Source organism: Watersipora subatra, chromosome 5 (assembly GCF_963576615.1).
Source record: "Watersipora subatra chromosome 5, tzWatSuba1.1, whole genome shotgun sequence".
In the NCBI taxonomy this organism is placed as follows: Eukaryota; Metazoa; Bryozoa; class Gymnolaemata; order Cheilostomatida; family Watersiporidae; genus Watersipora; species Watersipora subatra.
This window is the reverse complement of record NC_088712.1, coordinates 25,892,819-25,964,907: the sequence shown is the minus strand read 5'-3', so window position 1 is coordinate 25,964,907 and position 72,089 is coordinate 25,892,819.

The window sequence follows — 72,089 nt, the reverse complement described above, 5'->3', positions numbered from 1 at the left end:
AAAATCCAAAACTAATAAATAGTATTGGAGAAATTTGAATTATATCATCTAGTTTTCTATAAAGACTCTTCATGTCTTCTCAAAAGAAATTTTTCCTAAAGAATAATTCTTTCGACTTTCCCCTTTTTTATTACTCATCTTTAAAGAGTTTTATAACGAAGGGAGACTTAACCGATTCCACGAATAGACACGCCCGAACTCGTCCAACATCAGCGTTCATTCAACCGAAACGACATAACACCGTTCACCCCACCGGTCGCCAACCCGACCCCAACCATTCGACGATCGATCGCTCAACTCGTCGACACCCGAACCCCAAACCCATCGCATCGAAACCCGAAACCATCGCCCTCTTCACCTCATCATTCCCACAATTCCTCTCGACCAGCACCGCATCCTTCCCACAATTCCTCTCAAACTTCATAACCTTAGCTCCCAACACTCACACACCTACCCCCCCAAACTTTCCATCAGACAACACCATTCTCCGAGGTTTTCGGGCTAAAATGTACCCAAAATCCAACTTTAAGTGCATAGGTGTGTAGATCTGCTCTCACTATACTACTCACGCTGAACAATAAAAGCTGGTTTGTAATGTAATATCTAGTGCAGCACTGTATCTCAACTACAATAATGTTGATAAGACAATCATGATATTTTTTATTATGCATCTGATTCAGTTATGGGCTTATTTCTTTTCATGTATACATAAATGTATAGCCGATATAGGGACTAGTAATTTGGAGCTAAAATACTCTAAATTTGGCACTTTCCCAGTATTACGGTTATGAATTGTTTTTATTCGACTGTTTATTATGATATACTACTATGCTGGCAATCTCAAGCGGTGTTATGGTTGCTATGTGTAATAATTATGTGCACAACAATTCCATAACAATTCAAGGTGGCTGACTGTTGCAGTGGTTAGCTTGCCATTCTGCAAAACTTAATATTTGAGTGCAAATCTTGCACAATGCATCTTTTTTTAACACAGTAGGTTTTATTGTGGAGAAACAACAAGACCTTGTAATTTTTTAGCAATTTTAGGGAGTGTACCTTTTGAACAATAGTTATCTAAATTACAAAAAACTAGTATCATTTGACTGAAACCCTCAGTATATGAATGTTTGAAGTGTATGAAACCCTCAAAGTATACAAAAGTGATATTTTAGGTTTGGGAATGCAGTAGGTTTTTAGTTTTTTTTTATCAAGTTCAAAATTAATGATAGATTTTGTAATTTATTAGCCTGGATTTTAAGTTAATGTTGCACTTTGTAGTACTTCATGTATACAAATAAACTGAATCTAACACAGTATAATTATTATATATGTACCTGTGAAAATAACAACAATGTCTAGCTAAAAAATTATTTCTTATTGTAATAGATTTAGTAGTTTTCTTCCCTTTCTGAAAACTGTTTTAGAAAAGCCTTAGAGGTATATACAGTTGGGAAGGAATGGGCCTCATCTAATGTACCAGTGTAGAGTAAGCTTCTGACATACTAATATCAATGTGCCTGTAACTGGTTAGAGCTATTAGTGACAAGAAACAATAAAACTACTGACCTTTTTGTGTCTGACAGCAAAGTGATGCCAGTTTAAGAATAAACTTAGAAAACATCTTCTTTTCTTTAAACAAATATATTTGAAGCGTTCCACGGACAGCTTTTGAACCAAACCGGTATTGTTTTATAAACACTGTTGGATGCGATATAGAAGATTAAGCGATTTGATGATATACATCGCTTGTAGATGTTCTAAAATACTACTAATGTTACTCTGAAACAGTTTAGTGTTGACTGTTCAATAGACATAAAATTATAAAATTACTCTTTTTCAGTCTTGGTAATAATTGTGGATTATCGTGCTAATTTCCTATAAACTAAATATTATAAAGAGTTATCCTTTCGATGAGATATATGTGATTATTTATATAGATAACTAGGACTAACATTCTTCTGGCTCCAGCAAAAAATGATTTGCATATATAAACACATATATAAATGTAAGGAATCTATTCATTAATCTCAATGTCTCCATGTATGTGTGTTTGTCTTTCAGTATTTCAGTAATTCCAGCTATAGCTATTACAAAATCTCAAAATTGCAATCTCAAAATTGGTATTCAATTTCAAGATTGCAACTACAAGTTTCAAACCACGCGCTTGACCACTGAGCTATACAAACCTTATTAATCCACGCCCTCATCATATACCAAACAGTGTACGCACATGCTCCATGACATATTATTTGAGAAATGCGCCTACGCGCTACAAAGAGTCCGTCGTAACTGTTTTTTGCCCAATTCTCTGAGAAGCAACGCTTTTTCATTATTTTTTAAGAGAGATGTTTCTGATTCTTGTTCACTACGATTGTTTTTTCCCATAATGATCTGAGCATAGTTTTGGACGAATGAATGACCATGGCTTTTATTATAGGATTGATATATTTAAGTCCAGCATCGATAAACAGTAACACAGGATAGATACAATGTCTCTATGATAGCATTCTTAAAGTTTCCACAGCACTCTTCTTTCTTCCACATTACAGCAATGCAAAGGTCAGTGCTTTATGAGTAGTTGGCTGAACAAGAAACCGTTTGTACTCGCCCACGACAACAATATGGCAATATGGCTACATATACATGTATTAACTTGACAATCAGATAATAATTTTGAAATTTAATGGTTTGCATTTTTAATATCATGTACAGCATAAAGTCAAATTAAAGAAAGAAAGTGTAATAAAGCTGAAAGTTGCCAAATTCACTCATACAGACCTATAAATTGTTACAGTTTTTAGGTTATTAATCATATTAATGAATGCAAAATAAGTCAAAACTTTTCTAATGTAATCGCTTCAACTTCTTGGATCAGCGGTAAATCTGTTTCGTAAATTAGTTTCCTTCAAATAATTACGAAAATCTCTGCACACAAAAATATGCTGTTAAAGATGCAGAAGGCCCACGTTCTCAACAGGTTAAATCGAAATGTAGTGAAATATACTACCTTTTCCTACCAAAAGTGATAAAATCATACTTGAATATCATAAAAAAGCATTAAGAAACACTATAGTTTCCAAATTGGTTTGATTACAATTTCAATGTTTGTAATTGAGATATAAAAGAGAAACTAAATGAAAATGAAACTTATAATAAGGTAGTTTTCATTTTACTGTGTCATACATATGTCTGCAGGTGCTGTGCAAACAGCAAAACATAAGCCTTATTGAAGAGTTGGTACGGTCAACAGTGATAAGGGTAAGTGAATTAATAGCAGTGTATTACCAGTCAAAATTTATAAACTGCAAATTCTAACAATAACTTACACAAATAGTTGGTTCAAAAGTTAAAAGCTGCAGTAAGTTTTTTAAAGTGCAACTAAAAGAAGTTGTCTTCTCCTGTTTGATATATAAAGACTAACATTGCTTCATTGTTCAATGCGTTGAGCATTCATCCAGCATTTAAAGTTTGACTAGGAAATAACAGGCTTATGTTGACATTAGACCTTGATGATTGTCAGTGTGCCAAAAGTTGGCTCAACAAAATAAAAAAGGTTAAATAGCATTTATATAAAAAAGGAAACCTCTGCTAGAAGACTTTGGTAGCCAATAAATTTTTTTAGCTGCAGAAGTTCTGGCCTTGCTGGAGAGAACAACTTCAAAAAATGTCACATCTCACAAACAAGTATAAAATGTGAATTATTACAGAGTACAATATGTTTCTGTGCATTGTTAACTTTTTCAAAACATTTGGCAATAAAATAGTTATGATTTACCAATGAAACTTGTAAACTAAACTAGCAAGTGTTTTTATAAAAATACTACCAAATCACATATTAACAATTTTTATTTAATTTAAATTAAAAGTGGGGTGAAAAAATATTCTGAAAAGTGAGGAAATATTCTCAATTGCAGTAATAAACTAATCTTTTATTTCAGTGGAATCAGCAGTAATACCAGCTATTTATGTTTATTTTAACCAAAGTTAGAAGTTCTCAGTAAGAGGTAAACATGAGCAGGATTTGTTAAATTAAGACACACTGAGTAACAATAGTTCACATGTAATCTAATAGTCTAAGAAACACTCATCCGATAGAGTTGAGAAGATAGTCATAATATTTCCTATCATGCTTTTGAGTAAGCGATGTGACTATTTCTTTCCCTGTACACATAAATGTATTGTTGATATAGTGACTAATAATTAAGAAATGGAATATTCTATATTTGGCACTTTCCCAGCAATAAGTTTGTGCAATTCTAAAATCATTTTACATATAAATATAAAAGATTGTTTAGTGACTTTTTAGGTTGTCGTATCCTACTTCTCTTTTAGTCTTAAAATAATTAACCTTTTGACTCCCGTTCCCGTAATATTACGGGCTGAGAGCGCAGTCTCAGCGTACCAAACCCGTAATTGCCCGTCAGATCTGAGTCTTCGATACGTATTTTTTAAATTCATTTATTTATTTTAAAAACGGCACTAAAATTTTTAATTAATATTTTTAGGAGTTTTAAAAGATATCACACTACTATTTTGAGGCAGTAATGAGTCCATTATACGCATGTGCAAAAAGAACACGTTGCTAAAAGTTGATCGTTCTTTTTGGAAAGCTTATCATCATGAACGGACGCGATATTTCAAGCGCTGCTAAAAAGATTCGTTTACAGGAAGATATCGACTGGTATGAAAGTGAAGCAGAGGATTTCAGTGCAGAAGAATATGAAGAAGAAGATGAAAGTGAAAAAGAAATTCGACAGAGTGAATCGGAGTACGAAAGTGAGAGTGAAACGGCCGGCGTTGAAGGAGGGAGTCATGACGGATGTCAGAGAGGAGCTGATTTAAAACCAAAAGAATTACATTTTGCTGACAGCCTGGCAGGAGTATAAGTTTGAATTCTTAAACAGGTAAGTGTTTTTATTATTCAAAGCTTTTTAAACATCGGCCATGATAAATGTTTTATTTAACGAAACGAATAAATATGGCCTTCAAAAACATTGCGATGCTTCGGAGCCTGTTGATGATAAACATTTGGCGAGTTGCTTGTTTAGTTTTGCATATAGGTATTTTCAAAAAGCCTACTCTATTGCCTTACTGGTCCACATTCCTTTATTATCTACGTTGATTTTTAATCAGTTTATAAATTGAAAGAAAATTAGGAGCAAGTTTACACTTTATTGACAATTTTGAAGACCCTGCTGGCAATAAATTGTTCAAATTAAAAATTGTTTTTGCCATGACATGCGACTGGTTCTATCCTGTTTTTCTATCTGATAAATTTATATTTGTAGATGAAAGCTTGCTGGCATAGAAAGGCTGGCTCAACTTCAGACAGCATATTCCATCTAAAAGATCTAAATTTGGAATTATGTTATTTGCTTTCCATTGCTGTCTCTGGCTATGTGCACCAATTGTCTGTATACATTGTCGATGAGCAAGCTGATTGCACTGGCAGCGGAGGCAATTTTGGAATATCTTTGTGCGAGTCATGTTTTGATCCTTACCATGCTAGCTAAATTTATTTACAAATGGTATTTTATTTAGTTTCTGCAAATGCTTCACTGCTTTGTATTGCTAGCTTTTGTACATACATTTGCTAATCTATTGTATTAGTTGTGCATTGATGTGCTGTATTTGTTGCACACTGCCATCTTCAGAGCAGCAGTCTAATCAAATAGTTCAGTTCCCATATTGTTCTGCAATCTAGCAGTCCGTGATTTGCTGTTTCTGCTCATAAATGTTGCTTCCTGTCTTTTGCTGCTTCACCAAATGTGTGAATATAGGCTCACGACTCAATTCTTCTTGCACACATCCAGTTAATCTTTGCTGCAGCACACATGAATCTGTGCAATGACTTTATATGCAAATTTTTTACATAAATCTAGTCTCAAGAAATGCATAAAAATTCAGAGCAAAAAATTGTAACTGCGCATATATAGATGTCTAGCTGCAAAGTTTTTGCAAGCTGTGTGGAAGAAAAAATCTCATTCTGCAGGAAAATGTCTCAGCTTCCAGATGCATATTCATTTGCAGTTTTGTGCCAATTTGCACGAAGGTTGGAGCAACCTTGTCGGATGACTGTCTTGCGCTGCTTATGGACATGGCGTCTCGAGCTTTTCCAATGGCGCTCCCGCTATACATCGGAGCTCATAACTCCGCTTTCAATGCTCTTGGACGACTAATTTTTTTTGCAAATTGTTGTGAACATATGAATCCATGCAAGAATTTTTTATACAACATTGCCAATTGCTTTTAGTGAATATAAAATACAATCGAAAATGACGTACTAACATAAAAAAACTCGTAGCTTCAACGAATTGCGACTCTTGCAGGTAAGCAAATACAAGCTAACTACATTAAAAAAGTATCAGCTTGTAGAGAAATTTCTCAGGATTCCGATGCATGTTAATTTATGTAACTACCTCAATTTTAAAGAAAATTGATGCAGTTTTTACGCAGTGGTGTCGAAGGCTCAAATCGCCATAGTAAATGCACTGGTACGCTGGGGAATTTCCAGCCGTAAGCCCGCGGTCGCTAAAGGGTTAAGATGGAAAGATAGCACTTTTGCTAAATCAAACACATTTCAACCCCAAACATCAATTAATGTCTTTATTATTGTACCGTATTACTCCATATCATAATTAATGGGAAAATGTAATAACCTGTTATTTTACTGAGTGTTGATAACCTTACTGAGAATAAAAAATTAATTACAAGTAGACCAGTTCCCATGAAAAGTTGATTGATGTATTCTCCAAATTAAATATAAGTTAACCTGTAGATAAAACACCAAATAATGTTAATACCTACCGTGAGAATACGTTGTGCATATTAAAGCATGGAAGAATGTTATTAAATAACCATTCTCCTGTCATTGTTACTCCTAATTAGTGCCTATCCTTTTTATCAGGTAAGTCTCTTGACAAATGAGGCAACTGTGCAGGAGGTCACATCTAGGTCACCATATACTGCGCAAATGAGAGACAGAGCGAGTGCCCGCTAAGCAAGCTGCTAACAATATTTAGGCTTTTGTTCATGAACATTTGTCAGCTGTTCAGATTTTCATCTCCTCACTTTGACGAGGAAGTGCGCTTGAGAGCGATTGTAAGGAATTGGAGATTATTATTATAACTTTAACAACCATAATGTTTGAACCATAATGAAAAACTTGACGTTATGAGAGGAAAATTAAAGCTATTAAAAAAATTGCAATTACAATACTGTTTATGCATGTTTAGTTGAGTTATGACCTTAAGTTAAACGCATTAGAAATATCTTAGCCAATTATTACTCAAAACCAACTTGTGTAAATTTGAAGATTACTTCAAATCATTACCATCTGAACCAAAACCAATAAAATGGTTGGATTTAGTGTTTGGTACTTGTTTGTTGTTATTTTAAGTGTGATGATCACACTTCTATTTACTAACAAGTTAGCCACACGCATCAGCATGTCTCTGCCAATTGAGGGATGTACATGTAAGAAGGAATAATCTGGAGAATTCATACATCTGGTAAAATTCAAAATTTAAGATTGGCATGCAATTGACGATTGACCGCGTTTTTATGTAATTGAGCCAAATTTAAAAAAGGCTATCCTTAATGCAAGAATAGTGTTTTAATCAAAAACTAGTACATACAATAGCCAAGCACTGTGGGATAACATGTGTCATAATTGTATGGATATTTATTCCATAAGACAGTAATGCGATTGAGTGGGGTAGTGGGTAACATGGATGTTTTGGAGTCTGGATGTATTAATTTTAATCTCTGTGCAGTACAAGTTTTTTTTCTCAAAATGATCTTAGCATAGATTCAGGCGAATTAATGAACCAGCTCTTATAATAAAAACTAAAAATTACAATGCAGACCTTGCCCACACTCCATATTTTTTGATGTGAATAAAACCACCACAAGAAAGTCCTAGTCACATAATTTATGCTATGCATATGGAAACAGGTCTATACCAAATTATTTACATTAACAATAAACTCAGATTCACTGAGTAGTTAATACATTCATTATTTCAAAAAAAGAAAACTTAAATAAACAAAGAAATTTAACCTAACTAAAGCTGCGGAATACAACTAAAATGGGTGTTTAATGAAAATATCTTATCTTATATATTTTAAATATATGAAAGATTCAAATACATATTGAAAAGGCTTGTTAAGCAACTCAGATAATCTTTTCAGTAATCAAGTAGTATTTTGAACGTTTGTTTCTTTATATTTAAAATAAATAAAGTAGTTCAATTATTATCCTGGAGATAATGTAGAAACTGAGCAACAAATCTCAAAATCATGTTTCGGCCTTCACACCACCGAGACCAGTCAACATTGCTTGCGACACTTGTGACACAACAAACACTTGTGACACTAAACTTGTGAAGCTTCTCTTCACATAAAACTGCATTGCTGATACTGCAGTTTTATCAGCATTGCAGCCATTTATCTATTAAAATATTAAGCTTTCTTTTAAAAAAGGTTCGTATAACACGCTGTTTTAAACATGATCCACTCTTGAGCACTCTTTGGGAAAGTTTTATTTGCATATTCTCACGAAGGTTGCAGTCTTGTGGTGACCAGCGGATATTACCTGACACACGTGATTTTCGCATGTATGATAACCAGGCTAAAGGGCCAACATGCCCTGTTCCATCCATCGAGTCAGATGGGTAGTAAGGATGCACTTTTCCAGGCCGGTGCCAAGACCGGCGAACAAGGCAGCTAATGTATTTTTTGAATTGTTGAAATTTCAAGTGTGGTACCTCATCGAAACGGAAAGATATAACATCGTTGATTAAAAAACCTTCAAATAGTTTTTAAAAGTTTGCATATACACATTTTACTTTATTACAAATGAGAACATTCTCATGGAAAATGATCCACACAAAAAAATAAAATAGGTTGTATGTCAAGGGATACAAGTCCAAATATTCCAGACACAATTATCCTAATTGTTTTGCAATTATTATATTAGTACCGGTAAGGCCCTGACAATAACTTAACTGGTTCCATTGTTTATTTAATAAAACTATGTTTCAGAGTTTCTTTGTAAGAATAGGTAAAACTAAAGGGGCATTGATAACAATAACTCAGGGTGAAGCTCTCTTTTCCATCTCAAGCCAAATTAAAACTATGACAATGCGTGCAACTAGTCCTATTGTTGATCTGGCAGATTGCCAGCATAGGCTCCTTTCACGGGTCATTATAAAGAGCTTTTATTATAACAGCAACAAGGCTTAGAAAGGCTACAGTCAACTCCTGGCAACCTAATCCATTGATTTATTATTCATATATAAAATATTTCTAAAGCAAAATGTAAGGAAGGCCTAAGAATCAAAAGTAACATTATAGGTTGAACATAGTTTTTCTTTTCTAATGTTTACTTTAACATTCTGCTGCATTAAACCAACACTTCAATTACAGTACTCATTTTACATTTCATAGTCAAGGATGGAGTTTAAGCTCGATGTTTGACTACTAATTTATCCAACTATCAATCAAAACTGAAGTATTTAAGTTTGAAGATGGAATTCATAATCTGAGCCGTAACAAATAAACGCCTTGATGTTATTGAATGGTACTTATTGTTAGTGTGGTGCTCACATTTCTGTTCCTAAACAAGTTAGCCATACTTACTAGCATGTCTCTGTCAATTGATGGATGTAAGTAGGAATAATCTGACTAACTCATACTTTTGGAAAATATCTAAAATAAGATCCAGCATGGACTGTCTTTTGATGTGTTTAAATATATTTTAATAATGCTAACAATAAGGAAACAATAAGTTTTTAATGAAAACTAGTACAATAGCAATAAATATGTAGTGTGGTACAATATCATGCGTAATACCTATATGCACAATTATGTCATGTTAGAGCAATGTGATTCAGCAGTGTAGTGGATAGCGTGGCTGCTTGGGAATACTGATACCACGGTCTAATTTCAGTGCAGTTCAATTTTCTTTTCTCTTCTCTTTTCTCTGTCTTAGACAAGGTTTTTTGAGCAGATGAATGAACATGGCTCTTATCATAGTAAATAACGCTATAAGTCAAGTGTTGATAGACAGTGACACCTGATAAATACAGAGTATCCATGAGTGCATTCTTAAAGTTTCCACAAACTCTCTTCTTCGGTCTAGTCCATAGATATATAATGATTAGTGCTATTTAACTAGTAGGTTTGAAAGCTTCAAAGCTTTATAGACTATAGTTTGCATTTTAAAAACTTGTGAAACTATATTTTAATAACTTGTATACATTTATCGAACAACTTTGTGAAATAACAAAAGTGCAGTAAGGCTAAAAGCTTCAAAAATCGCCAATACCGACCTAAAGTATCAGTTTTTTAGGCTATGAACTATATCAGTGAAATAAACTAGAGTCAATTGTTTTTCGCACCATAATAACCTAACAAAGCATTAACCGGCTACAAATTACATTTTATTAAACTTTCATGTTTGTAGACTTATTAAAAATACAATATATAATGAAATAGTGCCCCGGTAACTTTATTGTAAATTTATGAGCTGCCAAAAATGTATTTTACCACTAAAACTGAATTTTGAACCACTACACCATGTAATTTTGTTTGTTTGTTTGACTTATTCAAAATAATTAGCAATTGCAAATTTATATATATAAAAAAATTATAATAAAAATAATACATATTTATGATTTTCAAATGCAATGCTTAAACTAAGCTAGCTAGCGCTTTCATGAAAAACTTACCAATTATTTCTTTGATAATTTTAACTTTTACAAAGATTGTCAATAATTAACTTTTCAGGTGTTGTTACATGTATTCAAATTTTGAGGGAGAAATATTCTACTTTTCTTAAAAGAAATAATATTAGCTCCCTGGTTAATCGGTCTCATTTACATAATAAACTTAAGTTAAAACTAGTGTAAGTATTTATTAAACAAAATATGCTCTCAATTGCAGTGATAACCGGTATTTTCACTCAAGAGAATTATTCCACCTCTTGAATATCAACCGTTTACTGACTCTACCAAACTTCATTTCACCGGCAGCTTTTTGTTTTGGTAAATTAGTCTCAGTTAAACTAAAAATTTTACTATAAACCTAAAGTAGTGTAAATACATATTTTGAAAAGGGAGAAAAATTTTCTGATTGCAATAATAACATGAATTTTCACTCCACTAGGGGCAGCAGAAATGCCAGCTATTTCTGTTAACATTAATGTAAGTTATAAGTTCTTTATAGGAGGTGAGCAAGAGAAGAAGGTGTCCATTAAGACACGCTGAACAATAAAAGCTGGTTTGTAATGTAATATTTAGTGCAGCACTGTATCTCAACTACAATAATGTTGATAAGACAATCATGATATTTCTTATCATGCTTCTGATTGAGTTATGGGCTTATTTCTTTTCATGTAGACATAAATGTATAGCCGTTATAGGGACTAGTAATTGGGAATTGGAATACTCTAAATTTGGCACTCTGCCAGCATTATGGTTATGAATTGTTTTCATTCGACTGTTTATTATGATATACTACTATTCTGGCAATCTCTAGCAATGTTATGGTTGCTATGTGTAATAATTATGTGCACAACAATTCCATAACAATTCAAGGTGGCTGACTGTTGCAGTGGTTACCTTGCCATTCTGCAAAACTTAATATTTGAGTGCAAATCTTGCGCAATGCATTTTTTCTTAACACAGTAGGTTTTATTGTGAAGAAAGAAACAGACCTTGTAACTTTTTAGCAATTTTAGGTAGTGTACCTTTTGAACAATAGGTATCTAAATTACAAAAAAACTAATATCATTTGACTGAAACCCTCAGTATATGAATGTTTGAAGTGTATGAAACCCACAAAGTATACAAAAGTGATATCTTAGGTTTGGGAATGCAGTAGGTTTTTAGTTTTTTCTTATCAAGTTCAAAATTAATGATAGATTTTGTAATTTATTAGCCTGGATTTTAAGTTAATGTTGCACTTTGTAGTACTTCATGTATACAAATAAACTGAATTTAACACAGTATAATTATTATATATGTACCTGTGAAAATAACAACAATGTCTAGCTAAAAAATTATTTGTTATTTTAACAGATTTAGTAGTTTTCTTCCCTTTCTGAAAACTGTTTTAGAGAAGCCTTAGAGGTATATACAGTTGGGAAGGAATGGGCCTCATCTAGTGTACCAGTGTAGAGTAAGCTTCATACATATACTAATATCAATGCGCATGTATAACTGGCTAAAGCTAGTAGTGACAGGAAAATATAAAACTACTGACCTTTTTGTGTCTGACAGCAAAGTGATGCCAGTTTAAGAACAAACTTAGAAAACATCTTCTTTTCTTTAAACAAATATGTTTGAAGCGTTCCACGGACAGCTTTTGAACCAAACCGGTATTGTTTTATTAACACTGTTGGATGCGATATAGAGGATTAAGCAATTTGATGATATACATCGCTTGTAGATGTTCTAAAATAATAATGTTACTCGGAAACTTTTAGTGTTCAATAGCTATAAAATTATAAATTTACACTTTTCAGACTTTGTAATAATTGTTAATTAATAACTAAATATTATAAAGAGTTTTCCTCCCGATGAGATATATATGATTATTTATATAGATAACTAGGACTAACATTATTCTGGCTCCAACAAAAAGTCATTTGCATATATAAACACATTTATAAATGTAATAAATCTATTTATTATTCTTAAAATCTGTATGTATGTGTGTATGTATGTGTGTTTGTCTTTCAGTAATTCCAGCTATAGCTATTACAATATTGGTATTCAATTTCAAGATTGCAACCGCAAGTCTCAAACCACGCGCTGGACCACTGAGGTATACAAGCCTTATTAATCCACGCCCTCATCATATACCAAACAGCGTGTGCATATGCTCCATGACGTATTATTTGAGCAATGCGCCTGCGCGCCCACGAAGCGCCCGTCATAACTGTTTTTGCCTAATTCTCTGAGAAGCAATGCTTTTTCATCATTTTTTTAAGAGAGATGTTTCCGATTCTTTTTCATTACCATTATATTATTTTTTTCCTAAAGATCTTAGCATAGTCTGGGATAAATGAATGAACCTGGTTTTTATCATAGGATAGATACATTTAAGTCCAGCATCAGTAGACAGTAGCACTGGATAGATTAAATGACTTTATGATAACATGCTTAAAGTTTCCACAGCACTCTTCTTTTTTTCACATTACAGAAGTGCAGAGGGCAGGGTTTTTTGAGTAGTTGGCTGAACAAAGAACTGTTTGTACTAGCCCAGGATAACAATATGGCAATATGGCTACATATACATTTGTTAATTTGATAATCAGATAATAATTCTGAAATATAATGGTTTGCATTTTTAATATGTTGTACAGCATATAGTCAAATTGAAGAAACAAAGCGTAATAAAGCTGAAAGCTGTCAAATTCCCTCATGCAGAACTAAAGTGTTACAGTTTTTAGGTTATTAATCATATTAATGAGAGCAAAATAAGTCATAACTTTTCTAATGTAAATGCTTCAACTTTTTGGATCAGTGGTAAATCTGTTTCATAAATTAGTTTTCTTCAATTAACTGTAAAATTCTCTGCACACAAAATGATGCTGTTAAAGATGCAGAAGACACACGTTCTCAACAGGTTAAATTGAAATGTAGTGAAATACACCACCTTTTCCTACTAAAAGTGATAAACTCATACCTGAATATCATAACAAAGCATCAAGAGACACTATTGTTTCCAACTAAGTTTGAGTACAATTCCAATGTTTGTAATAGAGATAAAAAAGAGAAACTTATTATTAATAAGGTAGTTTGCATTTTACTGTAATATAAATTTGTAAGCAGTTGCTGTGCATACAGCGAAACATAAGCCTTATTGAAGAGTTTGTACGGTCAACAGTGATAAGGGTAAGTGAATTAATAGCAGTGTATCACTAGTCAAAATGTATAAACTGAAAATTCTAACAATGGCTTGCACAAATAGTTGGTTGAAAGTTTAAAAACTATTGTAAATTGTTTGAAGTGCACCTACAAGAAGTTGTCTTCTCCTGTTTGAAATGTAAAGTCTAACATTGCTTCAATGTTTAATGTATTGAGCATTCATCCAGCTTTTTAAGTTTTACTAGGAAATAGCAGGCTTATGATGACATTAGACCTTGATGATTGTCAGTGTGCCAAGAGTTGCCTCAAAACATTAAAAAAGGTCAAAAAGCATTTATATAGAAAAGGAAACTTCTGCTGGAAGACTTTTGTAGCCAATAAATTTCTCTATCTGCAGAAGTTCTGGCCTTCCAGGAGAGAAATAGAAATGTTACATATCATTAAGAAATATAAAATGTGAATTTTTACTTGGTAAAGTATTTTATTGTGTTTTTTCAACTTTTTCAAAACATTTGACAATAAAAATTGTTGTGATTTACCAATGAAACTTGTAAACTAAACTATGAAGTATCTTCATAAAACGACCACAAAATCACTTATTAATAATGTATATTTGGTTTAAATTAAAAGTGTTGTAAATAATTATTCTGAAAAGGGAAGAAATATTCTAAATTGCAGTAATAAATGAAATTTTAACTTCAGTGGAATCAGCAGTAATACCAGTTATCTATTTTTTAATAACAGTTTAAATTTGTTGGTAGGGGGAAGACACACTGAGTAAGAAAAGCTCACTTTTAATATAATAATCGATGAAACACTCATATCAACTATTATAAAGTGATGTGTTAAATTAGGACACACTGAGTACTAAGAGCTCACTTGTAATCTAATAGTCTAGGAAGTACTCATCTCAACTATAATAAGGTTGATAATATAGTCATAATATTTCCTATCATGCTTCTGATTGAGATATAGGCTTATTTCTTTTCATGTAGACATAAATGTATAGTCGATATAGGGACTAGTAATTAGGAGCTGGAATATTCTAATTTTTTGCACTTTCCTAGCAATAAGGTTATGCAATTTTAAAGCCATTGTATAACTAAATATGGAAAATTGTTTAGTGTATTTTTAGGTTGTCGTATTCTACTTCCTTTTTAGTCTTAAAGTAATTGGGATGGAAAGATTGCACTTTTGCTAAATTCAAACACATTTCAACACTTAACATCGATTAATGTCTTTATTATTGTACTGCATTACTACATATCATATTTAGTGGGAAATTTAATAATCTGTTAATTTTACTGAGTATTGATAACCTTACTGAGAATAAAAAATTAATTACAAGTAGACCAGTTCCCATGAAGAGTTGATTAATGTATGCTCCAAATTAAATATAAGTAAACCTGTAGATAAAAACACCAAATAATGTTAATACCTACCATGAGCATACGTTGTGCATATTAAAGCATGGAAGAATGTGATTGAATAACCATTATCCTGTCATTGTTAATCCTAGTTAGTTCATATCTTTTTTATCGGGTAAGTCTCTTGAGGCTAATGTGCAGGAGGTCACATCTAGGTCACTATATACTGCACAAATGAGAGACAGGTTGAGTGCCCTCTAAGCAAACTGCTAACAATATTTAGGCTTCTGTTCATAAAACATTTATCAGATGTTCAGATTTTCATCTCCACACTTTTACGAGGAAGTGTGCTTGAGAGCGATTGTAAGAAATAAGAAATTTTTATTATAACTTTAACAACCATAATGTTTGAACCATAATGAAAGACTTGACTTTATGAGAGGAAAGTAAAAGCACGATCCCTGGGCATGGTTGATTATCTAGAATCTTAGTTTGTTATTGATGCTTTCTGGGTTTACCAACACCAATTGTCACATAGAAAAGAGCAGCCTTAATGGCAGCAAAAGGGATCGACTACCTAAGGCTAAATAATAATTATGACACCCCATTGTGGGAACCGCAACCAAGTGTTTTTTATTGCATGATATACTTTTGACACCCTGTTTTTCATAGTTATATTATTCTTTGTGTATTGAATATAGGCTCATTCAAAAGCCAAGACTCTGATGTATTGAAATATATAATAAAATAAACTCTATAGTTAATGTGCTTTAAAGCTAAATTGTAATATTTTACTAAGCCTTCATTAATTTCGTCTTCTTAACTCTTTACTTCGTGATTTCAAGTCTATGCGTTTGTGTTGCGAACAACAAAACCAATGTTTAAGTGGAGTGGCAAGTTATTTGCGTTCGCGCAGCAAACTGTTAATAAGCTGAGTTGGGTGCTTTGATGTTTCCATTCTTATTGCACAGCAACACAATTTAGTAGTGGAAGTGTTTATGAAACTGTTTGAGTTCTTACAGGTACATGTACCTGTATATGCTGATATGTATATGCCACGGGCTAGCCGGGTCACGCACTCAAGGATTTTCGCCAGCTCATACAAAACAAAAACAACAGGGTAGACACACTTTTCGCGGTCTTCCGCACGAATATTCAAAAATACTAACAGATGTCAATTTTATCAGCCAAACACAACCTACTAATGGATGAGCAACCTATTAATGTATCCGAATACCTCATATAAAATAAGCCAACCAGGTTACATAAAGGTTAATACCCACTTTATCTCTGGAAATATGCCTGCCCGCGGTTTTTGGCCAAGATTAACCAGGGTTCATCATACACCAAAATGTCTCTTACGGGTTCCGGAGGCAGTCCGTTATTTAACATTATCGGGTGGGTCCATTGTCCCCGTACCAAAACTTAAACTATTTTTAAGCCAACCAAATTCACGCTTTGAATAAATCATGAGCACGTAAATGAACACTCCACTACTACAACTAGCGCGTAGGTATTGTATAGCGTTGTGATTAGCTTACATTGTGGCTACTATTCGGGACAGGGTGTTTATATGGACGCCCGAACTCAATAAACAGACCGGGCTCCCTCCGGAACCCGTAATAGACATTTTTGTGTATGATGAACCCTGGTTAATCTTGGCCAAAAACTGCGGGCAGGCATATTTCCAGAGATAAAGTGGGTATTAACCTTTATGTAACCTGGTTGGCTTATTTTATATGAGGTATTCGGATACATCAATAGGTTGCTCATCCATTAGTAGGTTGTGTTTGGCCGATAGAATTGATATCTGTTGGTATTTTTGAATATTCGTGCGGAAGACCGCGAAAAGTGTGTCTACCCTGTTGTTTTTGTTTTGTATGAGCGTGGCGAAAATCCTTGAGTGAGTGACCCGGCTAGCCCGTGGTATATGCATTGCTGATAATGCAGTTTTATTAGCAATGCAGCCATTTATCTATTAAAATATTAAGAATTATTTTTAAAAAGTTTCGTTCAAAGTGCTGCTTTTAACATGATCCACTCTTGCACAGCCCAATTTGGAAGTTTGATTAGCATCTTGCATTGCAAGATGCTAATCAAACCTTGCATTGCACCGCAAGGTTGCATTGCTCTCTTGCGGTGACCAGCGGATACTACTTACTCAGTACCTACCTACTACTCACACATTATTGCTGCATATATGGATCCAGGCAGGCTAAAGGGCTGCCAGGCACTGTTCCATCCATCGAGTAACATGTAGTGGTGACAATGCCCTCTAACGGACCGCTGCAATGACCAGCGGGTGATGTATTTTTGGAATCGTTGAAATTTCAAGTGTGATACCACATTAAAACGGAAATATATAACATCATTGATTAAAAAACCATTAAATAGTTTTTTAAAGTTTGCATATACACATTTTACCTTATTACCAATGAGAACATTCTCATTGAAAATGATCCACACTAAAAAACAAAATAGGTTGTATGTCAAGGGAGACAAGTCCTAATACTCCAGACACGATTATCCTAATTGTTTTGCAATTATTATATTAGTACTGGTATGGCCCTGGCAATCAGTTAGCTGGTTCCATTGTTTGTTTACTAAAACTATGTTTCAGAGTTTCTCTGTAAGAATAGGTAAAACTAAAGGGGCAATGATACTAATAACTTGGGGTGAAGCTCTCTTTTCCATCTCAAGCCAAATTAAAACCAGGACAATGCGCGCAACTAGTCCTATTGTTGATCTGGCAGAATGCCAGCATAGACTCCTTTCACGGGTCATTATAAAGAGCTTTTATTATAACAGCAACATGGCTTAGAAAGGCTACAGTCAACTCCTGGCAACCTAATGCATTGATTCATTGTTCATATATAAAATGTTTCTAAAGCAAAATGTAAGGAAGGCCTAAGAACAAAACTAAAATTATAGGTTAATTATGATTTTTCTCTTGTAATGTTTGTCTTTTCTTCCAGTTGTCGTCTCCTCGAGGCGCTCTCGAGCACGGTATTACTTGATAGTAGATGGCAGTTCAGTGGAGAAAGCGATAAGAGTGACAGAAGTGGATGGCTCAGAGGGACACAACCACGCTGAAGACCATGAGAACTTGGCTGTCATGTCAACTCTGTTACGGCTTGTCTTTTCATAGTAACTATGCCTTGTGTTACTCACAGTCTCAAATAAAGACTCAGCTGCTAGTAATTTGTAATCATGTCTCTCCACATGCCTTTACACAACGACCTTTATTCTCGTGGCATTGACTGTAGTCTCTGGTATTATGAGTTCATCTTGTAGAAGATGACCTCCTTGCTGTCACAGTTAGGAAGGAGTAGGGTGGAGCCTGACACCTCCAAGGAGTACACTCTACCTCCAGCTATATCATCCTGTGCCATCTGAGAGACTATATTCCCTACAATATATAATAATAAATACACAGTCAGACTTCCACATATAAATATTAGCTCTACATGGACACTGCTGTCAGGCAGCTCTTCTTGATAGAAACATAAAATAAACATGGAAGCCCCACCAAAGCTGACACAACATTTTATAGAAAACTTCTAAGCTGTAGATGCTTGGCTCTCTCATAAACCAATAATAACCACTGTGCCATGGAATGACACTAGGGCAGGGCAGCAGGTCCTCCTCTAGAATGCTATGAGCATCTCTATATTTATCTCAGGTGTGATAAGAGCTGGGAATGCTATTTTATAACACACAGTACACTCAGAAGTACACTCAGAAGTACTTGATTAGGAAGAACAGAGTACAGGATTTTTACAGCAAAATAAAATTCATCACTGTTATATTACATAATGATAAGGTACTGATACACACTTTCTTGTTATTAATATAACACACTGCTTTAATGGTTTTCATCTTATTTTCATTAAAAATTATGACGAATTCTGTAAAATTTCAGTTTTGTGTTATGAGCCAATCAATAATTTTTTGAAACAGTTTTATTCAAATTTGTCTATAATGTGAACTCAGACTACCTTTTGCGAGAGCTCAGTCTATCAACCAATTTTGCTAGTCACATTTAAACTGTGCAAATATTTGGCATGTTTCCTTATAACCATGTTCACAATTTAACTATAATATATTCCTGCATAATAACAATACATATTATAATAGCCCTACATCATGCTAATAACTAACCTGTAGTTGAATTAATAATGTATATAGATTTGTTGTTGCTTGCAGCCAGTAGAACATATTCCCCATAGCTGACCAGCCCTTGAGGGTCCTTCACTTCAGTGAGAATCCACAGGACTTCATGGGCGGCCGTGTCTATTTTAAATACTTTGGATTGTGTGCAGGATGATAAGATGAGAGATGAGCTATCAGGAGCGCACATGGAGACACAGTTGCTATCAGTGAGATGAGGACAGGGAATATGATGTAGAACCTGACCATCTAAGGAGTAGGTAGTGATCCTGCTGTTGGGTGGGTCAGTGATAAGTACCTTGTCTCTAATTATCACCAGCATGTCAGACCAGTAGACATGATATGGATGCTTCCAGCTGGTGATGAGTTCCCCTTCCATGCTGTAGACACTGACTGTAAGATGACTAGTAATGGACAGTGTGTAGAGCCTGTCCTTGTAGCAAGTGACAGACTCTACACGACCGGAGGTTGAGATGAACTTGTTGGTGATGTTATTATCAATGTCTACTCTGCTGACTGTGTTATCATATAGTCCAATATAAGTGTTACCCTTATAGTGGCAGATGGAGAGGGGATGGGATGGCAGTTGAACGCTGGACAGTCTGGTGAGGGACTTAGGGAGTCGAACGGGTGGAGCTTTTTGTTTTTCAATGATAATATCACGAGATGAGATAACTTTTAGCTCAATATCTCTTCTCTGACCTGTAGAATATAGAGTGTACATGTGAGTAGCAACAGTTATTAAATATTTTACACAGAAATATTGCACTTGAAAGATATTGGCTCATAGAAGTCAGGATTCCTGTTTTATCACCATCTTCACATTCCTCTGTGGGTGATTTCACACAATAAAAAAATCCACGTCAGCCATTATGACAGTCCAATATGACAATAAAGTCAGTCAATATGACAGCGCTGCCATACACCGATGTACAACCATCCACTAATAATTAGTTATATAATACTAATATCAACTGCTATCAGCAGTGTCCAATATTAAGCATTGTTATAATGATTACTTGGAAGCATGCCAACCTGGCTATTTTTACCAGCTATTTCTCACCTAAACACCAGACTGTTAACTATTGATATGGCTAAAGGTGTTCTATTATTCCATGTAACAATGATAATTATTATGTGAATATGTTGATGGCAGCTCATACAGTAGGACCTGGTTAGGCAACATAGAGTATAAAATACACTGAGACTGCCCATTATTGACAATACAATCACATAGCTTAGTTAACTCCTGTGTACGCTATATTTTAAACAGTGGATCTGAGGCTAACTGATCATTTTTAGCAACAGACTAACTTTTCCATCATTTTGTAACCAAACACAGGGTTATTAATTATTAATATGGTTTATGACTGAAGAATCTATAAATATCACACTTAAAGGAGTGGTTCATCATACCCAGTAATTGACCCTATTTCCCAGAGGTTATGTTGCAGACCCTTATTCGATAGGAAGTACCTCAATATTGAAAATAGAGTTAAGGAAGAGCTATAATTTCAACACTTCAGAACATTTAAACTGCTTTCTAAACTCACACAATTACTATACATGTAAATACATGTACACGTACATCATTGTATATATGGTACACTTGCATGTAAAATGCATATATACAATGATCCATAAAGGTCAGTTCACACAATATCACCGTATGCTATGACTGCTATATCAGTGGTTGTTTGTTAATTACGTACATAGTAGACGGATACCATAACCAATGATATGTCAGATAACATTGCAGCTGTCTAAGTTGCCCCATATTTTGCTAAACATCTATGACAGCCTGCAACAACCACCATTCACTATGCATTAACAGTGATTGACTGTCACGTATTGTGTAATCTACAGTATAGTTGCTGTAGGACTAGTATTTCATCACTTCAGTCACTACATTGTGTAATATTAACATTATGTCAGGGAATATTCATGTTGATGTAAATACTGAAGTGCTAGAGAAAGTGTGAATAATGTTACAACAAATGATCACCATGTAGTGTAGGATTAACACAGACCTGCTGTGATACAGTGTGAACCAACCTTTAGAGATCAATGAGAGCTAAACAGTAAAGTTTGGCCGGGTTCAGAATTGACCAGGCCAAGTCAATGACTAATACTGTTCTACCAATCAGGGTTAACATCGCAATGTCACAGAAATTTACCACAGCTGTCTAACATGTTGGTAAGGCACATATAAAACTTTCTTGTTAGTATTATAAAGCCTGGTTCCCATATCGATTGCGAGACACCCGCAGTGATATTGCGCAACCAAATTACGCTACGCTCCGGCGGTTTATGTTTACATGAAGCTGCATCGCTAAAGGCCGGTTCACACTATATCGCCGCATCTCGGCGTTTCCCTTTCGGTGTTTATCGTCGATTATGTGAACCGTGAATTAATGGCATCGACGAAGCATCGAGGACACGTCGGGAAAGTTTGCCGCTGTCAAACTTTCCCGATAGTTCGCGGAGCATCGACGACAGCGCGTGTAATGTGAACCATTTCGGCGAAGACAATTCGTGATCGCGGATAGCGTAGTTTCTGTTTATGATAGTTGCTGCGGGACTAGTATTTGGCTACAACGTGGGTCTGCAGTCGAGATTCTTCCGAGCGAAATTAATACTTGTAAATAAATAGACAATAAATTAGACAAATAAACATGGAAGCAACCGGTTGCACCATTATCAACTAGGAACAGCAAATCAACGACGAGGAATTCATGGAAATTGTAAGAAGCTACAGAGCTGTGTGGGATAGAGGATGCTCAGATTTCAAAGATAGACATAAAAAGGGTAATGCGTGGATAGAGATTGCGCGAAAGATTTGATTAGAATTGCAAGTAGCTATTACCAGATATGGAACGCTACGGACTAAATTGAGCCGGTATTTGAATAAAAATAAACCGGCATCAGGGTCTGGCAGAGAATCTGTAACATTTACTTCTGAACTCGAGCATATGCGTTGGCTGGCTCCATTTATCCAGACAAAGTATGGGACGTCGAATAACCTACACCAATCCGCATGTACAAAAAGAAAACTTGACTTGGAAGAACATTCTAGCACTACTGATGACAATCATACCAACATTCTAATAGAAACACCTCTCTGTTCTACCTCCACATCCAACGAGGACGCCATAGGTATGTAAAAAGTATGAATGTGGGAGCATTTTTTATTGTGGGAATATTGAAAAAAATTATTTTTGTGTATGTAGATTGATTGTGCTTTTTATGCGACATAGTTATCTGTTTTAGAAGTGACATCTCCCGGCATTGAGCCCTGTGCATCGACCTCTCTGATGAAATTTAGGAAACCTAAAAAAGCTAAGGTAAAATTACGCTATGCCATAGTAGAATGTTTGGGTTTATCCATTATCGATTTGATTGGTTGTCAGAGTTTTGCTTTGAGAAATAGTCAGAAATATTTTTTATTTGCTATTGTTAGAATGATGCCGATGACCTACTAACGAAAGAGCTGATATCAGCGATTCGGAGTCTGGAGCAGGATGACGATGATGAGTGTGGTAATGCCAGTTTTTTTAAGTCAATGTTCAAAAAATGAACAAACTCTCAGTTGAAAATCAGCCAAGGTTTCAGCAAGATATGCTGACGAGATACACCGAATTACTCGGACAGCAGAGTATGCCACTACCACCGCAGACATATTACACCTACCAGCAGCTTTCGACACCATCCAACTCACACCCACCACTCTCATTGTCATCACCTCCGTCCCAAAATTCTCCTTATCACCATAATTAAATATATAGCTAATATGCATAATATATGGGTGTGTCCATGAATAACAATTTGACATTTACAGTTATTTGATGCCAACCACACATGCACATTTGCTCCCATTATAAAAGATTCTTTGAATTAATTGATGCAGTATTTTCTTGGCTTTCAGATAATATAAAATGTAGTGCTTTCCGAAAAGTAGTTCTGGAGCTATGAAGCGCAACATGCGTAAATAATGGGACATCACAAAATGTCTCATCATTTACGCATGTTGCACTTCATAGCTCCGCAACTACTATTTTGAAAGAAGTAAATTTTATTTTATCTGAAAGGCAAGAAAATACTGCATCAATTAATTCAAAGAATTTTATAATGGGAGCAAATGTGCATGTGTAGTTGGCATCAAATAACTCTGAATGTCAAATTATTATTTATTGACACGCCCATATATTACATTTTATATTATCTTATCATATTATTACATGTGTATTATTTTATAAACTGTATGCGATAATTAAATGTAACATGTTTTTCGCATCAAAACCACAATTTTTTATTGCGCAAGTGCTCTGCTTTTTATTCAGCATAATTAGTTATTCACTTAATTAACCAAGCCAAGGTCTGCTATTGAAGACCACAAGAGTTATGCAATAAAGGTTTTTGCAGTTTAAACTATGGTTTATTAGAGAATTAATTGATTCAGCAAAGAGGCATGCAAAAAACTATCAGCCATGTTATATTATGAATGGCAATTAGAAAAATTATGTAAATGATAATTTTACAGATATGGAAAACTTGAAGAATGCAAGCGAGTTGTGTGTGATCATGAGACAAATGACATGCTTTTACTATTTGAGGTTTGCATCTACCTGGCCGCAACTGGCTACATGAGTTGCCTGCCAGCCTACAGAACCCTCTGTACTGTTTATATATCGACACAAGTGATTTCTTTGCTCTTTAGGATCATAGCTGTAATTGCGTGTGGCTATGCGTGGAGGAGCATGGAGAGCTGGTTGGGCGTCGTCTTGAACCAGTGACCGCCAATCTCCTGGCCGCATTCCATCATTGTTGAATGAATCCCCAAAACCTGATGGAACATATTTTGTGTTTTCAGTTGATATTAGGCAATTATGCAAGCAGGTCGTAGCTTTTATTATTAATTCCACCAAAGTTAAGTCGGCCTTGATAGGGCGATGAAATATCCTCCATCTTGCGGATAAAATGCCGAAGGCATTTTCAATTGTGCGGCGAGGCCGAGATAGACGATAGTTGAATACCTGCTGCTCAGTTGTCAGGCTACGTCTACTATATGTTTTCATGAGCCAGGTTTTTAAGGCGAATATCTCATCACCCAGTATATAATACGGAGTGTCCACCCCACCAACAGGTGCCATCCCTGGCAGAGGAAGTCTGTTATTTTCTAACATGTCATAAAGATCACTCTGGCTGAAGATACTGGCATCATTGTCTTTGCCATAATGTCCTATGTCAACATATGTGAACTTGTACTGCGCATCGCACATGGCCATTAGTACAGTACTGTGAAAGTTTTTGTAATTGTAATACATGGAACCTCCAAACTTGGGACACTCCAATCTCACATGCTTCCCTGTAACAAAATATAATGAAGGTTATGCAGGTTTATTTGTGCTCTAATTTTTGACAACAGGCTTACCTAGTGCAGCCTAGACTCAATCCTATGGTTGCTGTTGAGTGCAAAGGGACAAACTATCAATACCGACACCCCCACGCCAAGAAGTTGTCTGTTTGTAGACATAGTTTCTCAAAGCAGTAGTGTGAGTGTTGATAATATTTGCACTGTGAAGCAAATTTCGAGTGAGCAGAGCCATACAATACTCTCTGCTACAATGAGTAGTAAGAATATAGCATAAAGACAGAAATGAAAATGATAAAAATCACGCTTTTCAAAAGAACTTGATTATATAACTTTTGACACTACAGACACTAGAATGGATAGTAACAAGGCTTGTTGGTTTATTCCGCCGTTGCTGTAAATCAGGACATTAAAAAGCTACTTGAGAAAAACATATGCTTACCGTCTAGCGCACCAATCACATGAGGAAAGTTCCATGTTTCTTCATATTCACTCGCAATCTGACTCCACTCCTCGAGACAGGAAGAAAACTTTAAGTAAGTCGCTCCAAGTCTATTCCATATGGACTCGCATGTTTCTCTGATAATCTTGGAGACAGTAGAGCGGCCCAGCTGAAAATTGAAAGACTGGCTGTGTTGTGAATCGCCAGTAGCCAGGTAACGCAGCGTAACCAGAAGTTTCTCCTCAGCAGAAACACCTTTTCGGAACTTACAGTACCTTGGTTGAATATCTTCTCTCACTAAGGTGAGCAGATGATCGAACCGTTCAGGTGACATGCGAGTGTATCTACAACAACAAGAACATGGATTGCTGGTTACTCTGATTTCAAGCATATAAGTATAAAAAGAAACTGTTTCAAGCTTGCATGGTACAACGGATCAAATCTGTCATGCAATTGAGTATGAAACTCCAATTACTGGCTCATATCACAAGTGGGCTAAAAGTTAGATCCAACAAATGTAACGATAATGGGTTGTGACGGTTTTTGTCGTAAATAATTTGATTATAAATCACGACTGAATTGTTTTGCTTGATGTATTGCTATACTCCACTTGTTGAACTAGCAGGAGCCAGACACACGCCCAGAAACTTTTTTATACTGACTCGTTTTGCTTATGATAAGTTGATGATAATATTATTGTTAGGCCTATGTACATTTACTCACCGAAAAAACATTTCACGGTCTTCATTGCGCAATGTATGATAGAGTGTGTTAAATTGTCCTTCTTGGTTTCTTCTCTTCCAGGCTGGACGCACCCACCATCTTCTTTTATTCCTCCTTCGGGTGTAAAACTCTGCTGCTTGCTGTTGTTGTCTAAGTCGGTTTCTTCGTCTGAGCAATGCTAAGACAAGTACTTTTCTTAGTTTTAATTTTCTATCCATCTTCAACAAAAGTGATCGCTCGATACGCGCGGTACTAGCTTCTGCTACTAAACCGAAACTCGAATGTTTACGTGCGTCTCAATGGTCTGTTATTAATTAGGCCACGCCCATCGCTGACGCTTCGGTGACCAATTTATATATGAGAACGTAATGTCAACGACTGTTCCCTGATACAAACGCGGATGGCTTTGTCCTAGTGTGAACATTGTCATCACCGAAGTATTGTTGCATCGACACCGAGACACGGCGACATAGTGTGAACCAGCCTTAATAACGACGTAAAAATGTTTTTTCGCCACTCCGCTTTGATAAGGCTGACCTTCACCTCTTCAGTGTATTTCGGGAGAGTTTTGCCCACGGCTCATCGCGAGATTAGAACAGCGCTAAACTATTGCGTTGCCGCCGGCAACCAGTACCCGCGGTACTCGGTGCACAGGTTCCCATATCACCGCTAATAGCCTGTGATGCTGTCGTCGATGCTTTGCGACGTATTTAAACCTTTAAATTAAAACAAGGAGTCATATTTTTACTTCTCAATGGCATGTGTTACAAACTGTGCTTGCTGATGTGGCATTGGTTTAATGTACTGTAAACTTCTGTGAGCAAACCACATCCCACTCAACTATGTGAACACTCATTGGCCGATTGCCTTTTAGTCGGCCAAAGTACGAGTGTAACGAGAGACACACAGAATACATTTGGTAAACGAATATTGTGGCAAGGTTAAATTAATGATTGTGAAAATCATGGGTGTTGCTTAGACAGGCTGCATTCCTGAAACTCACAAATAACCTCAAAAAATTGGTGGGAGACTTATACATGACGGCGGCAATTGCATGAGAAGTTACATTGCAAAAGAAAGATTTACCTCAAAGATCTACATGATTATGATTACACGCTCTGAAATGATTCCAATTTATACAAATGACATCTGTATATATTTACTCAGGGAAATATGTTTGTTTATATATGGAAAGCTGTTTGTTCTCAGGGAACCCATCAATTGAAAGGTAATCATGAATGCAACCAGCATGTATTAGAAATTAATTAAGTAGAATGAGGGTAAAATTTACTATTTCATCCAATTACAGACATACTAGTTTACTTTCTCTACTGATTTTCACTAAGATGTCTGTTAATAAATGAAACATCCACAAGGCATCACCAACACATTGCAAACACCTTCACAATGCAAGGAACCATTTTGATGGCATATGTGTAGCTGATTTTTAAATCATATGGTCACTGAATGTCACTTGATAACAGCTAATCCCTTGAGTAACCCGAGAACTTAATCAAACAATAGATAAAGGGACTGTATAGCCTCATGATATACCATCAAAACATTAGTAGCCATGATACAAAAGCCTGGCCTTCAGCAGTACAATGAATCATTTAAATTGTTGACACATTCTTTCAACACTTTATGTGAAATCAATATTTTTGAATAAAACCTGAGCTAAATGTACATGCTGTACTTGTACTACTGTACAGTGGACCCTCGCCATATGATTTTGATTAGTTCCAGTGCTGACATCAAAAGGTAAAAATGGCGTATAGAGAAGTATAAAAACCTGTAGTGATTATCCACTACCAACACACCCTGGTAAATGTCGTAAAAACCTTATATACGTACATATTAACATTTGGTAACAGAAGCGTATGTTAACCTTAGTAACCATGGTTACCTACAGTTAGTTTAGTGGATTTAGTGGATATAATCCGCAATAAAATGTAACATTACAAAGCACCAGGTGCAGTAGCAGCAGTGGGTACATAGGAATTTCTAACCTTCAAGACAGACGTATAACATATATGTTGAATTTAACATGAAAAAGTTTAGCTTACAAACTTCCATTATAAAAGCTAAGGTTCAGTATTAACTTCGCAAAACTTCAACTTTTTCAGCATCTAAAATATTATCACCCATTTGTTTCTGGTTTCATTTTCACTCTAACTATTAAAAAATAGCCCGGAGCTGAGAGAGATCGAGCATCATATCTCATTCAGGCGTTGTGAGAGAGATTTCAGCCAGTAACATTTTACTATATTTGTTATTACTGTGAATTCAGCGCATAGAATAGCTAGTTTTGTTGCTGTAGTGGAAATCAGTCATTGTGTTCAAGTTTCGGGTTACACAGTTTAATTCTGTCAGTCTCTTTGAAACTATGAGACACCAAAAAGGCACCATATTTTGATCTGAATGTTTTGTCAATTTTAATCTTAAATCTCCCTGTAAGAAATCACAAGTACTGATACTTTCTGATCAAAAATGTTAGGATTTTGTGTAAGTTCACGTGCAAGAAGAAAGGCAAACCATTGCTTGTATCAGTTAAATATTGGATTGAATGAAATGGCAACATATTTGGTTACTGTTGACCAAAGGTCCTCAAAATTAATTGTCTCGTGGTAGCAAGGGGATAATCGCAAAGGAAGTCAAAACCTTCTGTAATAGAGTTACCTTCGATCAAATGTCGAGCCTTACAATCATTTAGCTTCCGGCAAAGCCTAAAACTATGAGTCCAAATGTCATTTGCTAACTAAATTGGTGTTAGCATCATTAAGAGACACGCAGTGTGTTAAGCCCTCTATATGAGGGTAGAAAACATATTTATAGTTATGCATACCCGTCTGCTTTAACTGTAGCTGATCTGTGAGTTTGAGTTTTGGTAAATCTTCTTTAGCAATTCTGTCCAACTCTGCCTTCAACTCTTTGAATCCTCTCACAATTGCAGCCTAAACATAGAGTGATATTAATAGAAAAACTCATATAAAATGACAAATAAACTCCATGTGTTGTGTTAATAACTAATGATATGGTCATCATATACAGTCATATCTCTAAATACGAGTGCCCCAACATATGAGAACACAGAGATGCGGTCAGCGCTTCAAACAGGTTCTTCTTGGCGATACGAGTAATCTTTGAGATGCAAGAAAACGTCATACAGACGGTTTCCAACCTACGAACGAGTTACGTTCCGAACGATTGTTCGTAAAGTGAATTTGTTCGTAAGTTGCTTCAGTGCTATATTTTGTATTATAATTTATGTTTAAGGCCTATATAAGTATATTGAAGGTTTATATAAGTATGTTTAAGGCTTGTAGAAGTAACCTGTATTGGCTTGTACTAAAAAAAAATTAATAAAATGGAGATAATACTTTGGTGGATGCCGGGCCATGACACTGCATCTCTTATTTATTGTATGTCTTGTCCTTTTTATTATATTGTTGTTTTAATCGTTATGCTATCACTTATCGTTTTTGTCTTATTTTTTGTTTGTGTTGTCTGTTTATTATATTGTTGTTTCACTCGTTATGCTATTGTTATATCTGATATACCGTCATAACGCTATCACTTATCGTCACTTATATTGTTGTCATACCAACACACTAGCGGTCCTATTTATTCACCTTGTTAGCCGGTGTTCTTACCGTTTGCCGGAACGGTTGATATTATTGTATATAAAGGAATGCGCTCATTTAGTTGAGCAGATAGCCGTACGCTCCTCGGCTAGTGAAATTTCCTTCGCTAATTAAAAGCTGAATGATACTACACACACTCTCTTCTCTTTGTTTATTAGTATAGATCGTGCCAAGTAAAGGCCGGCAAATCCCTTTATAATACGTCCAGTAAAAATTAAAAAGGTCTTTTTGCACTGCAGATACGCTCACACATCTATGCACTGCAACGGACTGGGCAGAGAAAGGTGGATGCTGGGTGGTGCTTCCGAGTAGTGCCTACACGCAGACCTGTTCGTATGTACCGTTGTTCGTAACTCGAATGTTCGTAAGTAGGGAATCGTCTGTATTTTTCAAAGCCAGCGTATGGCCAAATATGCAAGATACTGCTTTAAGAACAACATTCCGGAGGCTTCTTCTCGAATCATTTTCAAAAGAACAATTTGAGAGGTTCGCTAATGGATATTTGAAGTTTATTGAATGAGTGAAGTTTATTTCTAAAAATATTTCGACGAATGAGGATGCATGAAAGTGTAAACAACAGCACATGGTGTTCAAATGTATCCCATTCGAACAGTTTTGGAGAGGGATTCCAACCTAAGGCGTTTTCGCGATTGCGATTACCTGTTGGCTTTTTAGTTTTAAAGAGCTTAGGACGAAAATATATACATTACACAAACACTAGTACACAAAGGTACACCAAAATATACACACTACACAAACACTATTACGCATTGGTATACCAAAATATATACACTACATAAGCATTAGTACATACAGGTACACAAAAATATATACACTACATAAGCATTAGTACACACAGGTATACCAAAATATATACACTACACAAACGATAGTTCAAACAAATATGCCAAAAATACACAGACTACACAAGCACTAGTACACTCATATATACCAAACTATATACACTACACAAACATTAGTACACACAAGTATACCAAAACATACATACAACACAAGCACTGGTACACATTGGTATACCAAAATATATACACAACAAAAACACTAATACAAACATGTATACAAAAATACATGTACTACACAAACACTACTACATCCAAATATACCAAAATATATACAGTACACAATCACTAGTACACCCATATATATGTAGTGTATACCAACATGTATACACTACACAGACACTAGCTACTACAGGTTTACCAAAATACATATACAGTATATGATATACTACACAAGCACTAGTACACAAAGGTATAGTAAAACATACACACTACACAAGAGCGAGTACACACAGTTATACCAAAATACATACATTACTCAAGCAGCAGTACATACAGGCATACAAAATATATACCGTAAGTCCTTATGCTCAAGCCGCGCGGCTTGTCGTAGGGCGCGGCTTCTGGTTCAAAGTCATAGGATGCGGCTAAAGCCAAGTGTTTAAAACTTATGCGAGTCTTAGGGCGGCTTCTCGATAAATGCGCTCTCTGCTCAGTTCCGCGCTATAACCATAGAGTGACAGCCATGATACACTTTTATGTACGGGATTTTGGCCAGCTACTCGTTTATTTTCGAGGTCATGTTTATGGAATACTTTAGACTAACGAAGAATTTATCGCTAATGTTTAAATCACCACAGTCGTAGGTCATTAAAACCGTTTCTTTTCTGACCGCATCTTTCCATAAACGTGGAGCCTCTAACAGTGCAATAAAAATCTAGCTGAGACATGGCAAGTAAGTTCTTGATGCAAGGGTTTAGGAATTTTAATTCGAACTTGGAAGTAAAAGAAAATTCTTTTCACGAGTACTGATGTAGCCTGTTTTCTTATTCAAGAGGATGGGGGTATAGCGAAACTCTTCTCAACACTCTCGCTCCTGAAGGGGGTCAAGGACAACGAAACCTCAGTCATTAGCCGCGGTCTGTGGGCATACACGGCTTGTTGGAGGATTATTTTTTCTTTCGTGAGTCATCTGGTTTTGAGCACAAGCCGCGCGGCTTGAGCATGAGGACTTATGGTATACATTAGAGTTGCCCCGATTTTGGTATCGGAATCGGTATCGGTGCCGATATGAGTGTCAAGTATCTGAATCGGTATCGGCCGATCTTTTCTTAAAAAATCTGAACCTTCCGATACTTTTTACAGATCAACCATTTAGCAGAAAACTGTATTTTAGCCTGCTATTCTAATAAAACATCATCAGCTGTAAGCTTCTTACTTTTACTTAATGAATTTCAGGCCTGCCACACAATTTATTTCATGTCTATTATAGCCTGATCAACACTGCGAAGGAAACTTTTTAGCCAGAACGTAAACAAAAAGTGTGGTATTTCCCAATTACAGCAATAGGTTTTATTGCAAGCAATCACGAACAAGATAACAAAAATGGGAAACAAGAACGCAGTGTAATATTTCTATTTACTAGCATTACGAAAGTAATTTAAACAGTCGACGCATAAAGTTATCTATCACTCTCTTGATCCTGACGATACAATGGATCGTTTGGATTGTACAAAAAACGGTAACCCCAGTGGCGTATCGGTATGTAGCCTGTCCTCCAACATCTGTTGCAAGGGAATCCCCCTTCAGTACGCTTGGCTACATTGATAATAATGGAAGAAAAGAGACGTCTTACTGAGATAATTGAATCACTAAGGGTTTTTAAAAGAAACATTGATTTGCTATAAACTTGTACAGGCACAGCATTTCATCCAACAATAGAAGAGGGACTTTGTTATCACAGATAGAACTGTACCACTAACAGTAATTACCTTTATTTACAAATTACAAGAAACATGGACTGTTTTGTTACTACATGCACGGTATGTCAGTATGTGAATATGTATATATTTTTTACCATAAATGCAAACAAATAATTACAATAATATTCATGTTTTCTTTGCATTATGTTTGTGTTTGCATAATAAAATGAGCTGCTATCTATGCAACACAAAAGATCTGAATCGGTATCTGAATCGGATTATTTTTCAATTAGGATCGGTATATCGGATCGGTATCTGAATCGGCTGGTGAATTTAGAATCGGGGCATCTCTAGTATACATTGCACAAACACTAGTACACTTAGGTATGCCAAAATATATGCACTACAAAAGTACCTGTACAGACAGGTAAACTAAAATATATACACTGTACAAACAGTACCACACACATGTATAACAAAATATATGCCCTACACAAGCACCGATACACACAGGTATCCCAAAACATATTCACTACCCAAGCACTAGTACACACAGATATAGCAAAACATACACACTACACAAGCAGCAGTACATGTAAGTCTACCAAAATATATACACTGCACAAATACTAATGCCTACAGGTATACCAAAAGGTATACAGTATACAAGCACTAGTACAGATGTGTACACTAAACTATATACACTTTACAAACACTACTACAGTTTCAGAAAATATTTTTGTTACACAAGCACAAAATGGTATACCAAAAGACATATACAAAACAAGCACTGGTACATTACTAAATGGTATTACTAAAATATATACACTGTGCAAGCACTGGTACGCACTGGTATACCAACACATATACACTACACAAACACTGATACACACATGTATACCAAAATAATGGTATATGGCAAACATGTAATAGTACAACACAAGTGTACCGAAATATATAGAGTACACAAGCACTAGTTCACATTGGTATACAAGAAAATACCCAACACACAAGCATTGATACATAAAGTTATACAAAAACATAAACGCTACCAAAGCACTAGTACAGTCAGATATACTAAATTACATATACAAGACCAGCACTAGGACGCACGAGTGTACCAAAATATATATACTACACAAGCACAAGTAGAAACAGGTATTCCAAAATATATACACTACACAAACGCTAGTACACACAGGTAATACCATAATATATACACTACATATGGACTAGTACACACAACAACATATATATATATATATATATATATATATATATATATATATATATATATATATATAAATATATATATATATATATATATACACCACAAGAGCGCTGCTAAGAACAGTTTTAGTAGAATATACACACTACGCAAGCACTGGTACACACAGGTATACCAGAACATATATACTACACAAGTCCTAGTACACACTAGTATATCAAAGTATATACACTACACTCGTGCTAGTACAAACGAACACTAATACACGAAGGTGTACCGAAATATATAGAGTACGAAATCACTAGTTAGGACAGGCATATAAAAATATATATATACTACACATACACTAGTACACACGGGTATACCAAAACACATAATACGCAAGCGCTAATCTAAACCGGTAAACAAACATATATACACTGCACAAGGACTAATGCCTACAGGCATACCAAAAAGTATACAGTACCAAAGGACTACTACACCCGTGTACACCAAAGTATACATACTACACACACCAGTCTACACAGATATATCAAATTATATATACTACCCATGAACTAATACGCACTGATATACAAAAATATATACAATACATCAGCTCAAAAAGGTATAAAACAATATATATATATATATATATATACCCATATTTCAGAGTTAGGAGTTGAATAAATATATACCAGTTAGGAGGTTTCGGAATATAAGGGATTAGGAGTTAACGCAAATATATATGGGTAAGCCTCCTATATGGTCTAATTTATCTACATTGTAGATATATATATATTTATTCACCTCCTAATTATTATATATTTTCATGGAAATTTTAGGAGAATATGGTATCATACAATATATATTCATCGCCTTATCATACTTTGTATATATGCATTCTAGAAAAACTGTCAAAACTTGGAGAATGTCTAGATGGTTGTTGTAAATTACATATCAATTTGAAGGTAAAATAATTCATACCTCAATGAGTAAGCAAAAATAATGACTACCAGTTAGCAGATTGCTACAAATTACACATAAATTAGAATGTTACCATTGTAACTTATGTAATAGTCACAATGGAAACGTTACATAGCATGGCATAGCTTACCTACCCTTTAGTAAGATGCCGTAATCTATATCATTTAGTAGTTTGCTATAACTTGTTTGTTTGAGAGGCTGCTCTGATTTACATATAATAAAGTATGTTGCTATAACTTATAGATCACTTGAGAAAATGCTATAATTTGAATTTCACATAGTTGGTAGCAATTATCTATATATCAGTGAGGAGGCTGCTATAAGTTATATATTATTTTGGAGGCTGCTGCTATTTATAAATTGTTTTGGAGGTTGCTATAACTTACATATCATTGCAGAGGCTGCTATGAGTTACATATAGTTTAGGATGTTGCTATCACTTATAGATCACCTAAGACCTTGCTATAATTTGAATTTTCCATAATTGATAGCTATTATTTATATATCAGTTAGGAGGCTGCTATGAATTATATATTAATTAGGAGACTGCTGCTATTTTTACATCATTTTGGAGGTTGCTATATCTTACATATCATTGCAGAGGTTGCTATGAGTTACATAGAATCTAGTATGTTGCTATGACTTATAGATCACATAAGAGTTTACTATAATTTGAATTTCATATAGTTGGTAGCTACAGTACTATTTATATATCAGTTAGGAGACTGCAATAAATTATATATTACTTAGAAAGCTGGTGCTATTTATATATCATTTGGGAGGTTGCTATAACTTACATATCATTGCAGAGGTGCCACGTATTACACATAATTTGGGATGTTGCTATCACTTATAGATCAACTAAGAGTCTGCTATAATTTGAATTTCATATAGTTGGTAGCTACAGTACTATTTATATATCAGTTAGGAGGCTGCTATGAATTATATATTAATTAGGAGGCTGCTGCTATTCATATATCAATTAGGAGGTTGCTATAACTTACATATCATTGCAGAGGCTGCTATGAGTTACATATAATTTAGGATGATGCTTTCACTTATAGATCACCTAAGACCTTGCTGTAATTTGAATTTTTCATAGTTGATAGCTATTATTTATATATCAGTTAGGAGGCTGCTATGGATTATATATTAATTAGGAGGCTGCTGATATTTATATATTATTTAGGAGGTTGCTATAACTTACATATCATTGCAGAGGCTGCTATGAGTTAGATATAATTTAGGATGATGCTATCACTCATAGATCACCTAAGACCTTGCTATAATTTGAATTTTCCATAGTTGATAGCAATTATTTATATATCAGTTAGGAGGCTGCTATGAATTATATATTAATTAGGAGACTGCTGCTATTTTTACATCATTTTGGAGGTTGCTATATCTTACATATCATTGCAGAGGTTGCTATGAGTTACATAGAATCTAGTATGTTGCTATGACTTATAGATCACATAAGAGTTTACTATAATTTGAATTTCATATAGTTGGTAGCTACAGTACTATTTATATATCAGTTAGGAGACTGCAATAAATTATATATTACTTAGAAAGCTGGTGCTATTTATATATCATTTGGGAGGTTGCTATAACTTACATATCATTGCAGAGGTGCCATGTATTACACATAATTTGGGATGTTGCTATCACTTATAGATCAACTAAGAGTCTGCTATAATTTGAATTTCATATAGTTGGTAGCTACAGTACTATTTATATATCAGTTAGGAGGCTGCTATGAATTATATATTAATTAGGAGGCTGCTGCTATTCATATATCAATTAGGAGGTTGCTATAACTTACATATAATTGCAGAGGCTGCTATGGGTTACATATAATTTAGAATGTTGCTATCACTTATAGATCACCTAAGACCTTGCTATAATTTGAATTTTCCATAGTTGATAGCTATTATCTATATATCAGTTAGGAGGCTGATATGAATTATATATTAATTAGGAGGCTGCTGATATTTATATATCCTTCAGGAGGTTGCTATAACTTACATATCATTGCAGAGGCTGCTATGAGTTACATATAATTTAGGATGTTGCTATCACTTACAGATCACCTAAGACCTTGCTATAATTTGAGATTCCCATAGTTGATAGCTATTATTTATATATCATTTAGTAGGCAGCAATGAATTATATATAAATTAGGAGGCTGCTGCTATTTTTACCTCATTTAGGAGGTTGCTATAATTTACATATCATTGCAGAGGTTGCTATGAATTACATAGAATTTAGGATGCTGCTATGACTTATAGATCACATAAGATTTTACTATAATTTGAATTTCATATAGTTGGTAGCAATTATTTATATATCAGTTAGGAAGCTGCAATGAATTATATATTAATTAGGAGGCTGCTGCTATTTATATATCATTTAAGAGGTTTCTATAACTTACATATTATTGCAGAGGCTGCTATGGGTTACATATAATTTAGGATGCTGCTATCCCTTATAGATCGCCTGAGAGTTTGCTATAATTTGAATTTCATATAGTTGGTAGCTACAGTACTATTTATATATCAGTTAGGAGACTGCTATGAATTATATATTAATTAGGTGGCTGCTGCTATTTATATATCATTTAGGAGGTTGCTATAACTTACATATCATTGCAGTGGTTGCTATGGGTTACATAGAATTTAGGATGTTGCTATGACTTATAGATCACAAAAGAGTTTACTATAATTTGAATTTCATATAGTTGGTAGCTACTATTTATATATCAGTTAGGAGGCTGCTATGAATTATATATTAATTAGGTGGCTGCTGCTATTTTTACCTCATTTAGGAGGTTGCTATAATTTACATATCATTGCAGAGGTTGCTATGAATTACATAGAATTTAGGATGCTGCTATGACTTATAGATCACATAAGATTTTACTATAATTTGAATTTCATATAGTTGGTAGCAATTATTTATATATCAGTTAGGAAGCTGCAATGAATTATATATTAATTAGGAGGCTGCTGCTATTTATATATCATTTAAGAGGTTTCTATAACTTACATATTATTGCAGAGGCTGCTATGGGTTACATATAATTTAGGATGCTGCTATCCCTTATAGATCGCCTGAGAGTTTGCTATAATTTGAATTTCATATAGTTGGTAGCTACAGTACTATTTATATATCAGTTAGGAGACTGCTATGAATTATATATTAATTAGGTGGCTGCTGCTATTTATATATCATTTAGGAGGTTGCTATAACTTACATATCATTGCAGTGGTTGCTATGGGTTACATAGAATTTAGGATGTTGCTATGACTTATAGATCACAAAAGAGTTTACTATAATTTGAATTTCATATAGTTGGTAGCTACTATTTATATATCAGTTAGGAGGCTGCAATGAATTATATAGTAATTAGGAAGCTGCTGTTATTTATATATCATTTAGGAGGTTGCTATAACTTACATATCAATGCAGAGGTGCCATGGCTTACACATAATTTGGGATGTTGCTATCACTTATAGATCAACTAAGAGTCTGCTATAATCTGTACAATAAAACAACAATCTGTATAAAACAACAATAATTGTTGTTAAAACTTACATATTGTATAGTATGTTAAACTTTAACGTAGGATTCAATAAATTTGTATTTAAAACAACAACAGCCGCCATGCTTGATACTAAAAAATTCAACTAGTCAAATACCATAGAATGGTCGTTGCTCAGTCACCAAACGGAGTAAATTTATTCAGACGTCAAGTTTAATGCGATATTACAAAAGCCTCAACAACAAGAAGACCCTGCTGCCAGTTTAATTTTGGAGCTTCTTAAGTAAGTTGTGGGCTCGGGCATAACTCATCATTATAATTTTCAAACACCAATTTCTTTTAACAGTATACAGCTCTGGCATTTTTGGTAGTTTGCCTAAATCTTCCGATCATGGCTTTTTGAACTCTCAATTTTCTTTTAGGCTGCATAACTTTCTGCTCACTAAAATAAACGAATAATGTAACTCATTATTTATAAATATGGTCTATGTTATAGTTTCTTATTCAGTCACATATCGCTGCTGCACTTCATAAAAAACTTAAAAAAATTAGTTCGAAACAATGCATGGACGCAACTCAGTTACTGTGATTGCTAAAATGAAACACACACATTTTTGCTTGCTGTGCATATTATCTACAGTAATAATATGAATTAATTGCACAACATACTTAGTTACTCAATCTAACATACAATAACAGCAATGTCTTTCTATTCATCTTAAGCCACTCTTAGAACGTTAAGTAAAAACATTTCCCCACTCGGGAATGGAGTGTCAGGTTGCAAAACCGGCGCATTACCACAGCACCATAAATTGGGTAGATTCCAAACAAGCCCATTGTGCCTATGTAGAACCCAGGGAAAAACTTAATGTCACATAGAGAGCCAATAAAAATACAATAACATTCTATCTTGAGGGCATTTTCGCTTTTCAAAACTTCTTTCTTACTGCAATTTATTGTTAGCAATGATCAGTCGGGCTGGACCCAGCACAGTACCAAATTCTTTCTAACTTTAGATCTCTTGACTTTGGGTGGTTTTATTGATCAATAGTAATACTGAGTGCTATTATTCACATTTTACCAGTAATAATAATGCCCTGAACTGTCAAGAAATTGATAGAACATTCTACTCATTCATTATACACATTCACTTAAATTTGAAAATGACCCAAAAAGATATATTTCTCATTGTGTAGTGAATTTCTGATTGTTTTTAGTCAAGCACAGCGTTCTAAGTATTTTTTGGGCTTGTCGGTTTGACAGTAAGTTGTCAGTAGACTGGCTGCTGCGGCATATTTCCTTATATTTGGTTTTTCTTTAAAAGAATTATTATAATTTATCTTAGAGCTTGTTTCTTGAATAATACATCATAGCGTACAGTGCGGTACAATAGATAATATCTATTGTCGGTATTGTCTTATCTATCATAGTCATTGTTTTATGCACATTTTCTGTACATAAAATAATAGCTAAGACTGCTTGATACAAAATAACTATACAAGCGCATTACTGCGGAGTTGGTCTCTTTTAGTCTTCAAAAAGAGCACATTTATTGACAAATACAACGCAATGATAATAAGAAGGTTCAACAACATAAAAAATTCAGCTGGCATTTTTTCTCGCAGCTTTCTTTAGCAGGTTGTTGGCTCGAGCCCGAATCACTATAACACTTCTGTTAGGCAGCGTTGAGTGTATAGCATCCAACACTGATCTTGTTGGCAGTTTGCCTGATTTTTCGGTCCAGTGCTTGTCAAATTCTGCTATTTCCTCTGCACTTTACCGTTTTCTGCTGACTGAAATAGTAAATAATGTGAATTATCATTTATAAAAATCTGATAAGCTATGGTTTTGATGAATCACATATCATTGCTCAGCTCCATTCAAAAGTTAAATAAGCTGGTTTATGTGCGGCAAGTCAAAACAGAATTGACGGTTTCTCAGATACAAGTGAACAATAAGGACATAAATGCTTGCTAGTGTCATTTCTCATTTAGTAATATAATACTTAACCGATGTATTGTTATTCAACACACACATATACTGTAGAAGGTACTTTGATGACCACTTCTATATACTACTTTAGTAGCTAATTATGAAACTAAATAGTGTGCCACTTGTGTGCGTGCGATAGAGCAGTTTGGATTTCTATTTGCTTCAAACTATTAGAGAAATGATCAGGATTAACATTCATTGAGCAGTCTCAATGGCCAGTGTTCAGAACGATTGCTACTAAGCTTAGTGTGACCTGACTGGGTAGCTATTTATTGAGTCATTAATTAGGCTAATACTTGACCTATGGGGTCAACCATGGTGGTTAAACACATTGTTCAGGTGTTCATTGAAACCACTAATGCCTAGATTGCTCTAGATACCTAAATGCCTCTGACTAGGAGAGCTATGTTTTGTAACCTGACAGCAGCAGAACACAAAGACTAGTGTCAACATTTATGTAGGCAACGAATTTGACTGAAATACTTGAAAAGCTAGACACCTTTATTTTTTCTACTGCATTTGAGCTACAGCAAAATAATCACGCTTGGTTCTCTAGTACATTGTGTTAGTTTAAAGCCACTTATCATAGCATCACCCACATTTAATCTGATGTCTGAAAATCACTCTTCGGTGTTGATAATCCATGTGTGTCACTCTGCACTTATTTAAAATCAATGCATTTTTGATTAGATGCTACTACACAAAGATAAATATACCCTTGGGTTCTTTTTTTAAATTCATGCATTAGTGATTTGCAAATATATGAAAGCAGAGCCTCATTTAAAACTAAAATCTTTTTGCGTCGATATTTGCAAAGTTATGCTTGCTATTTTAACCTTGACCCAAAACTCCAATATTATAACATTCTGAAATACAGCTAAATTGACATAAGGTAGAATCTTAATTTGAAGGCCATGTTCATTTGAGTGCTACTCTAGAAGTGTTGAAAATTAGAGTGTCACCCTTTAATTGACAACCACATCCAGCTGACTGCGACTTCAACATTCTTTGATCTTTGGATCCGATTTTGGACAGGATGGATAGAAAAATGTTGACAAGTTTTTACTAACAATGACTCAGTTACAACAATAGCAATTAATACTTTTGTCAATGCATATTGAAGCGAGTTTTCTAACTTCTAAGCTTTACAGTGTTTTCGTTAAAGCTTTGAAAGCAGCCCCATGGAAATAGTTAATATCTCTATCAGGCTAATAATAATTTTATTGTTTAAGCGGCCTTGATAGTTCGGCATATATGAAAAAACAGGTTTAGCAAATATGATGAAATCTGTACTACTATTTGAGGCTAAAATTTCTTGAACATGCTACAGCATTAGAATAAGCAGTTAACAATGGCATTTTGCAAGCTCAACGCCCAGTGTATATGTCACTGGATCACAGCTTAGTTTGTGTGTTATATAGTTTTTATGTGTTTTTTTTTTCAAAAGAAGTAACGTTCACTTAAACGGTGGCGTTCTATCTTTAACCGTCATCTATTATAGTGCAGGTCTAGTAGAAGGGCGTTTAAATGAATGGGGATTCAATTAGAGATTCCATAATATTTTATTAACTCTTTCACCGCTGCATGCGCATTTAGGCGAAATCAATGGACGACCGGCATATGTGCATGTTACGAATTTCCTGGCAATTGCATAGTGACTTAATTCTATTATTCGTTGATAACATAACTAACATTCTTTAGGACTTTTTATGGTATTGACAGTGTTGTCCAAGAGTTTTCCTGTAAAATTACCCTAAACTCACGAAGCAATTTTAAATTTTTGTTTAGGACTTTTCAACATAAAAAGAAACATTTGTTCTTTCTGATTTTCGAAATATTTAGTGCTATTATAGCTTTCGCAAGTACATCCAGAATTGAAAACAGATAATTACTTATGTTGATAACATTATTGATGATTGTTGATGACTGAGGGAATAAGATTTTAGTGATTACACATATAATTAAAGTAGCAGCTCCAATAGTGACTCCAATGGTGGTCAAAGTAATAGTTTCGTAAGAGTAAGGAACATGGTAGAGCATTGTTTTTCGAGATTCGAAGGGATCGTAGCTTCACATAGCATTAGCAATGCACGAAGTATGAATGCATTAGGTTTTTTAAGCAGTACTATTTTTTAACGTGTTGAAAAAATAAAATCTATAACAAAAAGGTTTTAGATAGAGTTGAAGCTAATAAAGATTGAACATATATTATGAAGCACAATCGACAATTTTTGCCACTATAATTGGAAGGGTTAAAAAATGCAGTGCCATGGCATTCAAACAAAGATTTTATAGTAATATTATTTCTTATAAATTTTTTGAAATAAAACTTTTATTAATGTGGCACGCTCTTATGGAAATTAACTGTTAATCAGCAACATACCCCCTTCAAGAAAGCGTCCAGCTGTGCTTCGTACCATTTTCCATCTGGTGGATATAGTGCTTGGACGCGGTGACCAGGTTTCTATCAAAATAAGCAAAACAATTGTCCAAACAGATGTTATGCAGATTAAAAATTGATGCAAAAGATGCCTGATGTTTTTAGGTTTTTCAGCAAATCCGTGTCCCTACCTCCCATTACTAAAATTCTATGAAGCAGTAATATTTTATCTCATGCGATATTCTTCTACAAAATTGAAACATAGATTTTAAAGCTTCAACAATTTAAAGGATTTCATTTACTCCAGTACACCTACTTATGACTTCGCCTCTAGTTTAAATCCGTATCAAATTACGACTAAAATGAATCAATTTGTTAATTACAATAAAAATAATACATTATCATAACTTTATACTGCCCTAAGCAACCAAAACCCCCTATCTGACAAGTTTTTCAAAATTCACTTTTTTGTGCTTATATGTAATTTAGGTTGAGATCTAACATGTCTCGAAATTTCATATATCTGAGACCACCAGAAATAGCACTTTTCACAATGTGCAAAAACGCCCTATCCACCTTTACCACACATAAAGTGGCAATCAAAGCGCTCTATCTGCAGATACAGCGTTTTGATTGGCCTGAACATACACAAAGTTGGACATTACGAGCAGCATTATGTAATCAAAGAGTATATAAACAAAGGGAAGCGAAACTGAAGCATATATATTTGGTTGTTTTAAGGCAGCTCATACAAGCTAGTGCACTTCTAAGTGCTTATCTTATTGCTATATTTTTTATCATAATATATTTATTATGACAAAACAATATCTAAGTGACAAAAGTCTCGATTTAAAGATCTGACTCAGAGATTTAATGAAAAATTTGTTTTAATTACATGTCCATTGGAATATTTTGCTTTTTTAAAATACTGACATTATTGCACTCAGTTGTTTGTTTTAAATTATTTTCAATAAAAGCGTTTGATCTTTTTTAAACTACTATTTAACTTACTCCTTTCATTTCATGACATCTGGTTTGAAGGATACCTAGATCTTTGATCATCTCTTAACTTTTGAGCTAAATATGGCTATTACAGGGCTTTAATCCATGTGTTGACTGGATGAGTAATAGGAACTGCAACATATATCATTTTGTTGACTAATTGCGGGTTAATATCAGAATTTAAACTTGTAATCCTTTGATAATCCAGTCATGGCAAATGGTCTTGTGGCAAACTAACAATGAGAAACCAGTCCAATTAAGCAATCAAAAGGCCCTATCTGCTGTGATAGGGCGTTTGATTGCCTAGTGCCAGCTTAGTAAATTGTCAATTTAAGCAAACAAAATGCCCTAAGTGAAATAACTCCTTTGATTTTAAAGTTTCACGAAAAAAAATTTCGGTAAAGATTGTTGGCTATCTCACCATAATAAATAAAAAAAGAAACTAAAATACTGCTAATAATGATGCCAGGCTCGACCAAAACGCGTTTGTGCTTGTGCTGAACAATTTACAAATATCAAGATACAGCGTTTTGCTTGCTCAGGGCAGTATAGTATAGGCTACTAATAATTTTGCCTGTTTGGTGCTATCAATCAGCTAACACTACTAATCAGAATAAAAAGCATCCATAATTATTTTAATGCTTTTTAAAAAGTTACAAAAGTTAGGAGCATCGACAGAGTCACAGATATTCATCAATTGCTGGCTACCGTGCTATATGTTACCATAACTATTTGAATGTGTGTTGGTTAATCTCACAAAGCTACTCTCGTGTATAATTACAAAGTTATCATTTTATGAAAATTAGTAATAATTTCATTCTTTTGGCATTATAAAGTTGGGGTTTCTTGACCTTTTTAACTTGACAATATTACGATCTTGCAATTAAGGCAGTAAAATCCAAATCCAAATTAGCTGCGAAAACCAATGCATTGTTGTTTGCCGTCGCAATTTGATGACATGAGTAAGTTGCTTAGAAATAGTATTTAAAGTGGCTCGCCCTAAAGGTCAAAAATGGCCACTACCGGTCTAACCTTTTGCATTGGTATTGAGGCGAAGTAAAATACTTTTCATGATGCCTTTTCACCATAATATGGTACTATTAATTCAATGACAAAATTGGCAAAAGTAATATAAAACAATTGTGACAAACAAATATACCAATTGTGACATGATTAGTCTGTTCTTCTGCTGCTGCAAAACCCTAAATGGCTAGACGCGTGAAAAAAGCAAAATGTTTAGCGGCTACAATCTCGCTAGAAGGTTGAACTTATGTGATAAGTCTTTAGGTTGTGTAGGAATGAGAGGTTGGCTTGTTTCTTACAATATATTTAATCGATTGACTAGCATGCAAGAAGATAGCAAGCCATGCCACATTAGGAGAATGAGTCACTTTAAGCGCAAACCACAATTGCATAAGTACATAGGTCATTTCTGCTAGTGAGAAGACCTCGGAGAATAAGACCACATTATGCAATTCTGTGAAGATTTTATTACTGCAGTTATACTTGTGCTGCAATACTTCTAATAGAGTGAAAAGCAAATGAGCTGCCCAACCACAACCTCCTTCATTATAAAGTTACAAAGAACAGGAATAACAACACTAGCTTTCATTCGGAGGCTGAGGCTATTGAGAAGTAGAAAGTGAATTAGCTAAGCAGGCAATAGTAGAACACACATAATAAGAGCATAGGCATCATGATTGACGTGTATGCAGGCAATGAATTTATGTACAATTTCATTACCAAATTTTTTAGTAAAGCTAGACACCTTTGGCCAAAGAGTGCTAAATATAGGTCAAAACAAGCCAGTGACAAATCTCATGTTATGCATCCTTGTTTGGACACTTTATTTCTAAAGTGTTTAATGCATTGGAAGTTTAACATAAAAGTGTGCCAAAAATGCACAAAGAACATTGACAGCAATAACTGCATAGTACTGACAGCATTAACTGAATAGAACATGATGTTTAATTAAAATGTAACATAAAAATAAACATTTTATTTTGTTTTGGTAAGCTTGCAGCAAAAATGTTTGTTGTGCACATAAAATATTATTTTGCTCCAAATACTTTACAAACAAGTAATAATAACTTTATTGATGCAAATTGTACTGAAATTATATTTGCTACGAGCACCAATGGAAGTCAAAATAAGTAATACATTTCTTACAGACCTTTTAAAAACAATGGCCTTTGCTGCTACAGAAAAGTGAGTAGACCCATAGGAAGAGAAGTATATGTTCTTATACTGCTAAAACTACCTTTGGTTCAGAAATCAGATTTGAAAAGAGCAATGAATTATTGTAAGCATTGGCAAAATGTTTGGGATGGATAGGAAACAAAGCTGGGTATTGCACATGCTGGTAATTTAGCTAATGTAAATAGATTTCCTACACTACCTAATTGAAAGCATCAATGCAAAATCTAAATACATGTGAATACTTACTAGCCATAGTACAGAGTGACCTTTTAATGTTTGTCAACATAACATCCGAGCATGCAAGATGCTTTGAGCATCTTGAAATTATATTAAAGTTGCTTTCATTATGAGCTCCCTTTGACATTTTAAAGTATTAAAATGGGCAAATACAAGTTGCATTTTCAGAGAACTTTTAAATTCAAGTCAAATGCCACAAAAAGTTCCTCTGCGTTGTTTGTAGTATATTCTAAAAGTGCTAACACTACATTTGTTTTAAATTTTAAAGTTGACACAAATAATTGAGCAAATTATGTAGCTTATTAGTAAAACTTTTGTTAACATCAGCAAACAAACCGCATATGCATATGCAGTTTGCAAACGTTCTGCATTTGTTCAATTTGCGTTCTGCATACGCAAATGCAGAACGCAAAGTTCTGCATTTGCGTATGCAAACTGCTTGCTGCCCGATACCGAAGGCCAAAAATAATAATATATATTGTTATTTATATTTTAACCAATAGTTTTGCAGTTTTGTTATTGTATAGCAATTTGTATAAAACCTACTGTATTTCAGGTTTGAGTAACTATGAGTTTTAGTAGTGTTCTGGCGCTTCCTATCGCGTGTTTTCAACATTTTGAGGTAATAATTAAAAGCCATGAGTTGAATTGCGCAACTTCAGCAGCATCTTATACATATATATCATTCGCCAAACTCATTGTCTTGAATCATCAAAGTTCACTAAATCATTCAAAAAGAAATGCATACACTTGTATCTCTAATTCTTTTATAGCTTTACCCTTTTACTGCCACCGATGTACAAACTAAGCTACCGGCCTACCGCCAGCCATTTCACCAAAAATTGCCAATTTAGCTTCATGATATGTACATGAAGCATGTATACAATTTTGTTTCAACTTCAAAGTTTATCTAGAACCTTTTTGTAATATATTTTATTTTTCTAAAATGTTAACATATAGTGCTATGCAAAAATCAATGTACCTTCACTTTGTGCATTGCTGAAGCTATGTGAAGCTACAATCGCTACGAAGCTAAAACGATGCTCTACAATGTTCCTTACACTTAAAAAACTATTATTTTCACTATCATCAGAGTCACTGCTGCTACTTTAATTATCTGTGTAATCACAAAAATCTGAATTTGAATTGGCTATAATGTCATCAACATACATGTAAGTAATTATATGTTTTCTGACTTGCGCGATACTTAAAAAAACGTACACAAAAAACGTCCATTTTTATTTTGGAAATTCTCAAAAAAATTTTTAAACTGTTTGGTTATCTTAGACTAATCTATTAGAGAAATATTCGAACCCCACTGACAATACCATCAAAGTTTTAAAATCATCATCAGTTATGTTTTTAACGGATAATAAAATTAGGTGACCATGCAATTGTTGGAAAATTCGCAAAAATGTGCATACGGCAGTTGCTGATAGATTTAGCATAAATTCGCATACGGTAGGGTAAGAGTAAAAACCAACAAAATATTGGTCAATCTCCTGCCTCAAAACATGATATCTCAAATCTGATAATTACTCTCAGTGTTGACTGAGTAACTAAAAGTGGTAATGAGTAACCATAGAAAACTATTCATTTTATATAATTATGCAATTGCTCAGCAATTGCATAATTAAAAACAGCCAAAAACAAGTGTGATAATTTGGTATAGCCATAGCTTCAGTAAGAAAAGTTGTCAATTTTTACAGGCATTGTATTATTTCAAACGCTTACATAAACCATTATGCCACTTTTGTGTTCTATTCATCTATTATTGGCAGATTACATAATATAAATAGCGCAAATCAATCAAAGGAATGTAGCATAGCAAAGATATTTAGTATTGCTCTTCTTAGTCTTTATGAGTCATGGTTGCTCAGCAATTGCAACCATGACTCATAAAGACTAAGAAGAGCAATACTAAATTTCTTTGCTATGCTACATTCCTTTGATTGGTGTGCGCTATTTATATTATGTAATCTGCCAATAATAGATGAATAGAACACAAAACTGGCATAATGGTTTATGTAAGCGTTTAAAATAATACAATGCCTGTAAAAATTGACAACTTTTCTTACTGAAGCTATGGCTATATCAAATTATCACACTAATTTTTGGCTCGCATGTTTAATGTGCTAGTTTACAGCAACTTATTGCAATATCGCATACCTTTAATTTGATGTCTGCAAATCAGTCTTTGGTGTGGGCCATCAATGCTTCTCATCCAGCAGTTATCTATAACTAATTGATTAATTTGATTATGAAGCGTCATTGATTATTTGCAACTATACAAAGAAAAACTACTTTTGGGCATGCTGTTACATTCTTACGTAAGGTATACTTTTGCTAGTTACAGTAAAACTTTGTACAGTATATTTTGTGTTGATGAATTTAAAGTTTTGCTTATCATAGTAACTTTGCCAAAACGTCAAACATTACTACATTTCAAAATACAACCTTTCTGGTATAATGTTTTATAGCTTGTAATCTATAATTATTTACATGCTAAAAAATATTATAAAATTCGGTAGATGAAACCTTGATTATTTTGACATATTTTTTATGCAAACCAACGAGTAATTAGCAACATACCTTTTCTAGAAAAGAACATCCAACTTTGTCTAATACTTTCTGCCATCTGATGAATATACTGGCAATAATGCTTACCAAGTTTCTACTAAAAATGAATAGATAATTCAAATAACATAAACAGATATACAAACCAAAATGAATGCAAAATACACATTTTAGTTCACTGGTTAGGTTTTTTGGCAAACTTGAATGTCTGCCTCCTACTACTGAAGCTCTATAAAACAGCTAAGCTCTTAATTACTACACAATTACTACACAAGATTCAAACTAAATACTAAAAGTTTTAAAATTCAAAGGCTGCATATACCCCACTTACTTGGTTATGCCTAAGCATGTACTACTATTACTTACAAAATCATAACTGAAATACGCAAGCTCTCACCATTCATGATTACAATAATACGATAACATAATGACCATGTTATTCTAATAACAGTTTTGACTGTTGGTAGAACCACATTAATAACTTTACTTATCATTATAAAAAAGCATCAAAAATTATTATAATAATAACTGAAAATAGATTAAAGTTAGAGATTTAACTGATTCACTAAAATAACTATTAATTGTTAGCTGGCGTGTCTGTGTTGATGTTACAAAACTGAACATTCGTGTAACAATAAAAAAGTCCAAAATAAGAATTTTACAAAAAGTTTTGATATTCTCATTTATGGTATTATAATGCTGAACTTTCTTGACTTTTCTATGCTGAACAACATCAGCAGTTGGATGACATAAACGGGTGTAAAAAAATATATCAAACGTGTTCTATGCTACATTCCTTAAAAATTTTAATAATTGAAACATACTTTTTTCACGCTAGTCTTATTTCAATATTAAATAAAAATTATACTGCTTTTCTACAGCTGTATGTTTCAAGTAAATAAACTGTAAATTGACTAAAATAACATGAACAACTTACCAAATGTGATGTGCTCCCTTACATGTAGTTATTCTGCTGCTACCAAGCTCTAGTAGACTACATTGGTGAAGCACTAATAGTCCTAACAGCCACAGCAACATTATAACAGCCACATCTCGCTAGCTGTTATATACTGTGGTTATACTTTTGCCACTTTATTTCAATAAATTTAAAAAATCAATTCTTCGACTAAAAAACCATCTCTAAGGTATTGCGTTCGGATGCAAAGTTTCAAAAAAAGATTTATTTTGTGGCTGGATGCAACGGTAGCAAAAATATGAATTGTACTGATTATAGACTTATTTAAACTTTTACTACAGCCATGCTTAAACATCAGTGGAAACCATAACGTGCAATTATTGTGAATTTTCACAAAAAAGAGCAGATCAATGAGAAACCGTGCAAAAAAGGGGAGTGCTTAAATGGCAGTCTTGAAAACCATAAAGAGGGTCAGCAAATAAATTGTAATGTATCGTAGTTTGTTAATATACAACTTTATTTTTCAAATCTAATAAAGCTATCATGAATATTAGCAAAACTGACTGTATCCGACATAGCTGCTAATTCTTTGTATTGGCTGATGATTAGTCATAAGCTTATTGCAATATGTTTTTAAATAGATTGTGCTATTAACTGAAACGATACCAAAACACTTAAAAGTAAGAATATTTTAAAATTGATATATGCCTCCTAGTTCCATATATAAGAGCCTCCTAGAGTTTATAATTTATTGATAGAAAATTACACATTTTTGTTGGAGTTGTCTCCTCTTTTCCATATATATGAATATAGATATATAAGGCAATTATGGGAATCATGTTTAAAATACTTCTATAGGGTTGCTAAGCACTACAAACACTGCTAGAATTAGGAGGCTCCCTGGACGCCTCCTAATTTTTCAGAGCCTCCTAACATGGATTATATATTGATAGAAGCCTCCTAGTTGGGAAATATAGTTCTATATATATATATATATATATATATATATATATATATATATATATATATATATATATACCCATATTTCCGAGTTAGGAGTTGAATAAATATATACCAGTTAGGAGGTTGCGGAATATAAAGGATTAGGAGTTAACGCAAATATATATGGGTAAGCCTCCTATATGGTCTAATTTATCTACATTGTAGATATATATATATTTATTCACCTCCTAATTATTATATATTTTTATGGAAATTTTAGGAGAATATGGTATCATACAATATATATTCATTGCCTTATCATAATTTGTATATATGCATACTAGAAAAACTGTCAAAACTTGGAGAATGTCTAGATGGTTGTTGTAAATTACATATCAATTTGAAGGTAAAATAATTCATACCTCAATGAGTAAGCAAAAATAATGATTACCAGTTAGCAGATTGCTACAAATTACACATAAATTAGAATGTTACCATTGTAACTTATGTAATAGTTACAATGGAAACATTACATAGCATGGCATAGCTTACATACCCTTTAGTAAGATGCCGTAACTTATATCATTTAGGAGTTTGCTATAACTTGTTTCTTTTAGAAGCTGCTCTGATTTACATATAATAAAGTATTTTGCTATAACTTATAGATCATTTGAGAAATTGATATAATTTGAATTTCACATAGTTGGTAGCAATTATCTATATATCAGTTAGGAGGCTGCTATGGATTATATATTAATTAGGAGGCAGCTGATATTTATATATCATTTAGGAGGTTGCTATAACTTACATATCATTGCAGAGGCTGCTATGAGTTTCATATAATTTAGGATGATGCTATCACTTATAGATCACCTAAGACCTTGCTATATTTTGAATTTTCCATCGTTGATAGATATTATTGCTATATCAGTTAGGAGACTGCTATGAATTACATATTAATTAGGAGGCTGCTGATATTTATATATCATTTAAGAGGTTGCTATAACTTACATATCATTGCAGAGGCTGCTATAAGTTACATATAATTTAGGATGATGCTATCACTTATAGATCACCTAAGACCTTGCTATAATTTGAATTTTCATAGTTTATAGCTATTATTTATATATCAGTTAGGAGGCTGCTATGAATTATATATTAATTAGGAGGCTGCTGATATTTATATATTGTTTAGGAGGTTGCTAGAACTTACTTATCATTGCAGATGCTGCTATGAGTTACATATAATTTAGGATGTTGCTATCACTTATAGATCACCTAAGACCTTGCTATAATTTGAATTTTCCATAGTTGATAGCAATTATTTATTTATCAGTTAGTAGGCTGCTATGAATTATATATTAATTAGGGGGCTGCTGCTATTTATATATCATTTAGGAGGTTGCTATAACTTACATATTATTGCAGAGGTTGCTATGGGTTACATAGAATTTAGGATGTTGCTATGACTTATAGATCACCTAAGACCTTGCTATAATTTGAATTTTCTATAGTTGATAGCATTTATTTATATATCAGTTAGTAGGCTGCTATGAATTATATATTAATTAGGAGGCTGCTGCTATTTATATATCATTTAGGAGGTTTCTATAACTTACATATCATTGCAGATGCTGCTATGACTTACATATGATTTAGGATGATGCTGTCACTTATGGATCACCTAAGACCTTGCTATAATTTGAATTTTCCATTGTTGATAGCTATTATTTATGTATCAGTTAGGAGGCTGCTATGGATTATATATTAATTAGGAGGCTGCTGATATTTATATATCATTTAGGAGGTTGCTATATCTTACATATCATTGCAGAGGTTGCTATGAGTTACATAGAATTTAGGATGTTGCCATGACTTATAGATCACATAAGAGTTTACTACAATTTGAATTTCATATAGTTGGTAGCTACTATTTATATATCAGTTAGGAGGCTGCAATGAATTATATATTACTTAGAAAGCAGGTGCTATTTATATATCATTTAAGAGGTTGCTATAACTCACATATTATTGCAGAGGTGCCATGTGTTACACATAATTTGGGATGTTGCTATCACTTGTAGATCAACTAAGAGTCTGCTATAATTTGAATTTCATATAGTTGGTAGCTACAGTACTATTTATATATCAGTTAAGAGGCTGCTATGAATTATATATTAATTAGGAGGCTGCTGATATTTATATATCATTTAGGAGGTTGCTATATCTTACATATCATTGCAGAGGTTGCGATGAGTTACATAGAATTTAGGATGTTGCTATGACTTATAGATCTCATAAGAGTTTACTACAATTTGAATTTCATATAGTTGGTAGCTACTATTTATATATCAGTTAAGAGGCTGCTATGAATTATATATTAATTAGGAGGCTGCTGCTATTCATATATCAATTAGGAGGTTGCTATAACTTACATATCATTGCAGAGGCTGCTATGGGTTACATATAATTTAGGATGTTGCTATCACTTATAGATCACCTAAGACCTTGCTATAATTTGAATTTTCCATGGTTGATAGATATTATCTATATATCATTTAGTAGGCTGCAATGAATTATATATAAATTAGGAGGCTGCTGCTATTTTTACATCATTTAGGAGGTTGCTATAACTTACATATCATTGCAGAGGTTGCTATGAGTTACATAGAATTTAGGATGCTGCTATGATTTATAGATCACATAAGAGTTTACTATAATTTGAATTTCATATAGTTGGTAGCTACTATTTATATATCAGTTAGGAGGCTGCAATGAATTATATAATAATTAGGAGGCTGCTGCTAATTATATATCATTTAAGAGGTTTCTATAACTTACATATCATTGCAGAGGCTGCTATGGGTTACATATAATTTAGGATGCTGCTATCACTTATAGATCGCCTGAGAGTTTGCTATAATTTGAATTTCATATATTTGGTAGCTACAGTACTATTTATATATCAGTTAGGAGACTGCTATGAATTATATATTAACTAGGTGGCTGCTGCTATTTATATATCATTTAGGAGGTTGCTATAACTTACATATCATTGCAGTGGTTGCTATGGGTTACATAGAATTTAGGATGTTGCTATGACTTATAGATCACAAAAGAGTTTACTATAATTTGAATTTTATATAGTTGGTAGCTACTATTTATATATCAGTTAGGAGGCTGCAATGAATTATATAGTAATTAGGAAGCTGCTGTTATTTATATATCATTTAGGAGGTTGCTATAACTTACATATCAATGCAGAGGTGCCATGGCTTACATATAATTTGGGATGTTGCTATCACTTATAGATCAACTAAGAGTCTGCTATAATCTGTACAATAAAACAACAATCTGTATAAAACAACAATAATTGTTGTTACTAAAAAATTCAACTAGTCAAGTACCATAGAATGGTCGTTGCTTAGTCACCAAACGGAGTAAATTTATTCAGACGTCAAGTTTAATGCGATATTACAAATGCCTCAACAACAAGAAGACCCTGCTGCCAGTTTAATTTTGTAGCTTCTTGAGTAAGTTGTGGGCTCGGGCATAAGTCATCATTATAATTTTCAAACACCAATTTCTTTTAACAGTATACAGCTCTGGCATTTTTGGTAGTTTGCCTCAATCTTCCGATCATGGCTTTTTGAACTCTCAATTTTCTTTTAGGCTGCATAACTTTCTGCTCACTAATATAAACGAATAATGTAACTCAATATTTGTAAATATGGTCTATGTTATAGTTTCTTATTCAGTCACATATCGCTGCTGCACTGCATACAAAAACTTAAAAAAAATTAGTTGGTAACCATGCATGGACGCAACTCAGTTACTGTGATTGCTAAAATGAAACACACACATTTTTGCTTGCTGTGCATATTATCTACAGCAATAATATGAATTACTTGCACAACATACTTAGTTACTCAATCTAACATACAATAACAGCAATGTCTTTCTATTCATCTTAAGCCACTCTTAGAACGTTAAGTAAAAACATTTCCCCACTCGGGAATGGAGTGTCAGGTTGCAAAACCTGCGCAATACCACAGCACCGTAAATTGGGTAGATTCCAAACAAGCCCATTGTGCCTATGTAGAACCCAGGGAAAAACTTAATGTCACATAGAGAGCCAATAAAAATACCATAACATTCTATCTTGAGGGCATTTTCGCTTTTCAAAACTTCTTTCTTACTGCAATTTATTGTTAGCAATGATCAGTCGGGCTGGACCCAGCACAGTACCAAATTTTTTCTAACTTTAGATCTCTTGACTTTGGGTGGTTTTATTGATCAATAGTAATACTGAGTGCTATTATTCACATTTTACCAGTAATAATAATGCCCTGAACTGTCAAGAAATTGATAGAACATTCTACTCAGACACATTCACTTAAATTTGGAAAATGACCCAAAAAGATATATTTCTCATTGTGTAGTGAATTTCTGATTGTTTTTAGTCAAGCACAGCGTTCTAAGTAATTTTTTGGGCTTTTTGGTTTGACAGTAAGTTGTCAGTAGACTGGCTGCTGCGGCATATTTCCTTATATTTAGTTTTTCTTTAAAAGAATTATTATAATTTATCTTAGAGCTTGTTTCTTGAATAATACATCATAGTGTACAGTGCAGTACAACAGATAATATCTATTGTCGGTATTGTATTATCTATCATAGTCATTGTTTTATGCACATTTTCTGTACATAAAATAATAGCTAAGACTGCTTGATACAAAATAACTATACAAGTGCATTACTGCGGAGTTGGTCTCTTTTAGTCTTCAAAAAGAGCACATTTATTGACAAATACAACGCAATGATAATAAGAAGGTTCAACAACATAAAAAATTCAGCTGGCATTTTTTCTCGCAGCCTTCTTTAGCAAGTTGTTGGCTCGAGCCCGAATCACTGTAACACTTCTGTTAGGCAGCGTTGAGTGTTTAGCATCCAACACTGATCTTGTTGGCAGTTTGCCTGATTTTTCAGTCCAGTACTTGTCAAATTCTGCTATTTCCTCTGCACTTTACCGTTTTCTGCTGACTGAAATAGTAAATAATGTGAATTATCATTTATGAAAATCTGATAAGCTATGGCTTTGATGAATCACATATCATTGCTCAGCTTCATTTAAAAGTTAAATAAGCTGGTTTACGTGCTGCAAGTCAAAACAGAATTGATGGTTTTTAAGATACAAGTGAACAATAAGGACATTGATGCTCGTTAGTGTCATTTCTCATTTAGTAATATAATACTTAACCAATGTATTGTTATTCAAAACACACATATACTGTAGAAGGTCCTTTGATGACCACTTCTATATACTACTTTAGTAGCTAATTATGAAACTAAATGGTGTGCCACTTGCATGCATGCGATAGAGCAGTTTGGATTTCTATTTGCTTCAAATTATTAGAGAAATTATCAGGATTAACATTCATTGAGCAGTCTCAATGGCCAGTGTTCAGAACGATTGCTGCTAAGCTTAGTGTGACCTGACTGGGTAGCTATTTATTGAGTCATTAATTAGGCTAATACTTGACCTATGGGGTCAAGCAATGTGGTTAAACACCATTGTTCAGGTGTTCATTGAAACCACTAATGCCTAGATTGCTCTAGATACCTAAATGCCTCTGACTAGGAGAGCTATGTTTTGTAACCTGACAGCAGCAGAACACAAAGACTAGTGTCAGCATTTATGTAGGCAACGAATTTGACTGAAATACTTGAAAAGTTAGACACCTTTATTTTTTCTACTGCATTTGAGCTACAGCAAAATAATCACGCTTGGTTCCCTAGTACATTGTGTTAGTTTAAAGCCACATATCATAGCATCACCCACATTTAATCTGATGTCTGAAAATCACTCTTCGGTGTTGATAATCCATGTATGTCACTCTGCACTTATTTAAAATCAATGCATTTTTGATTAGATGCTACTACACAAAGAGAAATATACCCTTGGGTTCTTTTTTTAAATTCATGCATTAGTGATTGGCAAATATATGAAAGCAGAGCCTTATTTAAAACTAAAATCTTGTTGCGTCAATATTTGCAAAGTTATGCTTGCTATTTTAACCTTGACCCAAAACTCCAATATTATAACATTCTGAAATACAGCTAAATTGATATAAGGTAGAATCTTAATTTGAAGGCCATGTTCATTCGAGTGCTATTCTAGAAGTGTTGAAAACTAGAGTGTCACCCTTTAATTGACAACCACATCCAGCTGACTGCGACTTCAACATTCTTTGATCTTTGGATCCGATTTTGGACAGGATGGATAGAAAAATGTTGACAAATTTTTACTAACGATGACTCAGTTACAACAATAGCAATTAATACTTTTGTCAATGCATATTGAAGCGAGTTTTCTAACTTCTAAGCTTTACAGTGTTTTCGTTAAAGCTTTGAAAGCAGCACCGTGGAAATAATTAATAACTCTATCAGGCTGATAATAATTTTATTGTTTAAGCGGCCTTGATAGTTCGGCATATATGAAAAAATGGTTTAGCAAATATGATGAAATCTGTACTACTATTTGAGGCTAAAATTTCTTGCACATGCTACAGCATTAGAATAAGCAGTTAACGATGGCATTTTGCAAGCTCAACGCCCAGTGTATATGTTATCACTGAATCACAGCTTAGTTTGTGTGTTATATAGTTTTTTATGTGTTTTTTTCAAAAGAAGTAACGTTCACTTGAACGGCGTTCTATCTTTAACCGTCATCTATTATAGTACAGGTCTGGTAGAGGGGCGTTTAAATGAATGGGGATTCAATTAGAGATTACATAATATTTTATTAACCCTTTCACTGCTGCATGCGCATTTAGGCGAAATCAATGGACGACCGGCATATGTGCATGTTGCGAATTTCCTGGCAATTGCGTAGTAACTTAATTTTATTATTCATTGACAACATAACTAACAGTCTTTAAGACTTTTTATGGTATTGACAGTGTTGTCCAAAAGTTTCCCTGTAAAATTACCCTAAACTCACGAAGCAATTTTAAATTTTTGTTTAGGACTTTTCAACATAAAAAGAAACATTTGTTCTTTCTGATTTTTGAAATATTTAGTGCTATTATAGCTTTCGCAAGTACATCCAGAATTGAAAACAGATAATTACTTATGTTGATAACATTATTGATGATTGTTGATGACTGACGGATTAAGATTTTAGTGATTACACATATAATTAAAGTAGCAGCTCCAATAGTGACTCCAATGGTGGTCAAAGTAATAGTTTTTGTAAGAGTAAGGAACATGGTAGAGCATTGTTTTTTGAGATTCGAAGGGATCGTAGCTTCACATAGCATTAGCAATGCACGAAGTAGGAATGCATTAAGTTTTTTGAATAGTACTATTTTTTAACGTGTTGGAAAAATAAAATCTATAACAAAAAGGTTTTAGATAGAGTTGAAGCTAATAAAGATTGAACATATATTATGAACCACAATCGACAATTTTTGCCACTATAATTGGAAGGGTTAAAAAATGCAGTGCCATGGCATTCAAACATAGATTTTATAGTAATATTATTTCTTATAAATTTTTTGAAATAAAACTTTTATTAATGTGGCATGCTCTTGTGGAAACTAACCGTTAATCAGCAACATACTCCCTTCAAGAAAGCGTCCAGCTGTGCTTCGTACCATTTTCCATCTGGTGGATATAGTGCTTGGATGCGGTGACCAGGTTTCTACCAAAATAAGCAAAACAATTTTAATAGCCCAAACAGATGTTATGCAGATTAAAAAGTGATGCAAAAGATGCTTGTTGTTTCTAGGTTTTTCAGCAAACCCGTGTCCCTACCTCCCATTACTAAAATTCTATGAAGCTGTAATATTTTATCTCATGCGATATTCTTCTACAAAATTGAAACATAGATTTTAAAGCTTCAACAATTTAAAGGATTTCATTTACTCCAGTCACTTACTTATGACTCAGCCTCTAGTTTAAATCCGTATCAAATTACGACTAAAATGCATCAACTTGTTAATTACAATGAAAATAATACATTATCATAACTTTATACTGCCCTAAGCAAGCAAAACGCCCTATCTGAAAAGTTTTTCAAAATTCACTTTTTTGTGCTTATATGTAATTTAGGTTGAGATCTAACATGTCTCGAAATTTCATATATCTGAGACCACCAGAAATAGCACTTTTCACAATGTGCAAAACGCCCTATCCACATTTACCACACATAAAGTGGCAATCAAAGCGCTCTATCTGCAGATACAGCGTTTTGATTGGCCTGAACATACACAAAGTTGTACATTATGAGCAGCATTATGTAATCAAAGAGTATATAAACAAAGGGCAGCGAAACTGAAGCATATATATTTGGTTGTTTCAAGGCAGCTCATACAAGCTAGTGCACTTCTAAGTGCTCAATCTTATTGCTATATTTTTTATCATAATATATTTATTATGACAAGACGATATTTAAGTGACAAAAGTCTCGTTTTAAAGATCCGACTCAGAGATTTGATGAAAAATTTGTTTTAATTACATGTCCATTGGAAGGTTTTGCTTTTTTAAAATACTGACATTATTGCACTCAGTTGTTTGCTTTAAATTATTTTTAATAAAAGCGTTTGATCTTTTTTAAACTACTATTTTACTTATTCCTTTCATTTCATGACATCTGGTTTGAAGGATACCTAGATCTTTGATCATCTCTTAACTTTTGAGCTAAATATGGCTATTACAGGGTTTTAATCCAAGTGTTGACTGGATGAGTAATAGGAATTGCAACATATATCATTTTGTTGACTAATTGCGGGTTAATATCAGAATTTAAACTTGTAATCCTTTGATAATCCAGTCATGGCAAATGGTCTTGTGGCAAACTAACAATGAGAAACCAGTCCAATTAAGCAATCAAAAGGCCCTATCTGCAGTGATACGGCGTTTTGATTGCCTAGTGCCAGCTTAGTAAATTGTCAATTTAAGCAAACAAAATGCCCTAAGTGAAATAACTCCTTTGATTTTAAAGTTTCACGAAAAAAAAATTCAGTAAAGATTGTTGGATATCTCACCATAATAAATAAAAAAAAACAACTAAAATACTGCTAATACTGATGCCAGGCTTGACCAAAACGCGTTTGTGCTTGTGCTGAACAATTTACAAATATCAAGATACAGCGTTTTGCTTGCTCAGGGCAGTAAAGTATAGGCTACTAATAATTCTGCCTGTTTGGTGCTATCAATCAGCTAACACTACTAATCAGAATAAAAAGCATCCATAATTATTTTAATGCTTTTTAAAAAGTTACAAAAGTTAGGAGCATCGACAGAGTCACAGATATTCGTCAATTGCTGGCTACTGTGCTATATGTTACCATAACTATTTTAATGTGTGTCGGTTAATCTCACAAAGCTACCCTTGTGTATAATTACAAAGTTATCATTTTATGAAAATTAGTAATAATTTCATTCTTTTAGCATTATAAAGTTGGGGTTTCTTGACCTTTTTAACTTGACAATATTACGATCTTGCAATTAAGGCAGTAAAATCCAAATCCAAATTAGCTGCGAAAACCTATGCATTGTTGTTTGCCGTCGCAATTTGATGACATGAGCAAGTTGCTTAGATATAGTATTTAAAGTGGCTCGCCCTAAAGGTCAAAAATGGCCACTACCGGTCTAACCTTTTGCATTGGTATTGAGGCGAAGTAAAATACTTTTTCATGATGCCTTTTCACCATAATATGGTACAATTAATTCAATGACAAAATTGGCAAAAGTAATATAAAACAATTGTGACAAACAAATATACCAATTGTGACATGATTAGTCTGTTCTTCTGCTGCTGCAAAACCCTAAATGGCTAGACGCGTGAAAAAAGCAAAATGTTTAGCGGCTACAATCTCGCTAGAAGGTTGAACTTATGTGATAAGTCTTTAGGTTGTGTAGGAATGAGAGGTTGGCTTGTTTCTTACAATCTATTTAATCAATTGACTAGCATGCAAGAAGATAGCAAGCCATGCCACATTAGGAGAATGAGTCACTTTAAGCACAAACCACAATTGCATAAGTACATAGGTCATTTCTGCTAGTGAGAAGACCTTGGAGAATAAGACCACATTATGCAACTCTGTGAAGATTTTATTACTGCAGTTATACTTGTGCTGCAATATTTCTAATAGAGTGAAAAGCAAATGAGCTGCCCAACCACAACCTCCTTCATTATAAAGTTACAAAGAATAGGAATAACAACAATAGCTTTCATTCGGAGGCTGAGGCTATTGAGAAGTAGAAAGTGAATTAGCTAAGCAGGCAATAGTAGAACACACATAATAAGAGCATAGGCATCATGATTGATGTGTATGCAGGCAATGAATTTATGTACAATTTCACTACCAAATATTTTAGTAAAGCTAGACACCTTTGGCTAAAGAGTGCTAGATATAGGTCAAAACAAGCCAGTGACAAATCTCATGTTATGCATCCTTGTTTGGACACTTTATTTCTAAAGTGTTTAATGCATTGGAAGTTTAACATAAAAGTGTGCCAAGAATGCACAAAGAACATTGATAGCAATAACTGCATAGTACTGACAGCAATAACTGAATAGAACATGATGTTTAATTAAAATGTAACATAAAAATAAACGTTTTATTTTGTTTTGGTAAGCTTGCAGCAAAAATGTTTGCTGTGCACATAAAATATTGTTTTGCTCCAAATACTTTACAAACAAGTAATAATAACTTTATTGATGCAAATTGTACTGAAATTATATTTGCTACGAGCACCAATGGAAGTCAAAATAAGTAATACAATTCTTACAGACCTTTTAAAAACAATGGCCTTTGCTGCTACAGAAAAGTGAGTAGACCCATAGGAAGAGAAGTATATGTTCTTATACTGCTAAAACTACCTTTGGTTCAGAAATGAGATTTGAAAAGAGCAATGAATTATTATAAGCATTGGCAAAATGTTTGGGATGGATAGGAAACAAAGCTGGGTATTGCACATGCTGGTAATTTAGCTAATGTAAATAGATTTCCTACACTACCTAATTGAAAGCATCAATGCAAAATCTAAATACATGTAAATACTTACTAGCCATAGTACAGAGTGACCTTTTAATGTTTGTCAACATAACATCCGTACCGCTTTGAGCATCTTGAAATTATATTAAAGTTGCTTTCATTATGAGCTCCCTTTGACATTTTAAAGTATTAAAATGGGCAAATACAAGTTGCATTTTCAGAGAACTTTTAAATTCAAGTCATATGCCACAAAAAGTTCCTCTGCGTTGTTTGTAGTATATTCTAAAAGTGCTAACACTACATTTGTTTTAAATTTTAAAGTTGACACAAATAATTGAGCAAATTATGTAGCTTATTAGTAAAACTTTTGTTAACATCAGCAAACAAACTGCATACATGCTGCCCGATACCGAAGGCCAAAAATAATAATATATATTGCTATTTATATTTTAACCAATAGTTTTGCAGTTTTGTTATTGTACAGCAATTTGTATAAAACCTACTGTATTTCAGGTTTGAGTAACTATGAGTTTTAGTAGTGTTCTAGCCCTTCCTATCGCGTGTTTTCAACATTTTGAGGTAATAATTAAAAGCCATGAGTTGAATTGCGCAACTTCAGCAGCATCATATATATATATATATCATTCGCCAAACTCATTGTCTTGAATCATCAAAGTTCACTAAATCATTCAAAAGGAAATACATACACTTGTATCTCTAATTCTTTTATAGCTTTACCCTTTTACTGCCACCCATGTACAAACTAAGCTATCGGCCTACCGCCAGCCATTTCACCGAAAATTGCCAATTTAGCTTCATGATATGTACATGAAGCATGTATACTATTTTGTTTCAACTTCAAAGTTTATCTATAAACTTTTTGTAATATATTTTATTTTGCTAAAATTTTAACATATAGTGCTATGCAAAAATCAATGTACCTTCACTTTGTGCATTGCTAAAGCTATGTGAAGCTACGATCGCTACGAAGCTAAAACGATGCTCTACAATGTCCCTTACACTTAAAAAACTATTATTTTCACTATCATCAGAGTCACTGCTGCTAATTTAATTATCTGTGTAATCACAAAAATCTGAATTTGAATTGACTATAGTGTCATCAACATACATGTAAGTAATTATATGTTTTTTGAATTGCGCGATACTTAACAAAACTTACACAAAAAATGTTCATTTTTATTTTGGAAATTCTCAAAAAAAAATTTGAAACTGCTTGGTTATCTTAGACTAATCTATTAGAGAAATATTCGAACCACACTGAAAATACCATCAAAGTTTTAAAATCATCCGTTATGTTTTTAATGGATAATAAAATTAGGTGACCACGCAATTGTTGGAAAATTCGCAAAAATATGCATACGGCAGTTGCTGATAGATTTAGCATAAATTCGCATACGGTAGGGTAAGAGTAAAAACCAACAAAATATTTGTCAATCTCCTGCCTCTAAACATGATATCTCAAATCTGATAATTACTCTCAGTGTTGACTGAGTAACTAAAAGTGGTAATGAGTAACCATGGAAAACTATTCATTTTATATAATTATGCAATTGCTCAGCAATTGCAACCATGACTCATAAAGACTAAGAAGAGCAATACTAAATCTCTTTGCTACGCTACATTCCTTTGATTGGTTTGCGCTATTTATATTATGTAATCTGCCAATAATAGATGAATAGAACACAAAAGTGGCATAATGGTTTATGTAAGCGTTTAAATAATACAATGCCTGTAAAAATTAACAACTTTTCTTACTGAAGCTATGGCTATATCAAATTATTACACTAATTTTTGGCTCGCATGTATAATGTGCTATTTTACAGCAACTTATTGCAATATCGCATACCTTTAATTTGATGTCTGCAAATCAGTCTTTGGTGTGGGCCATCAATGCTTCTCATCCAGCAGTTATCTATAACTAAAGCGTCATTGATTATTTGCAACTATACAAAGAAAAACTACTTTTGGGCATGCTGTTACATTCTTACGTCAGGTATACATTTGCTAGTTACAGTAAAACTTTGTACAGTATATTTTGTGTTGGTGAATTTAAAGTTTTGCTTATCATAGTGACTTTGCCAAAACGTCAAACTTTACTACATTTCAAAATACAACCTTACTGATAAAATGTTTTATATTTTGTAATCTATAATTATGTATATGTTAAAAAATATTATAAATTTCGGTAGACGAAACCTTGATTATTTTGACATATTTTTTATGCAAACCAACGTGTAATTAGCAACATACCTTTTCTAGAAAAGAACATCCAACTTTGTCTAATACTCTCTGCCATCTGATAAATATGCCATCTTGGCAATAATGCTTACCAAGTTTCTACAAAAATGAAAAGATAATTCAAGTAGCATAAACAGATATACAAACCAAAATGAATGCAAAATACACATTTTAGTTCACTGGTTAGGTTTTTTTTGGCAAACTTGAATGTCTGCCTCCTACTACTGAAGCTCTATAAAACAGTTAAGCTCTTAATTACTATACAATTACTACACAAGATTCAAACTAAATACTAATAGTTTCAAAATTCAAAGGCTGCATATACCCACTTACTTGCTTATGCCTATGCATGTACTACTATTACTTACAAAATCATAACTGAAATACGCAAACTCTCACTATTCATGATAACAATAATACAATTACTTTATGATCATGTTATTCTAATAACAGTTTTGACTGTTGGTAGAACCACATTAATAACGTTACTTATCATTATAAAAAAACATCAAAAATTATAATAATAATAACTGAAAATAGATTAAAGTTGGAGAATTAACTGATTCACTAAAATAACTATTAATTGTCAGCTGGCGTGTCTGTGTTGATGTTACAAAACTGAACATTCATGTAACAATAATAAAGTCAAAATTTAGGACTTTACAAAAAGTTTTGATTTTTTCCTTTTTGGTAATATAATGCTGACCTTTCTTGACTTTTCTATGCAGAACAATATCAGCGGTTGGATGACATAAACGGATGTAAAAAATATATCAAACGTGTTCTGTGCTACATTCCTTAAAAATTATAATAATTGAAACATACTTTTTTCACGCTAGTCCTATTTCAATATTAAATAAAATTTATACTGCTTTTCTACAACTGTATGTTTCAAGTAAATAAGCTGTAAATTGACTAAAATAACATGAACAACTTACCGAATGTGACTTGCTCCCTTACATGTAGTCATTCTGCTGCTACCAAGCTCTAGTAGACTACATGGGTGAAGAACTAATAGTCCTAACAGCCACAGCAACATTATAACAGCCACATCTCTCTAGCTGTTATATACTGTGGTTATACTTTTGCCACTTTACTTCAATAAATTTAAAAAATCAATTCTTCGACTAAAAAACCATCTCTCAGGTATTGCGTTTGGATGCAAAGTTTCAAAAAAAGATTTATTTTGTGGCTGGATGCAACGGCATCGAAAATATGAATTGTACTGATTATAGACTTATTTAAACTTTTACTACAGCCATGCTTAAACATCAGTTGAAACCATAATGTGCAATTATTGTGAATTTTCACAAAAAAGATCAGATCAATGAGAAACCTTGCAAAAAAAGGGAGTGCTTAAATGGCAGTCTTGAAAACTATAAAGAGGGTCAGCAAATAAATTGTAATGTATTGTAGTTTGTTAATATACAACTTTATTTCTCAAATCTATTAAAGCTATCATGAATATTAGCAAAACTGACTGTATCCGACATAGCTGCTAATTCTTTGTATTTGCTGATGCTTAGTCATAAACTTATTGCAATATGTTTTTAAATAGATTGTGCTATTAACTGAAACGATACCAAAACAGTTAAAAGTAAGAATGTTTTAAAATTGATATATGCCTCCTAGTTCCATATATAAGAGCCTCCTAGGGTTTATAATTTATTGATAGAAAATTACACATTTATGTTGGAGTTGTCTCCTCTTTTCCATATATATGAATATAGATATATAAGGCGATTATGGGAATCATGTTTAAAATACTTCTATAGGGTTGTTAAGCACTATAAACACTGCTAGAATTAGGAGGCTCCCTGGACGCCTCCTAATTTTTCAGAGCCTCCTAACATGGATTATATATTGATAGAAGCCTCCTAGTTGGGAAATATAGTTCTATATATATATATATATATATATATATATATATATATATATATATACTACACAAGGATTAGTACAAACATGTGTGTATACTAAAAGAAGTACCCACACAAGCGTTAGTGCCGCGGTATACTAAAATATATACACTACTTTAGCCCTAGTATTCACAGGTACAGAAGCTCCACTACTTACGAACATTCGAGTAACGAACAACGGTACATACAAACATGTATGCGCGTCTGTGCGCCACTAATACCGACGCTATTAGCGGCGGAAAGAGGCGCTACTTGGAAGCACCACCCAGCATCCACCTTCCTCTACCCAGTTTGTTGCAGTGCATAAGTGTGTGAGCGTATCTCCAGTGCGCAAAGAATTTTTTTATCTTTACTGTACGTATTGTAAAATAATTTGCCGGCCTTTACTTGGCACAATCTAGATTAATAAATAAAAAGAAGAGAGTGTGTGTAGTTTCATTCAGCTTTTTATTAGCGAAATAAATTTCACTAGCCAAGGGGTGTACAGCTATCTGCTCAACTAAATGAATGCGCTCCTTTATATACAATATTATCAACCATTCCGGCTAACGGCGAGAACACTGGCTAACGAGGTGAATAAATAGGATCGCTAGTGTGTTGGTATGACAACAATATAAGTGATGAACAAACCAGTTTTTTAGTACAAACCAATACAAGTTACTAATACAAGCCTTAAACGTACTTATATAAACCTTCAATATACTTATATAGGCCTTAAACATAAATTATAATACAAAATATAGCACTGAAGTAACTTACGAACAAATTCACCTTACGAATGATCGTTCGGAACATAACTCGTTTGTAAGTTTGGGAGCGTCTGTACACCACAATATATAAAGTACACAAGCAGCAGTACACATAGGTCTATCATAATATATACACCGCACAAGTACTTATGCCTACAGGTATACTAAAATGTAAACAGTATACAAGCACTAGTACAGATCTATACACTACAATATATACACTTTACGAAACACTAATACAAAGAGTTTCACAAAAATATTTCCATTACGCAAGCAAAAGTACAAACTGGTATACCAAAAGACATATACAAAACAAGAACTGGTACATAGAGAACTACTAAAACATATACACTGTGCAAGCACTGGTACACACCGGTATATCTTGATATATACACTACACAAGCACACACTGGGATACCAAAACATATACACTACACAAACACTGATAGCGGCAAGTATACTACAATCTATACACAACCCAAGCACTAGTACACACAAGTTTACAAAAATTATATATAAGACAAACATGTAATGGTACAACACAGGTGTACCGAAATATAGAGTACATAAGAACTACTCCAAACCGGTATACAAGAAAATACCCAACACACAAGCACTAGTACACAAAGTTATACAAAAACATAAACGCTACCTAAGCACTAGTACAACCAGGTATAACAAATTACTTATATAGCACCTGCACTAGTACTCACAGTTTAGTTAAAATATATACAATACACAATCACTAGTACACACAAGTATACCCAATTATATAAACTACCCAATACAAAAATATATACACTACACTAGCACCGACAAGTTTACAAAAAATATACACTAGATTAGCAATATCACTCAGAATTAATAAAACATCACACTACACAAGCGTTGGTACACGAAGGTATACCAAAACACATACACTGTGCAAGCAGTAGTAAACACTGGCATACCTAAGTATATACACTACTCAAGCGCTAATACACACAGGTATTCCAGAATATATATACTACACAAGTATAGTACATACAAGTATACCAAACCATACACAGTGTACAAGTGCTAGTACACACAGGTATACCAACATGTATACACACCACAAGCACTAGTGTACACTGGTAAACCAGAATATACACACTACACAAGCATTTGTACACACACAGGCATACCCATATATCTACAATATATTTACAATACCATCATGTCGATGAAATCCTGAACATTATTGAACTACTGAGTAGCAATCCTGGCCAATAGCTTACCGGGGGATGGCTCTTCGTCCCAGTTTCTAGCAAATCCTTATTGGTCCTCAGGCTATTCCACTGCTTGAGCAGCACATCTTCTATGAAGTCAGCAATTTTAGTCTGTGACTGCTGTCGGTTTTCCAGCACATGTTTCTCTAGGGTGTCATATTTAAGTTTAATCTCATTTAGCTGTAACAGGAAATAGAAGAGGAAATAGAAATCTTAGATAAGCAAACATTCAGGAGTTGTACTCCCTCTTCTTCTCTTCCTCCAATTTTTTGGATATAAAATTAGGAAAAACAATAGCTGGAGTAAGATTATGTAGCCTATTTTCATAAGTTTCATGAAATTGTAGCCTCTTTCTCATATCACATCAAATGCTATTACGTCACAGCAACTAGTTGGGTATAACAAAATAAAGAAGGCAGCCAGGGTATTTCAACATGAACAATATTTGCAAACCTGACTATCTCTAGTCTCATGGATAAGTAGAAGCATGGCTTGTGTTTCATCATCAAAGTCTGACTGTAATTTAGATACGTCCTTGAAGAGTTTTTCATATTCCTCATCCTTGGTTGTACTCTCTTCTGTTATTATGGTGTTCAGCAGGAAGGCTGCCAGATCTTCCAGCGATTGGAAGTCATGTGGTACACCTGTGCAAGATTACCTTGATTGTTGGAATGGAATAAATACATGAAACACTAGTAGCAAGTGATCACTAGAAATGTGTCTACAAACTCATAGTAATAATAACTTAATTACATTAATAACAATTAAGTTTTACACTGTTTCTGTGTGTATCTAATTCCATTCTCCAACTTCAGAGCTTGTCAGCTTTTTCAGTGAAATTTTAAAAGCGACACCATAGAAATATTTAGTAACTGCATGAGGCTGATAACCAGGCTGATAGGAGTTGTTTGTTCAATGCAATCTTAGTAAATCCATTTATGTGAAAAAACTCTTTACATTTTACTAGTTTAGCAGTGCAGAAGAAGGGTTGAGACTAGAAGACATTGTGGAAAGTATTGGGCAATAAAAAAAAGTTTGTCCTATTGAAAGTAACAATCAAAATGCAGCTAGCCAGGCAAATGGTGCAATTATTGGTTTCAAAAATGCTCATTTTTATTCCTACAGGTATTATAAGTATGGCTAGTTTAGGTCACTTGTTCTTGAATATGTTTGTAGCATGTGATAGACTTTATATATATAATTCATGAACTTGCAGATTTATAACATATTATTTGATAGTATCCCTACTGTTATCTTAACTTGGCTTACAATCGGTCGACATTCATTGCTCCTTTTCTACTGCACATTATAAGCTAGTTTTCATTGCAAACTGTAGCAAACATATCAATGAATACAATGATCTTTTATGCAACACTGTTAATTACAGTTGATATACAAAAAGTCTTCAAATTTAGAAATAAATAAATTGAAAGCTTCAACGAATTGCACAGCAAAGCAAAGGCTATCAAATCATAGCATGTTAATTGTAAGCAGTAGATATCAACTGGTAGATATATTCCCTCAGATTCCCAATGTATATTTAAATAGAGATTATGACAAGTTAGAAGTTAGCAAATTTATATCATCCGAAAGGGTTAACATCACAACAGAAGGGTTAACATCACAAATGAAGGGTTAACATCACAAATGGTTAACATCACAAAGGGTTAACATCACAAAGGGTTAACATCACAAATGAAGGGTTAACATCACAAAGGAAGGGTTAACATCACAAAGGAAAGGTTAACATCACAAAGGAAGGGTTAACATCACAAAGGAAGGGTTAACATCACAAAGGAAGGGTTAACGTCACAAAGGAAGGGTTAACGTCACAAAGAAAAGGTTAACGTCACAAAGGAAGGGTTAACGTCACAAAGGAAGGGTTAACATCACAAATGAAGGGTTAAAATCACAAAGGAAGGGTTAACATCACAAAGGAAGGGTTAACATCACAAAGGAAAGGTTAATGCTCGAAGAAGATTGCAAAATATAGGCAAGATTTGATTCACCCATAGAAAGGTTTAAACTTTCAAAATTCAGACAAGCTAATTAAAAAATACAAGCCAGCGTCAATATGAAGGCCCCCTCTATATGAAGGCCCCTCTATTTGATCGCCGCTATAAGGAAAGGATTGAAAAAATATAGTGCCATGGCATTCAGATGGAAATTTTATGGTACAAATATATTCTCAAAAAATGAATCAAGTAATTTGATATTGTTCAGATGAGGCAGAATAAAATCTAAACAACTTTGTTTTTAATAGCTTTATCTTTATAGGACTAATTTAAACTCTATAATATTATGTACAGTATGTAAAAATGGCTACATTAAATACAATCAGACTGAGTAGAAGGGTGACATAAACTGAAGGAAAAGTAGGAGTAATTACTAAATGTTAGTACTACTGTCAGACACCAGCACCATCTACTTTCCTTTGTAAGGGACGTCAGTTCTAGACTCAAACTAGTCAGACCAACTGGCCAAAGGCTGGCTGGAGAAAACATAACCAACCTGAACTAGAGGGCGTACCTAAGAATATGTAAGGTCCTACCGGACATTTGCTAAACACACTACCAGAGGAGCAGACAGACAAGACAGTTGTGCTATATTGTACTACTCCTATTCTAATCTGGTGTATTGATTAAATACATTTATTTGTAACTAGTAGTGGTGGCTGGTAGTTTTAGTATGGAGAAGGAGTTGCATCAGATTATATACACCTTGACAGTTGTATTCTAACACTTGCATTCTGAATTGTACATTTTAGGTACCGGTAACAACTTGACTAATAGAATAATTTTGTTCACTGTTTTAATTTCTTTATTATCTTAGAGCAGTTCATGTTTTCACATAAAATACTTTTCAATGATCAGCCTGTTAACCATGACCGAACAGTGTGTAAATATCAAACACCCTTTGTAGACACCAGCATTTACTACTTAGCATTTACCACCTGATGTATGTAAATGTCATTCTGCTATCCACAATAAGTACGGTGTTTACTCAATAAACTTACCTGTCTCACACTTGGTTGAATCCGCTACACATTTCATACAGCTGATGGTATGGCACACCTTACATCCCAACACTATCGCCTGATTCTCGTGCTTTGTACAGATATCTGGCAGATGCTGGCTCACTTTTGACAAATACTGGGTCATGGATATTGTGTGATGACCATCCAGGGCATTGTCGTGGTACTAAAAAAAGCAAAGTGTAGTTACAGTATTATTTCGAAAAAAAGCTAATTACGTTTACATCGGAATCTCCGCCCCAGCGGTTGACCTGGCAGTACAACAATTCAAATATGATGACGGGCCTTTCTTATTAAAAGTATTATAAGATATTCTACCCCTGGAAGGAAATTAGTTGGGAATACCATGAGGTAATAAACTAGTTGAGTAGAATTGGTGTAAAGTACATAACAGCACGCATGTTGCTGCATCCTTAGAAGTCATGGTGCTAATATTACCCTTAAAACTCTTGACAGCAACAATGTACAGCAATCCATTGCAGCACGATAATGGGCAGTTTTGTTTCATATAAAGCCCCATTGTGCCTAATAGGATTGTGAGTAATAGGATTGTGAGTAATAGGATTGTGAGTAATAGGATTGTGAGTAATAGGATTGTGAGTTATAGGATTGTGAGTTGTAGGATTGTGAGTAATAGGATTGTGAGTAATAGCGTGTCCAAACTGCTACAGAAAGTGAAGATCATATAGAATATGATTGTTCTTAACATACATTTAAGTAGATAACCTTGACCATTCACAGTACTGACTGCATATTATACTTGCAGTTACATGGAATGCTGTGACATGCACTGACTAGTGAATCCTTTGCTCTTATACTAATCAGGACAATTTCAGACAATAGGAGTCACTGTGATTTACGAGGAGGATAAGGAAATAAGAAAAGGCAATGATCATAGTAGCTTAAACCACCTTATTTACACTTAGTGTAAAGGTCTACAGGTATGATGCGCCCCAGATTGTTTCCCTGTGTAATTAAAGGATATAACTTAGTGTAAACAGTTTGGCCTGAGTTCCAGTAATAAACGAGAAGCATTATCACCTGATGGATTCAACGGTGTAACTAAGCGTAAACTGTTTAGACTGAGTTCCAAAGTTCTAGTACTGAATGATCAGCGCTAATAGGCCTCACACCCTTATTACACCCTTATTACAAAAATGCTACTAATTTGGTAAGTAAATATTTAAAGAGAGAAGCACTGCAGCTGGTTGAGACAAGTAAATAACTGACTATTATATTTATATTTAATGAATAACGGAGGTAAACAGCAGTAACTGTGCTGCCATGTGAAATAAACCTACACAAGACCAGATGAACTCTGAAGCTATGAATGGCACCAACACCCCAATCAAATATAAGTCAGACATACCTCAAGGTGCTTTTGCATAATTTCCTAGAGCAATCTGTGCAATATGATGTAGCTTGACGTTTGTGTTGTCCTCTCTTGGTACAAGTGTCACATAGCCTTGCAGCATCAACATCGTAGTCAGCCAATGATTCGGGTGACATCTTATACACCTTCCTAAAATCATAGTTTATACATAGCGCAATCTAATGATATGTAAATAAAACTTTAT